The sequence below is a fragment of the Neopsephotus bourkii genome, unplaced genomic scaffold (genome assembly GCF_033783945.1).
Source record: "Neopsephotus bourkii isolate Nb327-2 ecotype Australia unplaced genomic scaffold, CSIRO-AGI_Nbou_v1 NB_991, whole genome shotgun sequence".
In the NCBI taxonomy this organism is placed as follows: Eukaryota; Metazoa; Chordata; class Aves; order Psittaciformes; family Psittacidae; genus Neopsephotus; species Neopsephotus bourkii.
In genome coordinates this window covers 1,194,999-1,267,087 of record NW_026901483.1, presented here as the reverse complement: position 1 = coordinate 1,267,087, position 72,089 = coordinate 1,194,999, and the positions used below count along the sequence as shown (strand labels likewise).

The 72,089-nt window shown below is 37.0% G+C and overlaps 1 long non-coding RNA gene across 1 annotated transcript; it reads right to left on the bottom strand.

Annotated features, from left to right (window-relative positions):
- Positions 1-31,279: 31,279 nt before the first annotated feature.
- On the bottom strand, positions 31,280-47,378 carry LOC133215624 (uncharacterized). The gene is made up of 3 exons (XR_009726435.1): positions 47,287-47,378; positions 37,322-37,480; positions 31,280-31,926 (listed from the first exon to the last, which is right to left on the bottom strand). It is a non-coding gene; the product is annotated as an uncharacterized LOC133215624 (long non-coding RNA).
- Between the last annotated feature and the right edge of the window lie 24,711 nt (positions 47,379-72,089).

The window sequence follows — 72,089 nt, the reverse complement described above, 5'->3', positions numbered from 1 at the left end:
GAATAGCTCAAATCACAGGCCAGCTGCTGGCCAAACCATAAAGTCCTTTTTTCAAAGAAATTACCCAATATGCAAATGATAGGAAACTATTGATCCAGAATGTTTAATTGCTTTTCCAGATACTCATTTGAAACTGTAAGACTCTTCCTTGTGTACTTTTAGTATTTTATGTTTTGTTTACTCAAGTAGAAATGTTGTGTTTATTCAAGTTGTGCCCAGAGAAAGGGGAAATGAAAGTTTAAAACAGTTTTGTGAAGTCAGCAGCTCCTCTCTGTTTGACTCTCTTCATTATATTTTTGCTTTTTTTAGAGGAGAATTCTTAATCTTCTGTACTGAAGACACTTTTCAGATACCCTTTTATGTACCTAACAGAATTTAGTGTTCTTTTCCTGTCTTTTCTCCCTCCAGGGCACCATTCATTCTTGAGGTTTGTACATATGTTCAGATAGGGTGATATTTTCAGCATGATGCCACAGCTGTGTTGCTCACAGTTGCTCTGAACCACAGTTTGCTGAGGTTGTCAGCTTCACATCATTCATTTAAGCTATGTATTCATCCCTGCCACAGGTCTCAAAATGAGATGTATAGAGATTTTTTTGCGTTTTGGATGTCTAATAAGAATGATATAAATATGCGCATAGCAGAGAATGACCACATATTTTAAGTGGGATTCATTACAGACTCTTGTCCCAAAAGACTCCTCACTTGAGCTAGCATCTTCTCTGCTCTCAGCTGCTGCAGCTGAAACTGTATGGATGGGGTATGTAAATTCAAGGCAAGCTTCTTGTTTAGCATTTCTGCCTTGCCAAATGAATCACAGATAGGAAATCACTCAGCTTGCCAAAATTTATCGTACTGTGTCTCCAAAAGTGAAAACAGGTTTTTCATATAGCAAAGCAAATGCTGTGTTTTGCTAGAGATAATATTTTGAAAGTTGGTACAAGGTATCTTTGTAGCACAGAGATATTTTTTTCCCAAACTGATTGCGTACTTCAAAGTACCAAGCTTTTTGAGATCCTCTTAAAACTAATTAATCTACTTTGCAAACTATGTATCTTCCTTTCAAGTAGAACCCACAATCCCTCTACCTTGGGGAATAATTTTCTTGTTTTCCTAGCGTTTTCCCACTCTTAATAAATGTACCCCTTAAATAGGAGATTTGTTATTACACAATGTGATTAATTAGATATGTAATTTCTTTATCAGGTGAGAAATCACCAAAGGGCTGATGGTAAGCTTATGAAATCAACAAAGATTGTATAAAGCAAAATGCAATTACCTCTCAATTAAAAATCCATTTGACTTATTTGAGAGATTAATAAACAAATTGGATTTGTTTCTAACAAAAATTAATTTTTTGAATGTGAAAACTTAATGTTCGTGGCTGAATCATAACATGTAACCTGGCATCTTCTACATTCATTAACTTGCCGTTTAAACTTGCCATCTAAACTACTGAACTTGCCATTTAATCACATTTAAATTCTTTGTTTCAATTAGGCATTACGTTCTTTCCCCTTTAACCTCAAATGCCTGAAATGCAAGTAATCTTTATAACTTTTTCTACTTCTTGGACATCTGTGTACTCTGGGTAGAGGTCTGTTATGTGGAATACAGTATATTCACTTTAAAAATAAAAGTATGAGAGTATTATCTAGTAGATAAAGTATTATGTTCATTCAGGAAATTAGGAGTTCTTAAAATATAGGAAGTCAGCTGTTTGCCCTCCTATGCAGCTGTTAAACAATCTTAGCAATGCCCAGTGTTACAAAAAGCATGTAGGCAATTGGCAGCGTGAACATTTTGTGTTACCTCTTAAAAAATGTACGTGTGAAACAAATTTAATCTTACCACCAATATAAATAGTGGTGTCAAGCAAAGATCCTCTTGACTTAATCAAACACCCTCCTTCTTTCACTCTGAGCTCCTACCTGCAGCCTGATTGACACTAGTTCTGTGTGCTTGCAACTTCCACTGACGACTTCTGTGTGACACTGGTGACTTTGTGTCACGGAAGTGTGGAAGTAGGGTCAGACTATGCCTGTTCTCATTTACAGAATCAAACAATCCATTTGATACATTGTGTTTGAATCCAGAGAAATATTTAAAGTAAAAGGATATTTGCCCGTTTATAAAAGTCTGTAGGAAACAGAAACCTCTTTTTATAGATATGGTACTTAAATGTGATGGAGCTTATTTCCATTGCGTTTCAGCAGAGTTGAACCTCTCTTCATGCCATGCTGTGGCTTCTCCAGGGAGAGCTGATTGTTACAGCAAGACTAATTTTTTGATTTGTGAAGAGCCTGGAAAGCACAGATGAATGCTATGGTAGTAATTGACCATCTTCTGCCCCCAAGAGAATGTGTCTTACACAGAAAACTTGTTCTGAGTTTTGTCTTATTAATGCAAGTTTCAGGGTGTGAGGAAAGCATCTGAAACTGTAGGCTTTTCAGTCAGAAAAAACTTTCATCATATTCAGACATTATCTGGAGAGCCATATGGATGACTCTCTGGCAATTTGCCATTGATCAAGCATCTGATTTATCAGTTTCTGTGTCTTCTTTCAAAAGCCTTGTAGTAAAGGCCCACTGATTTTTCTTTTCAATGCTTAGTGATCAAGCAGGCTTTAAAACAAGAAAAGACATGATTTCATTATTTTGGATTCATAAACTCACAGTTAGTGAATAGCTTCTCCCAGACTTTAGCTTTAAAGAATGGCAAAGACTTTAATCATGATCTAGACATCATAGCATGTGAGGAGAAAAAAAGAAAAATCTGGTAGGATTTAATCCTGGATTTTAGTCCTAATTAATCTTACAAATGCTGTACAACAGAAAAGCAGCCATATTTGTTTCCATCATTTTCTCTAGGCTGTAGAGCATGTGGAATTACTGACATTCTTCTATTAGATTTATTTTTGGAGTAAAAATGAAGATAGGAGCTGGTCAAAACTGTTTAAAAGTTTGTCAGCTTTTAAAAAATACTCTAGATGAAAAGGATTTTTGCTATAGAGAGAATCCAAATATTTGATGCTTTCAAGCAAACTTAATTTTAAAAGGGTTAAAAGAAAAACGGAAAGGGAAATTTTTGTCACTGATGTGGGTGTTTGTATAGCTTTTTACACACCAGTTAGCAGGCTGTGATGTTAATAATCTGCCTTTTAATTTCTATTTGTGCTGTATGAAATATTTCAGCTAATGAGTTTCAAATACAGGTGAGCAGTGGAACCAGTCCCAGTTAAAAGCTGAAATGGGGTGCCTTTCAATTCTTCACTGGAGCTCGACAAATACTCAACACTAAATTATCTCTCAATTATGAATACCTTAGTTAAAAGACAAGTAAATAACTCTGGTAGCAGGCTGTCTCATCAAAACATGAAAGTCCCAGTAGAAAAAGCATCAGCCTTCCACATAGAAAATGTATTACATAGCATTCACACTTCAGCTGCTGATAGAATGCTTTAGCGACAGCCACACAGTCAGCAGGATAGATAACCTTGGGGAAAAAGCTTATATGAAATTTCCATCTCTCTGCGTGAGTCATACTTTCTGAAGATGCACATCCAGCTACAAATGCCCACATGTTCTCTGGATTTCATCTTTCCAGTATGCAGTAGCAATAATTGGCCATGCAGGAGAATAGGCTGGGACAGTTACTACATAACCAAAATAGCCTTCATAGAGAATGAGATGTTAGTGCAAGGTAGCACATATTTTCATGTTGTTTTGTAAAGGGAACCCTGTATTCTTAGCCAAGGGGCTCTTGTGCTCTTCAGGCTAAGTAGAGATATCAGTCAGGAGGAATGGTGGTGAAAACCCAGGCATGATGTTCTAAACTAGCAGCTCCTAACATGACTACAGGTATCCTGTCTGAGTGCGTGTTCTCCATTACTATTTCCTAAATTGTTGTTCAAGTTGAGAAAATTTCCATGTCTCTGTATATTTCTTCCTTTAAGAATTCAGGCTTTTCCACTGGGACCTGACTGTGGCTTGCATATATTCTTGTGTTACTTTCCTCTGTTGTACAGAGGGTCATTCGAATTTGATCCTGCATTTCACTTGGACCGTATTTCACTGGATATGATAGAAAGCCTGTGCCTCTGAATGCTGTTGCTGTTTTAGGTGGCTGTGTGATAAATGGTAACATGTACAAGTGTTTTGGGATTTTGTATCATTTTGGTTTAGTAAAGGTCTAAAACAAAACCTGTGGAGGCAACAGAAAAGCTTTCGTCATAGGATTGGGCCCTAAAGCCCAATGAAAAGCCATGTTGTACTTCACAAATTATAAGATCAGTCACAATTTCTAATTGAGTGCAGGAACATATCAATTAAAATCAGATAACTTGGTATTTCCTATTATAAAATCAGAATTTTCCTTTTGAAACTTCAGAAGGAAATACAGACTAAACTGACATTTTCTGCATGTGAACTAATTGCATTTTCTGTGTGGTCTTAATGGTCTAAAGCTCTGGAACTTTTCTCCTCCAGTTTCAGCAAATGAATAATACCTCGAGGGATAGAAATTTCATTGTTTTTTTTTCTCCCCAAAGGTTATCTATTCTGCTGACTGTGTGGCTATCTCACTAAACTGTTCTATCAGTTGCTCAGCTTTGAATGCTATACAATATGTTTTATGTCTGGAAGGTTGAAGCTTTCTTCTTCTACTGGGAGTTTCATATTTTGATTAGACAGCCTTAGTTTCTATCTTCTTTTACCTCCTAGGAATTCCTGAAAAATGATCTTGTCATACAAATAGTTTGGCAACTACAACTTTATAGTTGCTTATGTAAAACTTACTTTCCTCAGTAAAACAGTAGAACTGTCCACCAATTTCAGTTGTCTTCCACATCAGTAATGGCAGTCTGAGTTCTTTGACATTGTAGTAAATATTATACTTGCATAAGTATTTTAAAATATTACCTTCTCTAAAGGTTTTGATCTTATAAATATGTTAACCTGTTTATTTATGTTACTTGTGCACTGTTACACTGTTTAAACCTCTTGGTCAGCAGCAATCTAAGACTAAAGAAAATTGTCTGTAATTTAGTGGTGCTGGATTGCAATTGTGCAACAGCTGATCTGAAGACTCTGGTTATTCTGATTTAATACCAGAATAGAGGACTCTTGGTGTATATGAGGACACAGTTATTTTTGTGCAAAGCAGAGTAATGAGTATGTGATTAAATGTGATAATGGATCTAGCAGTTATCCAGCTAGCAGGAACTATGTTACTAATTCTCGTCACATATGTAGTGAGTAGATTTCAGTGATGATTTAGACATACTTAAATGCTTTATATCTGTATAGTATCGAAATCTGCCAAAACTATGATTTCTGTTTTCTGGCTATGTTTATAGCTGCTCAGAAGAGACTAGACACGTTCATGCCAAGGAAGTCCTGAGAGGGTTATTAAGAGATGACATGGAGACCAGCAGGCTGCTGAGCTGAAAACGATTGGAGGTGGAGAGTGCACAAAGGGACAAGACTGTGTATTCATGGCCTGGCCGTGTACTCATCAGAAGACTTTCCTTTGTGGCTGTTAGGGAGAAAGGAAAATGAGCTCAGTGAACCTTTGCTCTGACCCAGTAATCCTGTGCTTTTGTTTATCTGTGCAATGATGGGAAATAGAAGGAAGATAGGAATGATTATAGTAGTTAATTAAATTCAGTTGTAGGGACTTGTCTGGCTCTTTAGTTTTGAGTGACTTCAAGGGCTTGTCTGTGGGTGTTCATTAAGGAAGAGATCCCAAAAGTGTCTGTCCCAGAGTGCTCAGTACCTTCTCAGACAGTCTAGCAAAGGAGCAAGGACCCTGTCTCAGGAGTTAAGTCACCCTTGCCCAGGGTCCTTCTGTGCTGCTGACTGGTAGATATGCTAGTAGGAGTGAGGCTATGTCACAGCCCAGAAGGTGTTTTTTTGGCCACCAGCAATGTTCATGGTCATTATTGCAAAGGGACAGTTTTTTGTATGGACTGGTGACAGTGAAGGGAGTAGTTTGTGTCTGATAGAGGACTCCATTATGCATGTTTTGTACCCAGTTTGAATAGACGTTCACATTTTTTCTAGCTGGTTTTACACAGTATTATATGGCAATTAGTTGCCGAGGTAAATTGATGTAAGATGGAATGAATAAAATTATTTTTTTAATATTTGAATCAGTTCTATTTACTGTCATCTTGGCCTTGCAGTCAGAGAAAAAAAGCGCAAGTATCCAAATTGCCTTTTTGATATCTTTTTTTTTTCATGATGCTGTGGTTTGTCCCATGCCATATGCATTCTTCTGTGTATAGCATCCTTTCTGCTTTCCATGGGTTTGGATAGGTTATTGCCTGTACTTTTTCAAATGCTGTGTAGTTTACAGAGTTAAATGTGAGAAAGAAGAAAGATGCTTTCCATGAAAAAACAGCCAAATGTCTCCTTTGACTGGTGTGATTGAGAGCAGAAAGGTATAATTCCTGAAACACAAATAGCTTTTTAGTTTGCTTTTCTGAAGAAGACAGATGTTAATTTTAGAAAAGAGGACTATTACTTTCATACTTAGTACAAAAATAATAACCCATTTTTTAAGGACTGTAATACTTGTAAATAATGAAGATTAGAACTCTGAAGAAATTAAACCCACTCATAGCTTCTGCCACATTAAAGGAGTGGAACATAAATTGATTTGATTAAGCAAAATATAATGTTGCATTCTTTTCAAATACCTGTTATGTAAATAGTCTTATTTCTCATTTAAGAGCAGATTTTTCACCTTAACAGTGCTTGTGAGTGATGTATTTGGTTTCAGTATTTTTGTATTCAAAATGCACTCATGCTGTAAAGAATATCTTGTGGGGGGAAAACAAAACACCTGGCTGCTTAGACTAGGTCAGTATATATTTTAACATAAAATGAGCAGTGTATTGGGTCCTAAGTGTGATTCAAGTTTGCAGACAAGGAGAGCTATTCACCCCAGAAATATGAATCCCAAATACACCTTAGTCAAGATCATCTGAACTCACCAGTTCCTGAAGCCAGTTCTTCAAACTGCTCCTTTGCCTCTTCCAAACATCAGTAAATCCATCAAAGTTCTTATCTGTGCTCCGGCTGCCACAATCTTGTAGCTCTATAGTCACTAGTTTATGGTGAGAGCTTTTGCTGGTATGGCTATGCAAATGACATGTGTATTTTGAATGGTATCAAAAGACTCTCCAGGGTGTACAAGGGTTTGAGAGCAGAACGTTTGGCCATGAAGTGGGATGGAGATGCTTAGGTGTAGCTTTTTAGGAAGCTAGCAGTTTAGACTCATTTCTTTTGAGAGAGATGAAGAATTTAGTAGCTGATGCAAACACGTACATTTCTGTGCATGAGTGGGATACCGGCATTCCACAAGAACACATTGGTATAAAGATACTTGTTTTTTTGGTGCATGGGGAACATACGATTTTTAGTGAGTGTTTGGTTGTTAGGTATAGAAAGCTAAAGAACTTGATCAGAAAGTCCTCAAAAAAACAAACCTGTTACTGTTGTTTATGTGGTATCTGACAGAGTGGTGATGCATGTTGTTTTATTTTTCTTTCCCAGGACCATATTGTTTTACCAAGCTGCTGAGTACTTGTGCTGCTGTAAACCATCTGCGGAGCTGCTTCTGGATCCACCCCTTCTGAAGCCCAGGTAGTGCAGTAGGAAAATTGTCATGTTGCTCTAGGGTTCTCAGAAGTCTCAATCTCTCAGTTCTTTAGGGCAAAGCTCCTAATGAAATCATAATATTTGGATGGCACAGTCCCCAGGATATGTAAACATGCTGCCTAAACAGCTGTTAAATAATTGCCAATGTTTACCCAGGCTCTCAATCAGGGAGAGGTAGAGTTTAACACACTTTATGGTGGGATTCCCATAGAGAGCAAAGTTAATCCTTCCTGCTATGGATGTATTTCAGAGCTGTCATGCTCTTTTCTGATGTCACTGATTTACTGTGTGCCATCATAGTGGTTTTTATCTGTTTGCACTCTAGTTTGTTCAGAACTTCTATACTAATGTTGGATGATTATTAGGTACATTCAGAAAACTGTGAAACTCTGTGCTTTCAACAGACGGTGCAATCAAACCTGAAGTCTCTTCACAGTGATCTCTTAAACAAGGCATGTTTGAACCAGTTTGTGTCCAAAATTGCATACAAGAGTTTGCAGTTGTTCAAATGCCATGACACAGCGTGTAATATGGATATTTGCTGTAATACATCTGTACAGTTCTATGCTGCTAGATGCCTAAGGTTAGGCTTGATGCTTCAGACAGAGCATAATTTATTTTCAAACAGAAAGATATTTCGAGTGATAGAGCATGAAGTTGGGAACAATGTGTGAATCCACTGAAAGAAAAACAGTTTTTAGATATATATTGCACTTTGAAGCTTTGCATTTTGAATTCGGGTCTTGTGATGTGAAAATAAAGAGAGATAAAACCCAAACCATTCCCTGGATTTTGTGGGGAATTCCTTTAAAACAGAATGATCTAATTTCAACATTAGTATCAAGTATTTAATGGCTATTTTTGGCCATGTTTGCAGTGATGTAAAAATTAAAGATTTATGCTTTAATGCACTTGTGAGATTTTTAAGAGTTAAATGAGTACAGAAAGATAAGACATGCTTTCATGTCTTAAAAGTCAAGATCCAAAAGGGTAAATATAATATGAAAACTGTTACTGAATATGTGATCTAAGTATATGCAGTGTGATTGCTCTTTTCTAAATATTAGCTGTCTGACTTAGTACTTTGCACAGTGGCATCATGACAGCATGAGGCCTGATGTGATATAAATGATGCCAATCTATGCACTGTTGGCATGAGCATCTGTCTCCTTGGCAGACTCCAAAGGTAGCTTCTGGCAGCTTTGGAGTTGCCTCTAGGTCTGTCATATGCTTAAGCTTCTGACTTTTCTTCTTTAGCTAAAGTCCACTCCATCTGGAACTTATTTAATGTTCTTTCACCTTTGATTCTGGAGAAACATGTAACACTGTACATTCTGAACTTAGGACTCAGGAATTATTTAAATGCTCATGGATGTTACATTTCTGCTGAGATCTGAGACAGATTATAGATGTTAGGTACTAGAACAGAAATCCGAAAACAGATGAAACCAAAAGCACTGTTTCATATCAAAATAACAAGAAATTACAATTTCTCCTTTTGTTTGTTTTGCTTGTTTTTTGTTGGGGTTATTTTTCAGTCATTTCAGTACTACTGTAGTGGTGTTTTACCTCTCAGTGCTGGCTGGGCTCCCAGGCAAAATCTGAAATGCAGAGTCAGCATCAAAGAGCATGAAGAGGGTAAATCCAGGCACAGTAGGTCTCATAGAGTTCTGGATTGAACTAAGAGGTTGTCACAGATCAAGGCAAACTGCAGCCTGAGATTTACCCAATTTATGCAGTGGTTTGATCCAACTATGGGCATTCATTCAACCTTAAAAGTTCTAGTGTAGATCAGGATTATATTGTACCACATAATACAAAATTAAATTACTCTCCTTGCTTCTTGGACCAGTTTCTTTGCTCTAAAGATGAAGTATGAATAGTTTCCAGTCATAGCTGTAGTAGGATCTGGCCTTTTTAGAGATAAACCAAAGAGAGCTTTCCAAAGAGATTAAGAAACTGTCAAAATCAAGTGGTCCTTCATTTTTTATCAAGTCCTTTTCTTTTTTTCATGCTCCTATTTTGCCATTTAAACCTATTTCCTCAGAGTCTCCTGGTAACATCAGTGTCTAGCACATGAAAAGGGGGAAGGGTCATCAAAAGTGGAATGTTACATACCCATGCTTACTGAAATTCAACACTTTTGATCAGAAGTACAAAACAGCAACAACAACAAAGTGGTATCTATTAGGAAAAACAAAGACAATGGAGGAAGGGAAGAAACAGAACTTCTGTTTAGTAAAAGCAGACAGCTTGCTCACTCATCCTCTGGATGCCAGCATGCTTCTTAAGGTCTCTGTGACATCTGGCTCACTTGGTTTGGTTTCTCTTCACTTTCTCTCTCACACCAGGAGAGGGCTGTACATGCTGCTCCATCCTGCCATGCCAATTACAGCAAGGGGATAATGACACTGACTCCTTTCCAATGCTGTCTCGGCTTACAGCCGGTTAGACAGATGGGCAAAAACATGGGAAAGACTTGACTGTAACTTTAAGGATTGTTATCTGAAAAGCTAAAAACTTACTCTTCCTTCTTGCTCAGGTATAGATAACATAGATTTTCACATGCTTTTCTATGGTGGAGTCAGATCTTAACCAAAATCCCAATCCCTGGCTCTATTCCTGGCTTAAATAGATCTCTCTGTCTGTGAAGATGACTTGTGTAGAGAAAAGAAAAAATGTTCTTGGGAGCTACTGTGTTGGTAAGCCTTTCCTGAAGTTTTTCATTATGTCCTCCCAGGCACAAACAGTGCATCTGAATGCTTGGACATTAATTTTCTCAGTACAACTTGAACCTCATTTGATTCTTCTAACCTCTGAGGATCATTCAAATCGGTCCAAGCGATCTGTGAACCCTGACATCAATTTGTGTGCCAAAGTCACCAGTTCAGTAAATAATGGTATTAACCAGGTAAGGGTTATGGCCCTTTAATATTCATAAACTACCTCTCTATGCATTTTTAGATCATGTTTGAGCAGTCACTTGGAAAGTCAGCAAGCTTGAAAAGCTTCTTTTGAAGAGAGCAGTGCTAGATGCCAGGTTGTCACGCAATATGTTGTTTCCCCTCCTTTGCCTGCGTATCTAGGAGGTGAGCTTCTGCAATGAAGATGAGTGGAAAAAAAAAGACAGTAATTTGGGGGTTGACATTTGACAGACTAAAAGAGATGCAAAAGAAAGAATGTTGTCACAGGTATAAAAATAATCAAGAAGTCAGAATGATCAGAAATGGGAAGAAGTAGGTGACTCTGACAAAGAAAGGAAACCATTAAGGATAACTTACTTTTGAGTCTTCTCTTGATGTACTTTGGGGCTTTCAAACCACTGCTGATTCTACTTCTAAGTCAGTTTTGATTATCTTGCTACTTGGTAGTGAAAACCTTTTTCTTATTCTGTACTGGGTTTTTATTTACTTGTAAATGTAACTGCCAGGTTATTTAACTGCCAGATCACACAACTCCTACACAAATTCCCAACACAAGCAGGATTAATTGAGCAGGTAAATACTTCACCAGTTAATGTCTTTGTAGACCACAACTGGCAAAGGTACAACAGAAAACTTACTCCATAGTCTTTAGTCTCTGCATTGCTGTCTTGCCACTGCAACATAAGAAAAGGTTTAGAAAATTATAATAGCTTAAATTTATCATATAAATTAACTACCACTTGTAAATAATTGGGAGATCAGAAGAATATGGTTACAAAACAATGTATGCGTAGCCTTTAAATACGAAGTTGGCCTGTTTTATGAAAAACAGATATTTAAGAAGGGAAAAGTATTGCAAAGAACCTAACAAATAGTGTTAGAATACTGATGACTATCTTGTACACTCAACCTGGGAATCCTTTAGTGTAGGTCTGTCACTTTTTTCTTGACAGATGTATTTTGTTTAAGGCATGTTCTGGTAATAGATGCTGTAAGTGCAGCCTGCTGCACAACACTAAGGGCCATTTCAGAATAATAGAAAGTTTAAAGCTTGAATCCATTCATCACAAGGAGAGACTACCTTGTGTGAATCAAATAAATGTCTGAATACGACTCAAATACTGATAGTAACTTCATTTCTTTTGTGCTTTTAAGAGGATTAGGGTAACTTTCACCCTAACATCAGCAAAACAGCCCTAGCCTTTAAACTTGATATCACTAAAAAGCAGCAGCATAAAATACACAAGCAGGTTTTTTGTTCAACAAATAATAGTCCTTTCATGTACCAAGAGGATAAGTCAGGAGGAAAGGTGGCTAAAGATGTTAAGGTTTATTATTCTGCAGTACATGCTTCTGGTCATTTCTATCAAACAACTAAGAAATGTTAATGGAGCATGCTGTCCAGTTTATATTTATTTGTCAATATTCATCTTTTCCCATTTTGCTGGATTTCTAAACTAGAATGTTCAGATCCTTGCAGTTATTGTGGCCCGGTTCAGGCATGTTGTGGTGTGGTCTAAACCACTACCCAATTAAAAGAAATGGCACAATTTAGCTCACATTTAAGATTATTTTCCAAAAACAGATGAGCAAAGTGCTACTTTTCTTCTGTGTGGAGTTATTTTCAATTCTTAATATGGCTAAATAGAAGTAGGACATATTTCAAAATACTGAGAATTTATTAAGTATCATCACACATATAATAGTACCCGCACAGATTTTTCTATAAAGCTGGCAGTACAAAATCTTACGTAAGCCACGTGGACTCTTGCAGTTCAAGAGCAAGAAAGTATACTGAACAGACTATACACTTTCGCATACATTGTTTTCTGTCCTGTACTTTAGAATAAAAACCTTATCCTGACTGACTTTGAAGCTCTATGAATTGCCATTTTTAAATGTATTTGCTATTAGTATTTATTATTTCAATTTCAAGGTCTGCAAGGAGCCCAAAACTACCTAATCGTTGCCTCACAGATCTTACGTTGTAGATGAAAACCAAGAGAAATAAGCAAAAAGGGCTCACTTGCAGCAGGGATACAGGAAAGACACAGCACAAAGACAATGTCTTAAATGTGTGTGTTCTGACTTGTTGATTTTATAGTGTTTTGAAAACAGGAAGATCTTAAAGTAGTTATAATTGCCAAAATGTTTCTCTCTTTTTGCCCTGGCAAACCAGTTTCAGTCTAAAAAAGAAAAATGCCTCAACACACACTGTTACAATTCCTTAAATATTCCTGATACTTTGTATCTCCTTAACTGTTTCTGATAATTCCAAGTACTTTACATTTATAGTTTAGAGGCACATGAAGAGAGGAAAATAAATATGAAACCCCCAAACAAAATCAAATGATGATGTTCTGCCTACTGTGTGTTGTTTTGATTAATAATTTAATTGAATACATTCAAACAACTGGGTTAATAGCCCTTTGTCATCACTAAGCATATCTATAAAAAAAGCTAAGGGAGAGATTTATTATCTTTAGCCTTATTAAACATGTTTGGGATTGAGAATTTTCACAACAATCTTGACTCTGCTTGGTGTACTGCTTTAAGGATGATGGATGCTAAACTGGTAAGTGTGGCTCAGGTCTTTTACAGAAGAGGGATGCTCTTTCAAACTTACTGTTTCTTCATACTAGAAGTCAGTGGAAGGTGTGTCTAGTCTGAGTTCAGGGTATGAACAAGTTTGTTCTGTGATCTTAACTGTGGTAACTTTTTCCTTGGGGGGGTATAAGTATCTCCTTTTATCCTTGTTGAGAATGAAAGAGTAAAATGAATTTTATTGGGAATAAAATCTTGATGCTTAGTACAGGTTTACCTTTGGCAAATGGTCTATTTTGAACACATGTAGAAAAAGTAGCTTCCCAGTAGAAGACATTTATAGTAGAAGACAGAATTCCAATTTTGTCAAGTGTTTGATGTGGGAGAGCAGCCTATATTAGATAAGGTTGAAGGAGTGTTGCCTCTCTTCTCTTAAATGCTTAGATAAGCAGCAAAGATCCTACTAAGTCAATGTTTCTTTTTAGATGTAGGTAATATGCAGTTTTGCCTTCAAGTTTCAAAGAAGTTATGCTGCTTGTCGATGTTAGAGATACAAACAGAATTCCTGGCTTTCTGTCCTACAGTATGCTCATGTCACTGTTGAACAGGGTTGTACAGCAGAGCTCTGCACTTGGGTTATTTCATTCTTTTGAAATTATTTTGATTTCCTTTGAATTAGAAATCCTTCTTCATCGTAATTAATCATTGCTGTAAGGTTTTTCATCTAAGATGGAAGAACCATAGGTATAAAATCCATATGTGGTTTTGGAACTTAGACTTTCTTTTTTGAATTAAGAAAAGTGAATATCCATGTGCCAAACCAGGTCTGTCCTCTAAAAATTTGAGTGGAATTACAGCAATAAAGAAAGAATTGAAAGGAAATGTGGAATTTGAAGTGAGGTGAAGAGTGTATGCTAGCATATGGGAAGAATTGTATGCAGAATGTATGGCAATGAACTTTCTGCTGAGAATAGGAGGAAAACATAACAGGGGAGTGGTTGAGTTTGCTGAACAAACTTTCTCCATGAAGCAGCTATCTAACATCTCAAAAAACCAAATCCTTAATCAGCTAGAGAGCCTGCACAGCCTGCAGTTACTAAATGCTCTATAAACTCCCTGTCTACCAAGGACAGTGGTTTATAGATAGCTTTCACAGAGCCTGGTGACTACTCTCACTCTCGAGCTCATGTATCATTTTGTGTCACCTTGAGCAGTAAGTCCACTATTGACCTTGCAGGGAGGGAAAAAGACGGTACATTAGGAAAGGTTCACAGGAGATGGTGACCTCTATCGGGCCCTTTTATTGCCATTAAAATAAGACATTAAATAGACTTCTCATAGCAGTGCTCCAAAATTATCAGCTTTGCATTAAGAATAACATTCTACAGCACCAGTTAGTACCTCTAATATTCCTCTTTTATAAAAAGAATACTGATTGGTAGTTATTTTTGCTGTTGCATGTTTCTGAACTATGAATTCCTTATTAATCAGTGCAAGAATCATAGTTACAAAATAAGAACCAAAATACTTAGTTTTCCAATAATAGGACATGAAAAACCCTACACAGGATCATCTATATGGATAAAATTTAGCTTAACTTTTTAGAGAAGTCTGGTTAGGTCACATACAAATGGCTCTTGCCTAAAATACTAGTGTGAGTGTAATGGATTGGGACAGCAGTGTCAAATTCAATTACTCATTTAGGTTAGACTCAGTTTCCTCAATGACTGTTGGATCATTAGGGAACAGAAACTGGATATGATAATGAAAATATGTTTTGATATAGGGAATAAATTGACAAATCACAAAAAGATTATATTGTGGCTAGTTGACACAGTGGCCTGTTACTAGCTTAGTGGCCAACTTAATGCATTTCTTAGTAACTAATTACATTTGGAAATTAGTGAAAAAAATCTTACACACAGGCAGCATTTCCCTTTAACTCTAGAACAACTGAGATAACAGACATTTGGGGATATAGACAAAGAAACAGCAATGTTACACAGGAAATAGGAAAGCCCTGTGAAAAATCATCCACTTATTTCCAGTGTACCAGGAATGTTAAAGGGCAAGGTAAGTCAGGTATGGTCTGGCCATTTTGTGCCGTGGAGAGACCCAGCTAAGTTGGGAAGGGAACAAAAAGGTCTCCCAAACTTCACACTTTAGCCTGTGATCTCTGATAAGAGACTTGAGATTTTGACTGAGTACGTTTTTGTTGCTGCATATTCATTACTTCATTTCTTTAATTTTGAGAATTAACATATGTGCTTCTTGCTTGCGTGGCAGTCTTTCAGCCAGTTTGGATTGAGGACTTCAGAAGTGAAGCTTATTGAAAAAATGAACAAATCTCTAGCTGTTTCTTAGCGAACTATCTTTATGCTAATGAAATATTGCTGGTTTACACTAGCTCTGAAGTATTTGGGCTATAACTAGCAACCAAGAAGCTAGTAACTAATGTGACATCTCTTCTCTGCTTTTGGAAGGCAAATTGTCTTCATGGCTATTTCTGAAATATGTACCTGTCTGGGACCCATTCCTGACTTGTTACATATTCCATCTTTTTTTAGCCATTAAAGGATGATCATCTCACATAATTCTGGTGCCAAACTGACCAACCCTTGGTCGTAATGAGGGCTGACTAATGCTCTTGTTTCCCAAGAAGGATGGTAAAGCATTCTCTTTTTGACTCATACGAATCCTGCTAGCATTTTTGTGTCCTGGCACTGCATAGCATAGAATGTAGAGATGAGATTACCTGAAAATAAATGTTGAGAAAACAAGACAAGAAGTGACAAGATAATGTACAGAGTGAAGGTCAAGGAGACATTAGAATGTGAATCAGATGTTTCAAAACACGAATACATACAAAGAATACATGGAGGAAGGAACACATGGAGGAAGAGTGGAAGGAGGTGGATATAGCTGATAGATGATGTCATTTTGTCTTTCAGGAACTAGTGGGCTCTTGAGTAGTTCAAAAGAAGGTGACTGTACAGAAACAGCTGAAAGCCATTATGTTTCCTGAACAAAGAGCTAATTTAATTGTGAAATGCAATCTGCAAGTCTATACACTGCATAGCTTGGGCGTATATTTTGCTTGAGTAGTTATTTGCAAACAGAAGGAATCTTCAAGGGAATCAAAGGAATTTTTGGATTCAGAATGAATTCAAGAGATGGTTTCAGTCCAAAATGAAGAAGGATATTGAAAACATACTATGAAAGAATTGTGCTTTCAGTTTGGTATTGCTGCACTGTTTCATTTCGAAGTGTTTTACAATTAGTGTTTTAACCTGCAGAATTGTTTTAAAGCTTAACAAAAAGAAGAAAAACATATATATATTTAGATCAAAAGAAAATTTTGGCACTAAAGCTCCATTTTATGAGATTTTGTTTTGGATCTCTTAAAGAGAGGAAAAAATTGCTTCACTTCCATAGCAGAATTGTTCTTCGTGGCCACAATTCTCATATTAAACTTCACCATTTAGTTGTTTATATGTACCATATGAACATGTGGGAAATCCAGGAAAGCTGCCTTTTTCTGGGAAAAACTTTGAAAACAAAAGGAGGATCAGGCTCCTGAATTGTATGAAGAATGCTAAATGCTCATACATGATATTTTGAGTGCAGTAATAGTTATCAAATACTGTTCTAAATCTTCCACAGTACAATAACATCCTTAAAATAGTGAAAAAGAGCAGGAAGATAGATCATATTTCTGAGATTTAGGAAGTACTGGGAAATACTTTAATCCTGTCTTTGTACTGAACTTTTAAACTTCATAACAAAAAAAAAGAATTGTCTTTGAAGGAGCGCAGACTGTTCATACATCACGGCACATTCTTCCTGGTTTCTGTTTTCTCAGTTATTCTAGCTTGAGATGTCAGATCCATACGTGTTTGGAATAACGACGACATTTTCTATTATGATTTGCAGTTTATTCTTCATGAGCTCACATAATTGTTCAAGTCAGGAATGATGCATCATTGTTAGTGAATTGAATTGGGGTTTTTTGGTTGGTTGATTGTGTTGGTTGCTTTTTTTTTTTGTGTGAGGGTTTGTTTTTCTTTTATTTTTGAAAAATACCCGTAATTGTGAGGAAGCCACAGACTCAAACAGATTACTTGGTTTTGTAAGTATTTTACAGGTATCTATAGTGAGTGTTTTCCCAGGCTCTGCACGCCTGACATACAGCTAAGAGCAGAATAGGTATCATTGGCTACAGTTCTTAAAGACATTTTATTTATATCTTCTGGTGGTGAAGGGTCTGTTTTACCTAGTCAGCTCTGATCCACTGCCAGAGCAGCCGTCTCATGATCATCAGTGCTTCTGGGGGCTTCCTTCTGGAAAGGACAGACAGCATTTACCTGAGAACTCATATGTATGTCAGTGAAAAAGAACTTGATTTATCTCCTGTGTTAACGTAGGCATTTAGCTGTTCTAAATGAGGAAGTCACTGTCCAGTGTGTTTTGAATTAAAGCTTTGGTAAATTCTTTGATTTTTATGTTGGCTTCTTAATTAGCAAGAAGTAGTAAGGAAAAAATGAAAATCTTCATTACTTCCAATGTAAGAGATCCACAAAACCAATTCTTCCAATTGTTTCTGTGGATCTCTTGTAGCTTCTGATTTTTCCCTTACACTAAAAATAAGAAAACAGATAGACCACTGTGGTTACATGTGCTTGCTTATAAACTGAACATCCACACTCACAAAGTCAGAATAAAAAGAATGTGATAAATCTGTCAATTCTAATACCATAGACAAAGTAGATGTTTTGGTATTAAGCAATTAAACAAGTATTTTAACCAATGTAGTTTCATGGCAAAAAATAGCAACAAAATGTTTCATATTTTATTAAAGATACATAAAACCACACCAGCTAAAAATTTAGAACTATTGTATTAAATTTGCACTTTAATAACATCTCTCTTTCTTGGACCATGGCAGGCTTTTGTATGGACTGAGTACAAACCATTCCTCAATTCTCTTCCTTTGTCCTGTTTTGACAGTATTGATGGTAGTAGAAATTGCTCTTCCAGTGGAAAGATAAGAGAAAGACTGGAGTTTCTTTGTTTAATTTGAAACCTTTTACTGTGAAGCTAAATGTACATGAAGCACGAGAGTGAAAAGAACAAAGCCAATGAAAGTAGTCTCTCTTTCACCCACATCCTTCACCACTGCTGTGATGGTGGAGCACACCATCTTTTTCAAGCTTATAGAGACCTGGGAAATTTGTTGCAGAGCAAACTTCTTTAAAGTAATAATCCATACTGTCTTTCTAATGAGGAATTCACAGAGGTCTGGTGAGAGCTGGCTTTCTAGACCATTAAAAATTAGACTGAAAAGAGGGAGGAGTAGAAAACCATAGAGGAGAAATACAGTGTAAAGAGAAGAGACTTGAGGATCAAAGGTGTAAAAAGTAGCATAAGGCTTACTTCATCTGTTGTTTAGAAAGACTAAGGCAAAGCAGTTAGTGATGCTTGTATGATATTTATTTATTTCTGTGAAGGTATCTCTGAACACCATTTGATAAATGAAGCAGTAAATTCCAGAGTCACAAAATGATCACAAACCTTGCTATGTTAGTCCATTCATTCTTTTCCTCCTAAATGCAAAGAGCAGCGATGAGAGGCAGCAGAGAATCCTCATATAGTATGTATTTGTGACTCACACATTTCGGGTCATTGAAATCCAGCTCCTCGTTCCTTATTTTTACAAGTTGCAGTTTTAAGTCCTCTGATGCCCGTAGCAGATGGATTTAGATATTTTAAGTTATCTAGGACAAAATATGTAGGACAATTTAAAATACAGAATTGCACTAAAAAAAGCAGACTATTTAACTGGAAACAGATGTCATTTTTTTTTTGCTAGTCAATTAAAATTTTCCCTAAAATGGTCAAAGTTTAGCAATAGATTTGATCTATTGAAATCTCTTAGATTTCAGACAATATTTTTTTATTCCCAATCTTATTATATATGTGTGTGTGTCTGTTAAATTTAGATTTCTAACATAAAAGTCTATAAAGGCAAGGAAAATTTCATCTTTGTGTGTATAACGTATACATATTTGTAGCAAAGTTCAAGAGTTATGGAGACATAAGGGCTGGATGGAATCGCTGTTTTTACGTAATCCATTATATAAATATGATAGAAAAAAAATCCAGACCAGAAGGAAAGCAAAATGAAACACCCAAATGTTAAATGCTGTCATGAAACAAAATTGTGGGTGCATCGGGGAACATGACATGCATCTCCCTATCAGTTTGCTGTAAGAAGATTAGAAATTTTCACTTAGAAATAAATTGTGAAGATGATTCACAACGTGCAGATTTAAACTCCTGTTTTTACCGGTGGAGAATGTGCTGCAGCTAAGAACTTTAGCTTGATCACATACTTGAACATGCAGCTCTGCGGTCTGTGAAATGGTTCAGTGGAGATCATGCCGAATCTCCGCAGTATGCTATGGGAACAGCGGTGGAGCATGAATCAGAATGTATATATGATTAAAACTACTTTGTAGTTTGAAGAATGAGTGGAATTCAGACTGGAAAAGCAAGCAGTTGAATAATTTGCATCATCCTTCCAATATCTGTGGTACAGCTTCTAATGTTTCTAATGTGTCACAGATGGTCTGGTTGGGCAGAAGGACTGCCAAAAAAGAGTGTATGAAATTAATCTCTTTTTCACCATATCATACCATCTGTTGCCAGTTCACTGCATCTGTTACTAATAACAAATATTAATAATTGCACTAATTTAATTAATAAGTTCTGGCTTCATTTAAAACAATTTTTATTGGGGTTTACTGTTTTAGTCTCATTTTTTCATATGTGTAAGTTAAGTAAAAAAGATTTAACCCATTTTCCGGGTGACTACACATATATGTTGTGTATCTACTCTTAATGCTGATGTATAAGCTCCAGTAAAGTAGCTTTGTCTAGAAAGTCACTGTTGTCACAGCAGCCGAACAACAGACTTTAAAGCCAAGCTGCACAAATGTGGTGATCTCTGACAAGCAATGCCATTGTTTTAATAGTGTTCTTTCAGAGGAAGAATTTTATTCCATTTGCAAAAGATAAAATTCTTTCAGTTTACTCTTGTTCCACAATGTATTTCTAAAATATTCCCTTCTGTTTTATCTTTTTTTTCGTTTCTTCCCACAAATATACTTTTCTTATTTATTTTTATTGTACACATTATGCCCCTTTCAGTGTTTTCTGATTACTACCATATAGTATCGCAGAATCATAAAATAGTTAGGATTAGAAAGGACCTTAAGATCATGTAGTTCCAACCCGCCTGCCATGGGCAGGGACAGCTCACACTAAACCATGTCACCCAAGGTTTTGTCCATCCTGGACTTGAACACTGGCAAGGATGGAGCGTTCACAACTTTCTTGTTGTGAACTCTTATAACTTCACCTTCTGTTTCCAAACCATTGCTCAAAAATTTCTGATACCATAATTTTGTATTGGTGCTACAGAATTTTAGGCATCTAAAATAATTTATTATGGGTAATAACTGCTACTTTTGGCACCTTTTTCTCGTAAGCATATTTTCAAACTTAATAAAGCATAACCGTATTTTTAATAGGTTGAAAGGTTCCTACAGCAAGTACAAACACTGTTCCTCATGATTTGACTTCTTCATATATGTATGTTAATTCAGTTATTTCCCCCAGGCATATTTAGTTACTGATTTTATTTCCTTTTACATTAGATTTTTATTTTGCCTACATAATCCTTGATATCTATTTGCTTTTTTTAATAGCAAGGCATTCACATTTGTGTCAAACCGTAAAATAAGCTGACCCATTGTCTGGGGTGAAGACACAAAAAAGACAAAAGTCCTGCTCCTTCCTGCCTGGGTGTGCACCAGCCACCACTGTACTCATGCAGTAAAGAATATCTGCATTTTTACTCCTTTATGAGTAGGAAAGTCCAGGATTGAACCTTTCCGTCATATTTTCTCATGTTTTACACAGTCATGGTATATTACTGTGGTATCAGTTTTTAATGTCTGAGCCTTGTTTGCTTTTGGCATATATTAAAAAGTGTTCTGATGGATGTCATGTGAAACTGTCAAATGATTCTTCTTTGATAGCAGCATCTGCTTCTTTTCTGATAAATATTGACATGCAGTAATCATAATCCCATTAAACCCCTCTTTTTTAGAAGACAGAGATTATTAATTTTGTAGTCCATTCAGTAGAGCTTGCTTTGTCATAATCAAACTCATCTGTTTCAGTTCAAGATGAAGGAAATGCTGAAGTTATGTATCAGGTATTATATCTGAAAAGAAAGTTTCCCTTCCTCTCTCCTCTGTGACAGCTGAATTTAGCTCCTACCTTGGGAAATGGCATGCAGGTTAACACCTGGGTGGAAGTTCTTGAGAGTGATCAGCAGGAGTTCTGGTTTTGAATTTAGAAGTCCCCAAAGAAAGTTTTCCTGGGATTGTTCTTTTTAACCTTCAGCACTACATTTGCCCTCTGTATAAATGCAGTTTTTTAAATTCCATTTAGCATATGGCCTAGATACACTGTGGCAATGGATCCCACATGTTAATTCTGCATAAACCAACACAGGAAAAAGTTGGTAAGTGTTCTAGGTGGGGTTTGCATTGCTTTTTTCCTCTTTTATGTGGTTTCTTAAGAATGATGGTGCAGAAAAATAAGGTGGGAAAAGGGCATTGGCCAGAAGGCTCAAAAGTTCTTGGTTTTATCTTCTGTAACAATGTATTTTAATGAAATTTGATGACCGGTGTACAGGGATTGTCAATCTTATGCACTTTGTTTTCTAATTGAAGTCTTGTAAAACAGGTTTCTTGTCTCACCTTTTGCTTAGGTTTTAGTAATACCAGTCACACATAATCCTGCTTTTTGTCTTCCAAGTCAGATGAATTTTTATCTCTACATGTTCACAAGAAGTGTATGGAGGGGCATATCAGAGTTGAGGAGCAGTGTGAATTGGATGTCATTTTCTGTGCCACTTGTGTAATCTGTAATAACAGAGGCATCTAATAACATCCATTTCTCACTGACAGCTCACTGAGCTGGGAATGCAGGTTCTTGCTGCTTGCCAGGAGCTGATTTGTTGGCAGAACTCTGAAGAAGTTGTCTTAGGTTTAAGGGTATGCTGAGTTACAACTTGTTGTGCTGGTGGACAGAAGCTAAGTAGAAGTCCTCAAAATCTGTCTTAATTATGAATTTTACCAATATATGAATGCAGTGAGAAAATCCCACTCTTTCCATTTTCTCACGTGAAAAAAATATAAACAAGCCTAGCGTGTGGTCAGTTATTACACTTCTGGGTTCTTCCTTGCATGGCAGTAAGGTAATTGTTCCACAACCTGTGTATTGCATTTTGTTTCTGAAGTACTGTGTCACCGTGCCGGCACAGGAAGATGTGTCTTTTGTACTCTGTTATGCCGGTTTAGTATTTGCAATGTTAGCTTTATTTTTTTCCCTTAGACATTAATAGAAGGAAATTGGAATTTGATTCCAAGTCTTAATGGCAAGACCAGACAGTTCAATCATGGACAAAAGTCCTATCTTGGCGCACGACCATGTATATGTTGTTAGAGTGCTATAGCATCCAGTCAAGGCAAGTGAACGGGAAAATTGTTTAACAAGATTTGTTGAAACTTTGAGACTGGAACAGATTATCATTCATACCAATATTTACTTGGCATAACATTTCTAGCCAAGAAAAAAATATCAAGCAATATACTGTGATCTGTAGATGTAAATGTAACTTAATGGAGCCACCAAAAAAATGTTAAACAGCACTGTCTTCTGGCAGTTTGAGCTTTTGTGGAAACATCTCAAACCCTGGTTGTTTTCTCTGTGATTTTGTATGGCTTGTTGCACTTGTGATTTGATTCAGGCCAGAGGTGCCTTTGAAACTGGGCATTTTTGTTTGTTCCATTGACATGGATGAATAGTTCACTGCGTTCTGAGGGCTGTGCTTGTTCTATAAAGTCAAAGTGCTGCCTGTCGCCTGTTCTGCCTCCTTCCTTCACTGTGGCCCGGATCTTCAATGGTTCTGTGCCTGGCTGGCTGGGCTGTCATATACATGGCGTCCTCAGGGTTCAGGTGCTGAGAATGTCAGTTATGACTGTGTCATAATCATTTTACCTGCATTCAATTTGTATTTCTTTTTCACGCACTCTTATTTGGTTGGTTTAAGAGTTGAGCTGTTCTGTTCCTGTTTGGTTTTTTTTCTGCAGAAAAATTAGTAACTGATTATCAGTGTGCTTTTGTAACTGTAATAGTAATGGTGTAGTAATATGTTTCATACTTGCTACAGATATGAATACAACTTTGGCTTTATAAGGTATGATATTTAATTTGTCATTCTCAGCTCCTACTGAGACTGTGCGCTGCATAGAAGTGTTCTGCTAATGTTAAATTGGTAGGATAGCAGCAGAGTCTTACCAACGTTCTGTTACTTGATGTGAAGTAGACTTGGCAGCAAACCCTAAAATAGCTGATTTGTCATTGTATAATAATAAAGTTGCCAAGTATTACACTGAAGTTTAGTAAAAAATGCATGTTAATCTGAGAGTTTAATGGAAAGATACATGTTAGTGTTGGAATGCCATTTGACGTAGCAGCTTTGTCTTTCATTTCAGCTGAATGTGCTTACCTATCAAGGATCACGATACAATGTGACATATACCTGTCTCCTGTAGGACATTCATTTTACCTTAGATATCTGTTGCCAGAAGGTGCATTTCTCTCTCCACGGTTACCAGTATTGTGACTAATTCAGAGCAGGTACTTAATTTCTAGATACTAACAGTTAGATGATTGAATTCATAGCCACTGTTCCCAGTGTTAATTTAGATTTATATATGCATTTTATAATTATATGTATGTATGTATACACAGCTTTGTCAAATGTGGACTCCTTGTCATCTTGCACACTGGGGTACTAAGTTATTCAGGTAACGTTTGAACAGTCTGCTGCTGTTTGAAGGAATCTTGCTAGAGGCACTGCTCTTTAACTGCAAGGCATGGCAACTCAGCATAAAAGTTTGGCCAGTTGTCAAGAGAAAAGAGCTCCATTTTTGGCATATGAAAAAAACAAACAAAAATAATCAATATTTCAAAAGTTTTTAATAGGAATAGATTTGCTGATGAATTTGAATTGATATGGCTATTCAGTTTTTCCTAGGACTTTTAGCATTGCTCATGGCTATTTTTTGTGTTCAGCCGTGTTTATATGTACATACATTCATTACCATTGAAATGCTCTTGAAATATTTGAAGAGCAGGAATACTGACTCAGGTAGAATGTAAAAAAGGTTTAGTGCTTTTCCAGCTTCCTGTGCCTGTTTTATGTGGAAGTAATCATTCAGTTATTAATTAATTACTTGGTTCTTTATAACACCCACCAAAATAATAAATAAATATATATTTGTTATAAATCAAATAGCTTTGTGTCATGTAGTTTTTTCCGTACAGTTTCATAGTTCTTTTTTTAGATGTTGTCTTTGTATTGTTTTATCCTATTAAAATTAGCTCTCCTAAAACATGTTTTGAAAAGAAATTGCCAATGAAGCAAGTACTCTGTTTAAGTCTGTCGTGAAGACAGGTGTTGCTCTTATGTTAATGCAAGATTTTATTTGACACACTTAACTTTAAGCCAAATCAGAGGAAATCACTATCTTGTTCCATGTTTTATCTATCTGGACTATCCTGAACTTCATATTGCTAATGTTCCAAAATCCCCCATTCTAAAGCTAAAAAAAGATGTTGGGGGGGGGAGAGGCACTGTCAGTGAAGGAAATATTTGATCCCAACAACATGAGCAACTTCCAAAAGTAAGGCAGCATACTTAATTTACCTGTAAAATGAGTTTCAGAGTGATTGCTGCCTGTTTGATAGGGCTAATAGAACTGTGGATCTGGAAACCGTCTTCCTATTCTGGCCATTACTTGTTTTCAGTTCAAATGGCTATTCTTACTTTATTGATAAGATGAAGCTAAAACCATTAAGGTCAAAATAAATGCTTTAATGGGTAAGTTTTTTACAAACTATTTCACACTTAAAAGGATTCTCTTTTTTTTCCCAGGAAGGACTGAAGTGTCACAGAGCTGACAATTCTAGGTTGCACATCCCATTTCCTTACAACCCTTCATTACTCACAAGTTACGAAAGTAATGAAAAACCATTTTTTTTTTCCAGTTCGAATTAAAGTAATAGAAGAATAGCAAATCATGAAGATATAAGGAAATATTTTTCCCTTTCAGGTGACTTTCAGAATTAAATTAGTAGCCATTACCTGTCCACAGGATTATTTCTCTCATGAAAACCTCTTTAACATGACCCACTAGATATATTATTCAAATATTATCAAATAATAGAGTTAATATTATTGCAATTGAAAACTATTATTAATTATTTTAATGTGATAATAAGTTTTGCTGAAATATTAACCTGAATGTCCCTGTGCCGTCTCTTCAGGTACTCAAAGATGTTAGTATTTCCTAGATCAGTTCCTTCTGTTAATCCACTTTTTTACCCCGTAAAATACACATATAATAGCAATCTTGTAGCTGGGGATGGTTGATTGATCTGGGCTGGTCACTAATGACCCATCTGCGCTTGCTGATTCTCCTTCTCAGCTGATGAGTGAGAGAATTGGAATAGCAAAAGTGAGAAAAACTTGGTGTTGAGCTAAAGACCATTTAATAAGTGAAGGAAAGATGAAAAAAACCATCCGAGCGATACAAAGGCAGTGATTCCCCAGCTCTTACAAGCAGATCACTGCCCAGCCAGTCTCTGAGCAACCTCTGCTTTGGAAAGACTAACCCCAGTTGTACTGCTGGGCAGGATGCTGTCTGAGGTCACATGTGACGTTACACAGCTTGGACTAGCCTGTGAGTCAGGTTGAGTCAACTATCCGGTCTCTGCTGTCTCCTGCCCTGGCCAGAATTCAATTGCAGTGGGGCAGAGTGGGCAATGCAGAAGGTCTCCAGCTGGGCAGTTGCTGCTTAGCAACAGCCACTACAATAGCATGTTCTTAACACTGTTTTAATCAGAAATCCAAAATACAGTGCTATAGGGATGGCTATAAAGAAGGTCAACTTCATCCCAGCCAGTCCCAGTGTGCAGTGCCATAACTCCCTAGCACTGGGACACTGTTTGTTTTGAAGTTTTTACTTTTGTGTGCAGGGTACAAAACTGACAAGTTTCATAGGGGTGTTTTAAATATTAGGGGGAAAAAGCCCTGAAGTAACAAGGAAATAAAATGAGGTTGAATGTGCAAAGTACGTTTGTTTTGACATGTAATATTGAAGCTGTTTGTTATTACTCTGAATGGGAATGGTAATTTGATCCTTTATTGAGGAAATTATAATTTTTAGATTTTGCAGAAAATCTCACATATTTTACAAAGACATAATATTGGGTTTTGAGCACTTGTTCTATCTCCCTGAGATTGCACTTTTGAAATGAGTTATTGTCTTGTTTTGATGGAAGTAGAACATTTGGTTTCCTTGTTCTTGAGGCATTCTTTGAATGCACTGCCACTTTTGCATAGTTACATTGAAATATTGTTCATATATTTAATGTTTGTTTCTGACATTTCAAAAAACCCACCCTGAATATTCTAATTGTGAAAGGTTTTGCATGCTTATTTGAGCATTTTCACTGGCACCATATTAAAAATGCCTTTGTGTTTTTACTGATCATCTTACTCCTCGCTTATACATGAGGAAGCATTGCCTTCCAGAATATCTCTGCTTTCTGGAAGCATCTGGGTGGCTAATTTACATATGCAACTTCAAGCTGATTGATATTTAGACAGAGAATATGGTTTACAAACTCTTTTTTTCCAGAAGAAAGGGTTTATTTGGTACCTCTTGATATAATACAGTTTCTATTGTCAGATAAAATTACCTCAGTCTGTTGCATATAAAGAGACTGAGGGTGGCTGTTGAGTGGGATGATGAGTGAACTTTTATCTCTTCACTTCAGGTTTCTTGGGTCTAAATGAACTACATGACTGAGGCAAATGTTTGCAGCTGCAATATTTTAACAACAGTCATTTCTATCACACAGAACTCAAGCATTTGTAAATTATAGCTAAAAATTTGCCTTAAAGATGCCTTTTAAATAACAACTAAGAAACGAAATCTTTTACTTCTCAGCTGTTTGTATCAAAGCCATTCCTATACTTTTTTTAAGACTTTAGTGCCATGAACAATGTGCCATGCATGGAAGGCAGTGGAAGATGTATGTTTTTTTTCCATGCAGAGTTATGTGCAATACCCCGATTTTCACCTACTGTTACAGATACTGAGGGTTTTCAGTTGTGTATCCATACTGACTTGATAATAATGATGATGATGATTTTGTGCTCTTTCTCACCTTTAACTTCTGCTTGCTGCTAGCTCTTTCTTTTCCATGTATCCTCCATTTGCTGTAGGCATAAGAACTGCTCCTGTAATGAGAATCAACTGAATAGTGTTTAAACTCATGCATTTTCTGGCTCTTCTTCCTCTTTGATTAGTAACTTCTGTAGGGCTTGGCTGTAATTCTTTTCAACTTAATGAAACATTTATCTCGTAAAGGCAGCAATGGATAGGAACACTGGGGAAAAAAATGGGGTTAATTACAGCTGTTTGTAAAATGGGAGTTTTAGTCCTATAAATCTGCAGGAAGTAGGAATTTTAACTGAAACTCCCTTTCAGAAAAGAACCGGGATTTTTTTCAGGAGTTATGTAGTATTGATTATTATGTTTTCTATGTGACCATTGCTGTATCTGGATTTAACTTTGATATTTGTTAGAAATATGAATAAGAAAAGTATTTTTAACCTAAATAGATCAGACTTGAACACTGGCAGCGACTTAAAACATATCAATAGTGCTGCTTTCTTGGGATACCTGCTCACCTGCCTGGAAATTTGTGACTGAATTTACTAACAAATCTAAGAGAAACAAACAAAGTGATTTTCTGTATCTTGCGCTTGCATAAACACATTTCTCAAAAAAGCCTTCTTTCATGCCTAGCAGGGGTTCTGGGCCCAGAATCATCTATGTGAAGTGGTGGTTTTGAAAGGCATTTTAGTAAGTTGAACCAAATACAGGGATGATTGGAAGGGTAAATCGGTGGCATTTGATCAGAAAAAAAAATAATGTATCAATGCATGTAAATAAAAGTCATCTCCCCCATGCTGGTGTGCAACAGTACAATTGCACAATTTACATGATGAAGACAGAATTGAGGCTGCTACTGAGAGGTGCTATTGAGATGCTGTAATAAAGGTATTGAAATAGAAAACCGCTGAAGAAGTTTGAGTAGCAATAAAACTGCTTATTGTGTTCCATAAGAGGAAAAAATACTGTTTGTTAAAGGGAGTAATTATTTTTATAACATGTTAACATCGTGAAGACACTGAAAAAGAAGTACTATTGGACAGGAGATGATTCAGTTGGATTTCTTTAGATAATAGTCTACTTAAATGGCGTAAAAAACCCCTGACTTTTGTCAATGTACTGATTTCTCATCCACATTTCAACATAGGAGTTACACTCCAGCCTGGACCTTTGGTTGGTTTAGCTGTTTAGTGGTAAAAGTCAGAGATACAACAAAAACATTATTAGTGAAAGTACATTTATATCCCCTCAATTTTCTGTCCAAAGACTTTATTTCCTTTGTTTTCATTGTGTTGTTTTACAGATCCTTGCTGTAATTCACCTCTGCTACAAAACATTTAAATTCTATGACTATATTCACATTTTTCCCAAACCTAAACCGGGTCCAAGCTTATTTGGAAATAGATAATAAATAGCAATACCTGATTAATAAGTAAACGAGGGTGAAGCAAAGTGAAGTTATGCATGCAGAGGCTTAGTTTGTAGCAACAATATATCATGATTGCCCTGTTATTTATTGAACCATAATTGGTATAAAATACAACAAAAAATACACATTCCCACATATTCTTCTGCTACAATCATTTAGTTGAAGTGCTCTTGTGGTATGATTTTAATGATACTCATTTTGATGCTGTCTAGGATTATGGTATTGTTTCTCTCATGCAGTAAATGAATCATAGAATCATAGAATAGTTAGGGTTGGAAAGGACCTTAAGATCACCTAGTTCCAACCCCCCTGCCATAGGCAGGGACACCTCACACTAAACCATGTAAGCAAGGCTGTGTCCAACCTGGCCTTGAACACTGCCAGGGATGGAGCATTCACAGCTTCCCTGGGCAACCCATTCCAGTGCCTCACCACCCTAACAGTAAAGAACTTTTTCCTTCTATCCAATCTAAAATGACTGGTACCTCATCCTGAACAGTCAGGAGCTGTTCCTATTTTACCTTACTTGTGTGTGTTACAGGAATCCACACCAGCTATTTGATGTTCCCGTAGTTCAAAGGAGAAGCTATGGTGCTACGTGACCATGTCTTCTATGGCCTTATTATACCAATCTCCACGTCCCAAATCTTCACTGTGACAAATGCTAGCAGAGAATCTGGCATCTTTCTGTTCTTCACAAACAGAGTGCATGTTGAATGCTAAAATACCACTTTGGGTGTTTTATGAATTCTTCACCATTGGATATTTGGAAGTTGAAGTATAAATGATGTTAATGATTTTAGGGGTGACTTAGCAGTTGAGAACACTATGTCTGAAGTCTTTACTGAAATTATAGGCTTGTACTTAATGCTTGAGAATTGCAGCATTTGAGTGCTGAGAGTTGTGATAGTCATTCATTCAATGCACTTTTAGAAGCTCCAAGACTAACTAAGGAAATGGGCAAAGGAGCGAGCCCCTGGTAGGTCCAGCATTACAAGATCAATTATATCCACCTTCCCTCATTTTAAATACCTGCCAATTTTAGTTGGATATACTGTAAATATTTTCTGTTGAAATGTAAAAATTATTTTAGTCCTACAGAATTTTACAGTGTTGTTTTAGTGAAAATATTTCTGTTAGATAATGCTAATACTGAGTCAGGTAACAAGTACTCACAAAGGATGAATCTAGCAATTCTATACAGAAGGGAATTACTAATATTACTAATATTAGGAACCTGATGCAAACAAACACATAAGAAATCCTGTTCTTTTGTTAATTTCAACAAAGCAGTCTTTTGGTGAATAGAATATGAAGATTTAGAGCTGAAGAGTTCAGTCCTACCTTACTTCAAGCAGTTATAAGTATGCAATATGCTACAAAGACTGGAACTGTAGAGACGAGGTGATAAAATGTATTTTTGTAGTGTCTTGTCCCCATGTTATTGCACCTTCCTCAGCAGATTACTTATTATGTTACTTCTTAATAAATAATTGATGGAGAACTGATAATACACAATTTACTGAATATGTAGAGTGTTTTATTGTAACATTAATATGCTACAGGTGTGTTTTATTGGTCAATTAACATATGCCTCAAGGTGTGGTATGATCTACGAGGCTGCTGGTTGTGTTCTGTGTGAAGTTTGGATTACCAGGCTGGTAAAACACATCCTGGAGGGACTTAATGGTGTTGTATAGTGAGGAAAGATGCCCTATATAGCAATTGCACTGTGGTTTAGATATGTAAGCTAACTTTAAATGAGGAAGCATGAGTTCTGGAAGTAGGCTAACAATAGCAGTGTGGATCTTTTATGTAAGTTAATTTACTCTGCTATTTGGGAGAAGCTATCTTAAGGCTAAGGTGGTTTCCATTAATTTCCCAGCTTTCCTGGAAAAGTTGTAAAAGTTAGTTTATCTGCCTCATACTTTATTTACAAGGCCATGTACAACACAAGCCTACTTGTTATCTCCGAGTGCTATTCTTAAGCAAATAAGGGGGGGGACACTTCAGCCTATCTGCTCAAAGCTGTTTGTTTCTGTGCTATAAAGGCAAATGGGCTACTTAGAAACATTATTTTTACTTCAGCAGGTGATTACCCAATTAAATACCATACCTGATTAAAAGCTGTAAAAGGTATTTAAGATCATTAGTAGTAACAGCACCAGCAGAAGATCAGTAGGGTGTGGAATAAAAAGAACCTCCTGTACTAGCCCCCCCCCCCCCCAACTCTTCTGTGAAGAGACTGATTTAAAATGAAGACTGTGAAACAAGAAACTGGACCAGTATCCAAAGCAGTATTTCTAATCAGGAGCCTAAGACAATAAGCAGAATAATGACTGTTAATAGAAACCGTGTTTCCCTTTGTGTGATGAGAGGTCCAGAATATAAATGCTGTTGCTATGACTGGAGTGCTCCCTTCATGTATAGAACTGGACTCTACGAGGTGATTTTTCTGGTTTGTTTATTCTCTCTTTGCCCTGAAATTGATGGAATTATTTAGCAAAAAAGAGGTTTTGAGTAGAAACTGGGGGGAACTGGAGTTTGGATGGGAATACTACCTAACAGCTTCAGTGAATGTAAGGCTGTCTTTCTTAAAATTAAGGTACTTGGAGAGAAAACAAAGGTTTCAGGGTTCAGTTGAATGCAGTTGGTTGTGGGCTGCAAGCTTGTGCTTACCTGCTGTGCACTGAATTCTTGCTGCCACGTGGATGGCAGCCGCTGCAATTCTCCACTCAGCTCCTATCAGCCTCAGTTCTGACTCCAGGCATGAAGACAAGTTTCTTTAATTTATTCCTTAATGCATTTATTTAGTTCTGTTGATTGCTTGATCTTTTCTGGGAGTTTTGTTTGCACCACTTCTGTTAATGACCCAAGTTGTGACCAGCAAGTGGGAGAAGCTGATCTCTTGGAGTTACGTGTAACTTCTTCCTACTGTCAAAAGTTTTGTCATTGTGTGGCTGAAATTTGCAGGCTATCTAGAATACAAAAGTCACGTATGAGTTACCTGAGTTATTCCGTTCATTGAGATCAAAGCTCTACTCAATTAACAAAGTTGTGTTCCGATGATTATTTGAGACTTCCAATATGTTAATGGGGGGTCTATGTGCCAAAACAAGGTACTATGTAAGGAAGTACTTCTAGCAGAAAAAGAATGCTGCTGAGGATTCATACAAATCATGCCGTGACTAACTTTAAAATGGAAAATATTGTTGATAATTTATTGGGCAGGCAGGAATCTTTTCTAGCCCAAGACTGTCTGAAAGATGAAAGGGCATGATGGGAAGGTGGCTTAGCAGCGGAATGTGAAATCTAGATGAGATACCAGTACTGCTCCTGACTACAGATGAGCCAAAGTTGTTTATAGCAGATACCTCTGAGCAAAAAGTTTTTTGAGGAAGGCTGGTATTTTGCCTGTCAGATCTGCTTCAGGTCTAGTGACTATCAACATCTTAGCTGCTTCAACTCCCTGATGAACTGCCTTGAAAACATGAGTTTTATAAATCACCTCACAACACTGTACTACAAAGCCCTGATGATCAGCAATGCAGTGACCACATTTATGGGAAGAAAAGACATCGATTTTGGGAGTAATATGAGAATGTATCAACTCCATACATCTTGATTGCAGACTCTGCAGGTAGCCAGGGTTTCTGTGGCTTACTCCTTGACCTTCACCTTCGCTTTCACAGACTGCAAACTTCTCAGACATGAACATAGTGTGAACTGCATCTTAATAGCTAGACTGCCTGATGGAGAGATTTCCTTCCATTCTTAATTGGGCAATACTTGTAGCTCTGTCATCCAGCATCATAAAGATCTGCTGCTCCCTATTTGCAGTTGTGTAATATTTCTGGGGGAAGTATGACAATCTGTAACAATGAAAAGTGACTTTAGGTGCATATTTACGTTACGATTTTCTGTCAGTATTGTCACTTTTGACAAATGTTAACTTGTACTGCTTTTGCTTTGCCTTCTATTTTATCTCATATCTGTGTCCTCTGTTAAACCTGCAATAATCCGTGCAACTTATTAACAAATAATAAATAGTAAGTTCAGTGCAGGCTGTTCTCACGGTATGATTTCCTAAGGAGAAGGCATAGATCAGGTGGCAGACTGGATGCCTTCATTAGACATTCATCTTTACCAAGACAGGAAGCACCAACTAGCAGGTTCCAAATTGGTCTGTTCCTCCGCCCCTCCCCTACAGCACCATACACATTTTGTAAGCAGAGTTTGGTACTGTGTCCATTACTGGTTATTTGGTGTATTGCCACTGTTGCCTGGTCTGCTCTCTATACTTCATTCTTATTTGTATATTCTTGCTACTTTTTAATTACATTACTTACTATATTCATTTAATCGAATGCACATTTAATCCTTTTTATTTGACCTTCACATGGATGCACTGCTCTGCATGTGTTTTGACCAGTTGTGGCTATGCAGCTGTGCATTCTAGTAATTTGAGGACTGAGGTGTTGGTGTAATTCACATCTTTTCAAACCCTATCTCAGAACCTCATAAGGAAAAAAAGAAAAAATCATGGATTTTTGAGAAGAAAAAGATGAACTAGGCCTTTAGTGTCATGCCCATGCTGAAGAAAATTTAGGCTGCTTTGTTTTGGTAGTTTGCATGTGGTACCTTGAAATGCCCCAGAAAATGGCCATTTCCTTTATTTTCATTTTCATACAACATCACCCATTGAAATTCCTGGACAAGTTGGACAAGTTGCTTTGCTTTTCATCATTGAAAAAGGGATAGAGTTAAATTTCTTCATGGTAGCCGTTGTAGGGCTGTGTTTTGGATTTGTGATTAAAACAGTATTGATCACACAGAGATGCTTTACTCACTGCTGAGCAGAGCTTACACAGAGTCAAGGTCCATTCTGCTTCTCACACCCCACTCGTTAGGAGGCTGGGAGTGAACAAGGAGCTGGGAAGGGATACAGCTGGAACAGCTGACCCCAGCTGAGCCCAGGGATATCCCGGACAATAGGGTGTCATGCTCATCATTGTAAAGCTGGTATAAAGAAGAAAGGAGGGGGGAGAGTGGGTTTGTCTTCCAAAGTAATGTCTAGATATGATGGAGCCTTGTTTTCCTCGAGATGGCTGAGCACTTTCCAGACCATGGGAAGTGGTGAATGAATTTCTTACTTTGAATGAATTTCTTATTTTGCTGTGCTTACATGTGCAGTTTCTGCTTTATCTGTTAAGCTGTCTTTATCTCAGTCCACGAGTTTTCTCACTTTTACCTTTCCAATTCGTTCCTTTTTCCCACTGGGATAGAGTGAGCGAGCAGCTGTGGGGCTTAGCTGCCTTCTGGGCACAAGACCTTTATAAATCTCTGTTCCCTGGTCACAGGCTGGAAAGAATAGTAGCTGCCTCCTGTGTCAGATGCTGGGAAGTCTGTTGATGAATACTGTGTATTAATGGTAGATAATACTGTTCAGTTAATGTATGTGTGCATCAGGGGCCATGATGCTGTGAGGTGACCTAAATAATATTGTTTTCAATGATAATGTAATTAGTTTTCAACTCTTTTTCTTATTTCTCCAAAGTAACATAAAATAATCAAATTTTTGGAGGTGCCTTAATTAGCTTTGTCTAGCGTCAGTATGGCAAACTCCATTCTAGAGATGAAAACGCTGCTGGGCTTCCTGTCTAAATTTAAATGAAAAATTTCAGGGTTATGTTCTTGTGCCATGTGTTACTGAACTGTGGTATCATTACATATGCCAGATTTCAACATACTGTTAAAAATGCCTCTTGTCAAGACATTGGATATCAAGGGATATTATGTGCATTACAGTAGCTGTCAGTTCATTAAACCCCAAGATTAACAAAAGGCAATGCAGTGGAAAAGCTATAAGGAATAATCTGTTTCATCTTAATCATCTTAAATTTTTCTTTCTCTGTCAACACTTGTCATCATTTTTAAGTGACACTTGCTGCTGGATCAATTACTTTGAAAGCAACGATCAAATTGTGTAGATCAATAAAAGAAGATCTGACACTATTGGCAGGAAACTGTATTTAGAAATAACCTTTCATCTTGTAAGCTATCATCTTACAGGTGGTTTGTCATATTTACTTGGTATGATTTTCTGTGTAAGAGATCTTGGGAAACAAATGTAGGCTATCAATTTGCACTTACTGTAAAAGTTCTTTGGCATCAGCGTTGAGCTTTAAAGTATCTTCTCTTCAAAGGATACTGGATCCTGTTTCGTTTTTGTAGATGAAGACTATGAGGACTTCTTTGGGTGGAACAGAATATCTTTCTTATTTTGATCACTTCCTCTATACTAATGTCTGTCTCTACAGCTTTTCCCCAAGACTCAATGATGTTTTATTAATGAAAACTTCTAATGAAATTTCTTTTTTCTGCAAATATTTTTTTAGTAAGACTATATGGTGAACCCATATTCCTTGCTAAAATATATTTTGTAAAAATGTATATACACACACTATAGTGTATTTTTACAAATCATTCTGAAACATACTAATCTACCTGAAAGTATCTGTCTTACATCATCTGTATATAACTGTAAAGGCTGGTGGGTTATTGTCCTCTCAATTTACTCTGCTGTTACTCTTATTTCTCCCCTTTATGGTTAGGCCTAATAAGACTAAGCAGAATCTTCTGCAAGTGAACCAGGTAAAGTGAAAGAGATAAATGTAACTATGTTACCTTGATCTAAGAATAGGAACCTGCAAAAGGAAGGGAGACAGGAAAGGATAGTTTGATTGTGTGAGAATTCAACTGTGTGAGAATTGTTAGACTGATGGAGCTCCTGAGCAGATGTGAGTTCAGTTACCTGTTCATCCTCATCCCCATGGGATACAGCAAAATTTGGGAAAATGTTTTAGTCAACTAGTGTCAAGAAACTTTAAGTGTGTATCTGAACAGCTGTATATTATTTTTTCCAACAGCTTTATTCTGTCATGAATTGCATGTTTACAACAGAGCTAAATACCATCTCAGCAATAAAGTATAAATAAAAGTGAAATTTCTGAAGGCTGAAGAGTAAGGCAGGGCTAAGGATATCCGTAAGGAAGCTAAAAACCATGAAAAATGAACTGTAGAGGCACTAATAACACAATAAAGACACTTCAATTCTCTTGTGCTGCAGTCTAAATATGCTGTGCATTCTTGTCTGGAAGTTAGGTTGGGCAATGTGGTTCTGCACAGCTGCTTCTCCTCCTGAAAGCTGAGAGAACAAGATTGAATAACCAGGTACCGCATGGTACTGCGGTGAGCGTATTAAACAAAGAGTTATTTTCAAAAGAAACTATCATATCTCACCTCTTCTAGATTTTTTTATTATTACCAGAATCTGTAACATTCTTAATAGGTCAGGTTACAGTTTTTTGCATGGTTTATTTGTACACAATAGTTAATCAGATACGTTGGCTTAATGCTTCTAGCCTCTCTAATGGCTCATCCTACTTCAAAGGTACAGTTCCATATGTTAACTAGACATCAGGTTAATGGACTTTAGCAGTCTGCAAATTACATCTCTAAATCAACTGTACACTTAATGAAAATGCATCATGTCTGCTTTCTTTAAAGAAAGCTCTGTTAAAAGCCAAGTAGTGTATTTCAAATGTTCATTATGTTTGTGATATTTTCTGCATGGGTTTCTGTTTAGATATGCTACAGGCAACTCATTCATACCAAAAAGAGAGTCAATGATCATTACATGTCAGAACAGCATGTTCTCTCATGTTCCCATGGAACTTGTTCCCATGATGAAAGCTAGAGACAAAAATAAACAAGCTCCTGAACTAATCCTAAGTAATAGAATCTTCAGAACCCAACCTTCCTGCTTTTTTTTCTTAGCTGGAAATACATTTTTCACTTTTACGGTTTTTATATCTTAGTATTAATAAGGTTTATTCATGTGTTGTTATAGTATCCCCTTGGAATTGCTTCACAGGCTATTAAAAAAACTAAATGAGCAGACCTGCCACACAATGAATCACCTCCTCTGAGAGATGGTATTTTGTGTTTTTCAATCCAGTGTTTCCAGCTGGACCTATGAAACTGTATTTGTACCTCAGATGGGGTATACTGGCAGCTGTGAGAGGAGTCTCTGAGGTCAGCCTCTGTTTCCTCCATGGCACATGGAAATGGGATAATCAGCAGTATGCTTTCAGACCTCGTGCCTCTGCGTGTTGCTGGTTGTCAGTTTCTGACATACCATCAGAGTGAATGATATATTATTCTTTGCCATCTGTGAGGGCTATGGTATGCAACAAAAAAGAGTCACTGGCAGCAAACAGTGATGGAGCCATGGTAAATGATTTAAGGTACAAGCAAACTTCAGTAAAGGTATTTGTAGCTTGATCAAAACCAGTGGTTTTTGGGACTGACCTTTGCTGCTCCAAACCAGAGGGTGTTAGGAAGAGCAGTGCCCTGACATCAAATAAAGTGCTTCCCATTCCACTCAGACCTCTGTCGGATACTATCAGAGTGCTTCTTCTGTAGCCATATTTTTCTGTTTAAAATGTTGTCTACTTCTCCTGGCACTTGCTGTGATCAGAGAAAATGGGATTACGTCTAATCCCAACTCCTGTGGTACAGGCAATGAGATTATACATCTCCTGGAGCTATACTTTCTTGCACTACCACAAATTATAAAAAAAGAGCCCTGGAGACTAATCAGTCATCAAACTCCTGCAAAAACTAGGGAGAGAAAAAAGAAAATAACAAGAAGATTTGTGCTGCTGTTTTACGGATAAGCATTAGTAGAATAACAGCTAAATTCTTCCCTAAAATAATAGCAGAGGGTAGAATAGCTCTCTCTGTGAATTTTTCCTGCTAACAGCAACTGCAGTGTTCCTGTTAAAGGAACAACACAGAACTTTTTCAGAGGAAAATTTCCACAGCCCTTCTTTCCCTGAGGAAAATTTGTTCTCTGATTTTTTCCCTACTGGTGTTTTAATTGGAGTTCTAGAAAATATCTATCAACCCGTATATCAGATAATAGCTAGCTTAGTTTAATAATATGAATCATGCACATATCGTTGTGATGTGTAGCAGCACAGGAGAAGAACACATATACACATGAAACCAAAGAAATTTGGAAATTTAATAGGTAGATTGAAAGAAACTTGATGCTGAAGACTGCAGTGAAGATGAGGCTGATGGCAAGTCTGTCCCTCTGAGATGCTGAGTTCTTACAAAGAGTTTAATAGGAGCTGAATATACAGAATTGGGCACTGAGTGATTTATTCACTGGGTTGTTTTCTAATGAGACAGAAGAAAAGATCACAGATGAGACAAGTAAAATATTCAATAGTTTTGTGATTGCTCTCCAGAAGATAATCCTCTCAGTTAATAAAACATGGTGATTGCTCCCAATTTAGGTTAGGGAATTTTTTACTAGGCTCTTTCATCCATTTAATATGAAAAAGCAAAAATTAAACATGAAATAACTTTTTTTTTTTTTAGTAAAAAGTAAGACTAAAATCCAAATTCATTAGGTTTTCTTGTAGAGCAGAGAGGCTGTGAAACTTCTTTTGGTAGTCAGTTTCTCATGTCTATTCCACTACACTGGGGTGTTGGGAAGAAAAATAAATTATCTTAGGAGAAAAATCTTAAAGTAATCTTTTTAGCTTTCCTTCTTAATAATGTCACAGTTACAGGTCTTATATATATATATGTAATTTTATAAATGCATATTTAAATATATAATATCTATATGTATATATGTTCCGCTGTATCCACAGAAGGGAGTTGATAAGTATTTTGCTGGATCCCTTTGTGAAGTTCTCAATTTAAGACAGTCTGCACTTTTTAAGTGTTCTTTAATTCAAACATGCCAGGTAGCCCCTCTGCCAGCCAGCATCACCCCCCCCCCCAGGTTGTCAGCAAAGAAGGCTTGTCTTCTGTTTTGTGCCTTTTTCTTTCCTAATGGAGAATTTGGCACTAGAAAAAAAACCATGAGGGTTTTGTGGTAGTTAGATTATTATACACAGTGCTGTATAGCTTTTCCCTGTGCATTTATTGAATGGTAGGCACAGATATTGAAATTTTTATCAGACATTACTTTGCAACTGTCACCCAAGTCTTTTCTTACAAGACTGATGTAATACCAATAAAGCCGTGTTGCATTATATAAGCAAAACTGGCTTCCTCTGATTCTTGCAATAGGCAGTGGAGATTTTATCACAACCCTACTTAGCAAAATGATAAAAGTGAAATTGGCTTTTTCTAAAGGTTCATTTTTCCCTTTATTCTGCGTCCAATTTGCAGCTGTTAATGTTGATGAAATACATCTATAGATTAAGAATTGAGGAGGAGCAGCTGCAGTGTTGCCCCAGATAGTCTCTAAACTTCCAGAGAAGTTTTCTGTGATAGGAGTGAAGGCAGCGGCAGCACCTCAGGATCTCTTGCAAAACTATAGAAATCTTTTTTATCTGGCACTCACACATCAGCACCGGAAATTCAAATGACTTAACTTCATCTGTTGAATAACAAGTTCTATGATGATAAATCAGGTAACATCATAAACATTGTTCTGTCTGCCTTGCTGATGAAAAAAGTTAAGCTTCACTGGAGAAGGGCAGTATGAACATGTGAGAGCTGAAGGGTAAGATATTCAGTGAATGTTGGGCCAAAACAACTGACTAGCATGTTTACATTTTATTCATCAGCCTGGTCTGTCATTCTGAATGCCTTTTTTTAATAAGAATAAGGTGAAGAACAAACTTACCAATATTTCTGTGAGGATTTACAAGCTTTCTCAGGATCCCCTCAGTTTTTTGAAATGCCATCCTGGTATTTGCACTCTGAACAGCTAATCATTCATCTGCATCCTATCATTGAGGCTGCTTCCCAGCAAAGGTGCGTGGTTGCTGGGGGAGAAGGGAAGGAGGAAAAACATCTTTTATGGCAGTCTTGTAGCTGCAAATATGATAGCTTGTTTAGTCTTGGACAGTTCGGTCAGGTCATACTTGCTAATCTTAGCTGGAAACTCAGGCAAACCAGAAACCAATCCATGAGATGCATTTCCTGAAGGCTATTAATGTCTCATTCTTTTCTGGATCGTTCCCTTTAGAAGAGCATTTAATAAATTCTTCAATAGATGAAAAAATAAGAAAGTGCTTTGAAAATAAATTCCTGCCTCAGAAAATGTCTTATGCACAATGTGCCTTTGAAACTGCCATGTCTGGTACCAATCTTTTATTTAAATATGCAGTGTTTGCATGTAAATGTATAACTTAAAGATATTACAAGTGGTAATCAAATAGCATTCCATTTTAAACACCTTGGCAAGTCTTCACAATGTCATTTAAATGAAGGAGGAGCTTCTTAATAAAGAGATGCCCTTGGAATAAGGCTGCTAGAAGATTTCAGATTCTACCGTTCCTTATCCTTTTTGCACAACACAGTTCCATTTGGATTTTTCTTCTTTTCAGGTGTGTACGTTACATGCACATCGTCAAAATGTCTGCTTGAATAACTCCTTGACACTGTTTCATACATAATAAATAATTTTAAAACCTAGATGTTTTAATTGTTACACTTTTAAAGTTTATGCTCTGTTTTAGGGTAACTTCTAATCATTGAGGTCATCAAATGGTAGGAGATATTTCACTCTATCTCTCCCTTCATCTGTCCCTCCATCTCTGCTCCTTTACTTAGCTAGATTTGCTGCAGATGCGTTTAGCTACTAGAAAAGAAATTGCAAGTGTATGAATAATTGTTTTTAAATGCTATTTAATGTACTATATATAGCATGAGTTTCCTGGAAATCTTTCCATATATTGTTTGGTAGGAAATAGTTTCCAAGCAAGTTAAAATGTTGATTTGATAGCTAAACCGTTCCCAGTAGTCATGTACTTGATTCATTTATAAAAGGAGTCCCATTTTAGGCTGAGTGATTATAATCAATTCGCTGTTATCAGGTTATCAGAAAAAGGAGCCATTCCATGTAATAATATGAAACCCCTGAAACAATTAATGTTAGCAAAAGCACTCTTAAAATTCAATTCTGGAACACAAAATTTAGGTCAGTGTTTAACACATATCAGTAAAAATCCCAAGAGAGTTTAATATGCTAAAATATGGGACTACTTAAACTGTTAATTTCCTAGCCAAGTTTAGATGAATATCGTGGACTGGGATGCTAAAAGCCATCTAACATAAATGTTTAATGAACAAATAAAGCTGTCAAAGGCAGATGTGCATTGCACATTATGTTTGTATTTGATTTGGGTAGATTGTGCAGTTAGAATCGTTGTCTGATCTAGGCTTAGAGGAAGTCTCTTTTCCACAGCTGGGAGCTTTACTATTTTCTGGTTATTCACAATCTGACTGTGTGGGTATCTGGAGTGTTGTGTGGCTTGGCTTTTAGGCCAGAAATATAGAACCAGTGATGTAATTCTTCAGGCTTTCCAGGCTTGCACACAGTTTTATCAATTAGGCTAACCTTCAGCTGTAAGCATCCTACTGAACTTTTAAAAACCACAGACAAAAGGACAAAAATCTCCTTTTGCATCTAAGCGGCGAATCTGATGATGGGCTTTCCAAACCTCCAATATTCTAAAGGATCTAACATAAACAAACATATTCATGAGTAGAGGAAAATTTTGTTTCTACTTCAACTGCATCCAGCAAAATCTGCAAAACATCAGCGCCACTAACAAATACCTAGAAGATCTGTATTCTCTATTAAATAAGAAACCTTGAAGTGATTTCTACAGTATGTTGTTATAACTCCCTAGAACCCCATGGTTTCATTTCTGTTTGGATCTATTTCATATAAGGCATTATTGATTTTCCAGCCAGCATGGATCTTTGGCCAAAACCCAAGAAATAAAAATGATCAAGTCTTGCACTCTGGATTTTTCTCATCTTTTAGAGGCTTGTAAAATGCTTTTGGAATGCAGACTTGATGAGGTTTTTTTCCAGGGAGGTCTAATCCCTAGCAAAAGCTTATGTATTAAGCGGAAAAAGATTGTGTGCTGAGTGAAAAAATCCATGATAAGCTCTGGTGAAGGTGATGATATGTATTCTTCAACACATTAGTAGAAGTCTTGGGAAACCATAGTAATTTCAGCAATTCCTTCTGTATAAAAGGGCATAATTTTTATTGCAGCCCTCCTGCAAATGTTTTAATCAAAAGAGGTAACTTTGAGCCCAAGGACTTCATTTAACTGAGACCTTCTAAAAAGAAGATGAACTTTTCTTCGGATAAAAAGATAATGTGACATTAAAATCTGAGAAGTTGATGCTCAACAGCGTAGAAATAAATGGCCAAAGCCTGGAAAACAGCATGTTCTACAAGAAAATAAATTAGACAGACATAAGTATAGTGACTGCTGAATTTGTACTAATCATTTGTAAATGAAATCCTCTTTTCATTAGCATTTCCATGCTCACATGCATAATTTACGACAAAGGTTTGCAGGCACTGACATGGTTTTCATAAATTAGTGGTAATTTTGTTGTTGTTGAAACCTAGGAAACTTTTTTATACAGGGTTTTATATATGAAGAAAACCATAACCTCGATTGCCTTAAAGTCAGATTTAGCGCTTAAAATGTCTGTAATGGGCCTGATTTCCATTCTGTATTCCTTTTTGTAACTGTCTGTTTGAATGCGAAGTAAGTATAAAAAGTGACCAGAGCTACCAGAGCAAAATTGTAGGTTTAGGCCCTATGTCTGTAAAATGCTGGAATAATTTGCTAGGAGGGCATAGGCTGAGTGTTTTATTTGTTTGCTTAATGGCTGCTACAAAATCAATTAGAAGTCTTATGTGAAAGGTGTCTTACTAGCAAACCCCATATATTGATGGCACTCACCTGGAGCATGCTATTTTTCCTTTTCTTTGTCTCTTTTCCTATCCCTCAACCCCATCCCGTTCACCCCTCGGAAATCATTCCTTTCCACTGGATTGGGGCACACTGACACAGTGATGTGGAGAGACAGTACAGCTGCTCCTATATCCTAAATGGGAGAATAGAATTTCCAAGGCAAATCTGACAATATGTCATCTCACTGAAACACTAGGAATTAAATGAAAATCAGCTCTGTGAGTGAAGAAGCCAGGAATGCAGCTATGTGGAGGCAGAAAAGAAATAGGAAAATTGAGGAAAAAATGATCAGTTTATTGTTGGAATAGTTATATAGCTACTGTAATACATTTGGAGTAGGTAAGCAGGTCTTGGGGTCTGGTACAGCTTTACCCAATAGGAACAAGAAATTGAAGAAGCCCCTGTGATTTTTAAATTATCTGATGTTGAGAATGTTGATAGTTTTCTGTTATTCCTGTAGCAATTTTAAATGGAGAAGTTTACTTAGGGAATCTGGCCAATTTTATATTTTGGAAGAAAACTTGCATTGTGGTTCTATTCCAGAAGTGCTGGACTGTGCTTCCAGAAATAAACTGAAAACTGTAACTATGAATATTCATTTGACCATGTTTTGCAAATTAACTACATATTTTGTTTTCATGGGTCATGGTCCTTTTGTCCTGCTTTCATTTGTACAAATGTCCTTGAAATAATGGGGCAGCTTCTCGATGCTGGGTGCTGCACTGTCAACATGGTTCAACAGGGGCAGGTGGCTGGGTTCTTTACTTTTCTGCTCAGCTCTCTCTTTATGCTCTCAGTAGTTATGCAAGGGAGGAGAACAGAAAATCTTTTCCTGTATTCCCATCTTCCAGCAGAACCTAAAGCAGACCAAAAATGGCTGGGACTAAATGGCTAACCTTATTAGAATACAATGAGATAGAATTGCTTTACAGAGAGAACATGTCTAAACCCTCTGTAGTGTTAGAACGAAATGGCTGCTCATGTGCTTTATGTGATTAGAGTGCTGCTCTGTGAACTGCTTGGGAAAAAAGTTCATTATGTGTTATTTTTATGATGCAAAGTCCGCTTAGAATGTATAGGATGTCTGCATCATTGGTTTCAATGGATTTTTGCTTAGTGGAAAAACAAATTAATACAGTATTGTAATAGCACTGTGGCTGCTTCTGCATCTTATGAGATAAGAGAAATATTCAGGCCCTTATGAAGTTATGTGTCCATTAAAACACAAAGGAAATTAAAGGCTGGAGAGCCTTTAAAATAGCTTTATGATTTGATTCATGAAAGTGAAGGCACTTTGGATTATAGAAACAGCAGCTTCCTGACAGAAAGTGCTTACAGTGGTGTACAATGGATTGTGTAGACTGGGGATGCACATGACGTTTGATACAATACCTTGCACAATGTGGAGGTTTCTTGAGAACAGTTCGGGATCCTTCTCATCTGCTGCTTTGAGTCCTTTTTTTCTCAGAAATTGTTATTGGGGTAGGTAAGACAACAATATTACTCCAGAAAGAAAGCAAATGTATTTATTCCAAAACCAAAAGAATTCAAAAAAAAATTCCAAAAGAATTTTAATTTCATAAAGAAAGCTGGAGCAAGTCCCTCTCTACAGCTCTGACTGGGAGTGGATGAGGGATAATTGTAATGCCCCTTAGTCTACATAGGTGCTTATCTCTCCCTGGGAGCCAAGTCATCCTGCAGTGGTGGTGAAGTCAGGCTGGGGTCTCTCACAGTAGTTAGGATTATGTATTGCCAGCTGACACAAGAGTCTGTGCCGGTATTGTGCTAGTAGTGGATGGAAATTGAATTGTGACAAATACAGAGGGAAGTGCATTGCCTGAGGACTGAAGTCAATGCTTACATGTTCTCAAACAAAATTATTTTCCCTTGCACCATTTCTAAGTGAAGTAATTTTAAAGGCAGTGCATATGTTACATTTTATATACATTGCTTTTTTCCCACAGATGCATATCAGAATAATAAATCATCACTAGAGAGGTTTTTACCATGCGTAGTAATTTCCTTTGAAATGGTTTTTCTACCTATGTAATATGCAAATATTTCTTGGGAATACAAGAAACAACTAAATCAGCTCATTTTACGCTGAAGGTGTGAGTGTAAAAATTCACTTCTTTTCTTTTGCTGGGCTGACAGTTACCCACATACTGAAGTGGGTAACAGAAACGTGTCAGTGGAATTTTTTGTAAGGTTTAGAACTTAAGTTTGTACCACTCATTACATTCATTGAAAGATTTATGGCTTTTGGACATGAAATTTCAAAGTATTTGGGCAGACTTAGTATAGGGTAATAAGGAAGGATTTTAGTATAGTAGTAAAATCCTATAGCTAAGGTAACAGCTTTATAGGAAAGACTAGGTTTCTTAAGCAGCACAGTGTCATGTAGAATACTTGTGAGATTTGTTAGAAAATCTAACTTAAAAGACTCATTTTCTTTTGAGACACTTCAGATCACTATACTGTTAAAAAAAAAAAAGTATCTCTATGAAACTTAGTAGAAGGAGCCCCCCCGAAGTGTTCAAGCAGTTTAAACCTGTTGTTTTTAAAACTCATTACTTCAGCAGAGATAAAACAAAGCTAAAAGACCTTCATTCAGGTATTAAAAAACCTGAAAAATGAAATTGAACACTGAATCCTTCCTCTTGCTTCCCTTGGAAGAACACCAAAGCTCGACTTCTGAATAGTTTAGGAACAGTTTAATGGGCTCTTAGTGTTCTTTTAAAGCTCAAAATACCTGTCTGAATATTATTCAAGATTAGTTTTCATGTGACACTTGGCAGACATTGAACTGAAGTCTGCCTTCAAAATGACACTACTGTACCTGGTGAAGCTGTTAAGTGTTAATGGAAGTAGACCATTTTGGCACTGTGACATTTTCTATGGAGGAGTCCTGGAGAATTTATCATAAGATGAGAATAACATTTTGAAAGCATCTAAGTAATTCAGAAGGAGAATGAAGTGGAAGACAAAATCTCTGAAAGCCCACTTTTGGGAAGTATTTTTGTTCTCTGCTCAGAATGGACACAGAATCTTCTCTTTTCATGGAAACTGAATTGTCTTAAAGTACGCCTGGCTGTGTTAGCGTGTCTGGACTCATTGACTTAAATGCTTGAAAAATTTGCCCTAACCTATATAATTCCCCTGAAATGATAGAATGGCTGTGTAACAGCATCTGAGGTCAGCCCTAGTGCTCTGAATCAATCTGTCCCCTGGCTAAAGGCACGAGGAAAGGAAGTGGGTTTAGCAGAGAAATGGTAACTACATCTTTCAGCCACAGATAAGAACAAGGGCATAGAGCAGCACAAGAAGTGAGTCAGTGTCGTACTTTGCAGCATAAATGTAATAGGATAGTGGACAACAGTTATCATACTAGACATAAACTTGTACATTTAATGAGTTTTTTGAGTGCAGTGGGTGTTGTTGCACTACATCTGAGAAGTGGGATTCAGGCAATTACAACCTGAACTTAGCAAGACAGCTGTCTAAAAAAGACTGATATTGAAGCTAGTATGTGGGAATTTACATCCTTAACATAAAAAGCTCCCTTCACCCCATATTAAATTAATTCACTAAGCCAGAGGCTTTTTAAAATACATTCTTCGATGCTCCAAGGAGAGGAAATGGCATGAATTTTCTTAATATTCAGCCTGTGATTCTTTACATTCTGCTTTTCTGATTTCCTAATGTGAAGAGTTGAGTGGTTAGTTAAAAATAACAGGAAAATCCCACAGCAGTAGTGATGACAATAATAGTAATAACAATGGTAATAATGATATGGTTATTGAAATGTCACTAAATTTGGGTGCCCAATTTTAGATTCTTTTTGAAAACGTGAATTTCAGTTAAAAGCACAGTTGCTTCAAAAAGCAAGCCTTCTGAGGACAGCTGAAGGTGCCCACATTAATCTGAAGCTTGTTCTTATGGTTTAGAGATACACCCCTTAAATTAAAACCTGGCATACTCTGCTTCAAAAGTACTCTTTTCTTCTTATTGCTGACCTTGCTCTTAAGTAAGAAGAGTTGAATGAAATTTATTGGCAGCTTTTTTAATTGTTTTGAAACCACTCTGCCTTCTCCCTTTGTAATTGAATAAGTTGGCAAAGCTTTTCAAAAGAGCCTAGAAGGTCATTGGAAAATAGCTGGCCTCAGCCTTACTTAAAGCTACATTTGATAACTTATGTTACATTTTATCTTAAAAACAAATTAACAGTTTAAAACAATGGTACATTGATTAGCCAGTTATAATGGAATTTCTGTGAAGTATATACAGCATTACCACCTCATTAATAACGCATTAGTTCCTCATTATTGCATCATTACAGTGAACATCAGAAGAACTAATAATGTCTGGCCACAGCAAGCGTTACCAAAATCATTCCCAGTCTTTGAAATTATGTGGCCCATGGTCATTCCTGACATGCATTTTGTTTCAGTGATCCAGGGTGCTCTTAACAGCATGGCAAAAAATAGAATAAATTAAAGCACTGCGGCCACATACCTTCTGAGGCATTAGCTGTATCCTACCCAAGGCAAACAAACTGTGAATTAGTGCTGGGTAACTGTGAAATCTCTTAGACCCTTTCTTTAACTGAGGTCCAGGAGGGCTATGTGACTGGAGTTTAAAGTGCATTAGAAGGAATTTGGCCTGTCTTTTCTTAGCAGAGGATTGTCATTGGTCTATAAAAAGCCAACAGTGCTTAGACAGCTATTGAAACCAATTCAGGGCAGTTTTTAAAAAACAGCAATTGCTGTCAGAGCCTGTTTTTGTGAGAAAAAAAAAAAAGAAAAAAGTTTGTATAAGCATCAAAGCAGTTGAAATCTCTTGTGCATTCCACAGAATTAGAAATTGTCGGGGAGCACAGTATTGCATTTGAAAATAATAAATATAACATGGTTTGATTAAAAAAAATATCACAGCACTTTCTTGTGTGAAGATGAAATGATTTAATTTTTTTTGGAGTTATTTTGCCTGGTTTTCTTATAGGAATGTCTTAGCAAACTATTTTAATCACTCATCTGATCAAAACCTGCCATTCCACTCCTCATTCTCCTGTCCACATCCACTCTACATTCCCCTTTATCCAGCTGATGGATTTGTAGGCTATGCAGTGCTCTTAGAAATGCAGTCTCTGCTGCTACTGATGTGAAACTTCTAGGATATGACCTAATCCAACTGTGGGTGGCAGAGTCAACAGAGAAGGTAAAAGTGGCAGTGCTAAATGGCTTCCTAGGAAACTATAAAGATGCCAAGGATGTTCTGAACAGCCAAATGTGCCTTCCAGGACAGCAGGAAGCTCAGTTTGATTCCTTGCTGAGGTCTCATTTGGTAACCTTGGGTGTGTCACCTGGGGAGCTGAGGCATGGGGATACTATCTGCCAAACAAGGGAAAGTGTGTCCCTGCCTCATGCATTAGCATCACTTTTACATCTGCCAGTTCCCTTGTTAGAACACTGCGGACTGGAAACACGCAGACAGAAAGGAGGACAAAGACCACAGATGAGAGGAAAGGAGACCCTGTAAGTGGGGCACAGGACTTGAAAATGAAAGAAATGGCCTGCCAGCTCTGCGACAGGCAGAGCGAGCTTGGCACAAGGAGATGAGAGGGAGAATGAGCCTGTCAGCTGAGAGCGAATGAGAGCTGACCTGGCAGCCAACAGAGAACAAGGGCAGGAGACCTGCAGATGTAGGAAGCTGCGGGGAAGGGAACTGCCCAGCTGCCTGCCAAATAACACTGCAGAGAGAAACAACCCCAGGTGATCTGTCTGTTTGAGTGTCTGAGATCATTTGTATTTTTATTCATTCCAGGAGGCTGGAATTTATGGAGTTCATAAGGACAGGGTTGTTATCGTGACTCCATTCTCCAGGATGCCTCCTAGAGAAGCTTATTTTTGACAAAAAGAATCAAACTGTTTCCTAAAAGTGCTTCAGAAAAACTCTCAAATAATATCTTTTCCTCCCAGCTTCCCTCTTCACTCTCAGCAAACCACCTCTTTGTATTTCTGGTTTCTGTCTTCTGTATCATGGAAATTCTAAGCAGTAAAGCTTCAACCTTATCAAGTGCATGAAATAGGAAGTAAAGTGCACAAATACTTCTCTTAACCCGAATAACACACAGGTGGAGGATTTCTGCTTAAAAAACCCATACAGAACAAACTCAAGCCAATGAATTGCTAATCCAAGGCAAACTACTCTTCGTTTTCAGATGTGTTTTCTAAAATGTTACAAACAGAGCCTGAAGGAGTTATAACTCATGAAGAAGTACCTGACACAAATACTAGCTGTTTGGGTTTTTTAATAACTAAACACACTTTGCTTTTTTTCAGATCTTGATTTAATTTGCCTCAGATTTGATAAAAATGTTTTGAACTTGTTTGTAACCAGCAAAGGTGTAAGAACTGATACATTAGTTGGAAAAACCCCTATGTTTTCTCCAGCAGCAATGGGGTTTTATTGTTATTATTTTTCAATTTTTCAGAATGTGTAGCAAGAACCAGTGGTATTTGGTGTTAGCAGCGTGGTGAGGCAATCATAACAGAAATGGTGTCTTTCTTGCTTAAAGGTTCCCAGGAGAAATATTAGGAGAAAAATACTCACCCTAGGTGTGGAACAAATCAGACTAACTCCAGGGTAGATAAAACAGTTTAGAGGGGTGGATGATGCATACGCTTAATTAGGTTTTAGAAAAGACAAACTGCAACAGCACCCCAAAATTATAATAGAAATAGAATTTATTGTCAGTTTATGTCTAGGAAATCTAGTGACAGAAATACATGTCTAATGTAATACTGTTATTTGTAGATGCCATGATTATAAGCTTAACAGTTTCATGCTGCTGCAATCTTTTTGTTTGTTACCTGAATTACACAGAGGAATTAATGGAATTATTCAACTGTCTGAAAGAATGCTAGAGAGATTTTCAGCAGAGTTTCCTAACTGAAAGAGCATTTGCTAAATCTGGTTAGAATTGAGCATAGCCATGAACATACTGAAATGCCATCAGTTTGCAATACTCCTCTTTTCAAAACCTCTCCAGAGGCAAATAATAGTTGCGACTTTGAATGCCTTACAGACTCCTTGTTTCCATATGCCTAATTCCTCTAGAGCTGGAGGCTGCATGTCGTGAAGTAATTAGGATTATTTCAGACTAGATTGACATTGCCAATGCAAATAAAGATAATATACTCAGATGAAAAGGCGGTACTGATAAGGTTATAAAAAGTGGAAACCATAGAGAGCATCTCAAAAAATAATGGTGTAAAAGAGAGTGATTTCAGATCAGGTTTATGTCTGACCTTTGGTTTTGTGCACAGTAAGAATTTTCAAACAATGGCTAACGTAATCTCATGGTTAGACATAGTTACAAACCCCAAAATCCTGGGAGAACAAAATTGGTCATTTAGTTCTTTCCTTTAGCCTATGGCATAGGTGGAGAATAAAGAAATAAATCCCTTAAAGGCTATGCAGAATTTTTTGTCTCCATGAGAAAGATTGAGGAAAAAATTCTCCAGCTTCCTATGAGACAATGTTGTAATGGCACCCTTTGTATTGGCTGGTGCCCATAAAGCACCATCCAGTTGTTACTAATAACAAATTATCAAAACAAGTAAAAAGCCCTAAGCAAATTTACACTAACAGAATTCTATTTATTTATTTATTAATGTTGTGAAACAAGAAGTTGTCATCTCAAGTGATATCCTGCATCGTAGTATCAGTACACTTAGTGTCATTTCTGTAGGCTTCTTATAAATCTGTGGGGGTGAAAACATATAAAGACACATTTCTATCTATCTATACATATGTGTACATAAGTATGTATGTGTATATTTTCTTGGGGGAGACAAGGACATGAGAAACTGTTACAGCAACATTGCAATGTAAAACTTCCCAAATTTACTTATTAGAAGCCTGGTCAGACTGATCATATAGTTACACTGCAAGCTGGACACTGAACCACAGTCTTTTTGGCTGCGGGCACTGTCAGCATAGTAAGAACAGATGGAGCAGATGTAGCTGTAAAACCACTCCAAGTGCTTTTGCCAAGGTGCTACTTGCAGATGAGAGCCTGGTTCTGGGATGGCCAGGAAGGAGAACCTCTTCCCTTCGTTTAACTGGGCTGGTTTAAGTAATTTGTAAACTGGAGGAGTACAAATTTTTCAGAATAGCAGGTGCTGTAGACTTCACAGAGAGTGGCCAGAGCCAGCAGCAAACGGGAATGAGGATAAAGAAGCTGGCAGACAAATCTTCATGTATTGATTTTCGCCTGCCAGAATGTATATTGGATGAGGCTGGAGACCTGCTGACTCTGTCCTCTCCTAAAGACTGCTGGAACATTCAGATTACGAGGCCTGTGAAGCATCAAACTCAGAAAGCCTGATTCTTATCTATAAAGTCATTCTGATTTTAACTGATAATCACATATGCAGAGATTGTCATTCCTTAGACCATAATATGGGCTAAGGAGTTACTTACTTTTCATTGTCTTTTTGGAAGCAGATTATTGTTGATGCTACAGTTCAGATAATGATGTTGTCTTTCTAATTAGCTGCTCAGGATTGCAGTTTTTCCCTGTATGTGACCGTAAAATTTCCATTAATTCAAATGGGAAAAGATTACGTTTATTGTAGAGAGAACAGAGTTCATGGCATTTGGCTTGTTATTGTGCCCTGGTGCCAAGGACCAAGGTAACCATTCTGGTCCAGAGCTTTTATCTGTGGTTTAGTCAGTCAAGACACAACATCTTAATGGGACTTTTTCAGAATTAATATTTTCAATTGACTGAAGAGAAGCTGAAGAATTCTGTCTTGATTTCAGTTTTATTGACAGATCTCACAAACCAGAGATTTTTGTGAGTAATCATGAATGGGAGCTTATAATTTTTATAAGCTTATTTTATTTTAATTTTATTTTCCTTTTTATTGAGGTATCCCAGTTTAAATTATCCTGCTTTAGAAATTAACATATTAAACTGGGGGATTGTGAAACAGAATGTGCTTATTTAGTGTGTCTTAGGGTTCTGTTAATATACAAGGGCTGTAGTCAGAATGTGAAGGCCACTTAGGTTTCGTTAGGTGTCATTATCTTCTTAACAGGTTCAGTAAACTACCCGATTCCTGTTAATTCATCTGTGTAGTATATAAGGAATAACGAAGTGATTCAGAACCATTATTTAATTCACATAGTTAGGGAAATTTTTGAGTTAGGTCCTGAACTGCAAAGTGGTAAAGGTAACCTGGTCCCATGGATTGCTGTTGAAATTAATGCAAAGCTAACATTGACCTCCACAGGGACAGGCTACTTGTAATTAATGGGTTTAATTAGGCTTCACTGGCTTTCCTGTCTGCTCTAGGGGTCTTCTTTTTTTCTTAATTCTAAGTGTTTAAAGTCCTGAATAATACTCACATGTCATCTTCCACATGGTCTTTTAAACAGCCTTTGTAAAACAATCTTAAATTGTCAGGCATGTGTATTCTCATTCTGTTTAGCAATTTCCCTCAGGTCAGGTGCTAAAACATGTGCTTCCTTTTAAGAATAAAAGCTTATTCACTATGCTCAATTAGGAAGCATAGGTGAGAAGTCTTCAAACAGTTTCTGTTTTGGTGGTTTAAAGCAGCAGAGGAAGAGATCCATGCTTGGTGTATGTATTGATGAGAGCAGCCTGTGTTATATTCTCAAGTTGTTTTGTTACACAGGTATGATTACATGATTCTTTCTCAATACACATGGATGTTCTCAACTCTAAAAGTGAGTTCTTTCTTACTTTACTACTGTAGACATGATTAAATACTAATGGAGTTTTGTTAATAAAGGGTGTTGTTTTTAAAGGGTCATCTAAGTCAAATAGTTAAGACTTGTGTGCTGACATAGCTGAGATCAGTAGGCCTCTTGTTAGGAAAAGTGCTGTGTTGCTGAATGAACCTACTTGTACTTTAGAACTCTCTCCTTGTAACTGTTTTGAATAGTCTGCCTGGTCAGAAAAGTCAGGTTTATGTCCAGAGTTGCTGCCCAACCTAAAAGGAGTATAGCCTTTTCCCACAATTAATAGTTGCAGTATCTTGTTCTAAAGAAGCTTTCTTTTTCACAGAGATAAAACTATGTTGCATTGGAGACCAGAAGTTGGACCAATGTGTTTTAGTTTCAGCAGTATCTCCTAATCAAACCTCTGTCACTGAAATAAGGATATTTTCTAAATTGTACAGTAAAAGTTTTGTTACCTTATAATGAGTAAGAAAACTGTGTATATGCTGCAGTTTCATTACATCCTGTGCTTTTCAATTTAGGTATAAATCATATGCAAATTATATTCCTGTTGCTGGACCTTTAGGATGGCAGGGGTATTGTTCATCAGTATTGGGGAAGTGGTGTAATGAAACAAGTATTTCACCCTGGTATCTAGTATGAGCAGCTGTCTCTTCTCTAATTCTATGCTAAATGACTTCAAATCATCTGACTGTAATTGAATCATCTTTTGAGCTTTCATTTCTCTTTGAAATTTGTGTCCTACACAGTAAGTGGCCTGTAAGAGAAGGTAATTCCTCAGCAGGAATATCTAAGTGATGTTACCATATGTCCATTTGCTTACTCATTTCTGAGAAGGGGGTTGTGGCAGCTTTTCATTAATGGAGCTCTGCGATATCCATAAAGTTAGAGAGATTCTCTCATGTAGGTGGAAGAAACATGTAAGACACTGAGGGAACCACAATGGCAAATCAGGATGATGCTGGTGGGGAATAGAGCTGGGGCAGATGGCTCCCTGTGTATGAGGGCTGCTTGGTGAACTGGTAGTCACCCAGCAGTGCTCAGCATACTGAGTGAAACTCAGCGCTGTTGGTCTGCTTGACTTTGCCTGATCGTAAGACAACTCATAAAAGATCTTCTTTGAAAGTACAAAGAACTGCAAAAACTTGAAGTACTGGGATATTAAGGTCCATCTGAAAAAAATCTGGGATTTATTCTTTTCTCTAAAGAAGTTTTTTCTTATAGAACATTATGCAAAAAAATATTATAGAGAATATTTCTTTGGTGTATAAGAGAGCTGTACCAAGCTGAGAAATAAAGTAATTATATTGTGAGTAGAGGATAAAGGAAAGTGAGTGTTTAATAACATCAGAACATAATGGTTAGTGACCGGCAGTTTAAAACAAGTTTTCAAAGTCGGCATGATTGCACTCTGTGATGATATGTGGCAGCATCTGGAAATCACCTTAGAGCAAGATTTGATGAGAATTGATTGTAGCAGCATCATTGCAAGTTTGTTATCTGATGGGTGCTAACTCATGGCAGGTGTTTGTTTATCTTGATTAGATAATGCTGCAAAGACTTTTACGTGGCTGGAGAAAAGAGAAGATTGTTTCATCGCAAGGAGTGTATGCTGACAGGGTATGTGTCAGAGCTAGTTAAAAGAGAAGGAAAGTTTTGTATTTTCATGCATTTTAGGGAGAAGAAAGGAATAAATTTGGAAGTTACATTGATTGGATGGTTTTGGGGTTTTTTTGTCCATGTTTTCAACTTAGGTTTAAACTACTGGTGTGTTTAGTGCATGCATCAAATCTAGTAATACTGTCATATATTTCAGTGAATGTTTAGCAGGTATACTTGTGGAGGGGGTTCATATGCATACATTAATGTTACAATGACCGTGGTAAAAGAACTTGCTAATAGAGCCAGAGAGATGGAAAGAGTTGAGAGAAAGTGGGTAAGTAAAATAACAATTTTCTTGTGTATTTTTAGTTTCCTTCTTAAAGGTTTCTATACTCATATCCTCTTGGAAAATATGAATCTGACATGGTGAATGATAGGAAATGATGAAGGATATTCTGTAGACTAATGAAAGTCTACTTTCAAGTCAAGATTCTGGCATGGTAGATAGTTGTATTGCAACTAAAAAGTTGGTGGCCATATTGCACTGCACTAGCTATTCCAGTGTGTTTAGATACCATAGTTTAAGTAACTGTCTTTTGATGGAAAGAGGCTAATTAGATAAGAGGTATTCCTAATCTCTTAATAGATGACCACGTTGTCTCAGAAATTTAAACACAATTTTATTTCAAATAAAAATCTTATTTTCCCCTTAAATAGAAAGAGGTTAAAAACTGAACCCGTAAAAAGAGAGATCTATTTAGATTATAAAACTCCCATTATTACGTTTTTTTAAGAACATAAATGAAGCTGTAGAGCTGAACTTTATTTTGCATAAATTGCAGTGATCACAGTTGTTCATTTAATAACTACAGCAGCTAGCCAGAGAGGTCTTTAAAAAACTAAAAATCTGAGCATTTTGGAATATCCCATGTACTCTATAACTGTAATTAAAACTGAAGTCTTTTAAATTAGTTCTTTAGGCAGATTTTTTTTTTTCATGTTTATGAAGCACAGAGGGGTAGAATTTGGTAAAATTTGATTCATAAATATATTGATATCATTTCTGTAAATGTTTATGTCTTTATAAAACACTTATTAAAGTAGGAGCCAGGCTGTTTTATGAGTATTTGAGGCTAGAAGAATGACTCCCATCAGCCTCATTGGGATTTTTTTTCCCGAGAAAATATCTTTTAGAAAATGTAATGGTACTTGAACCTACATTACTTGTGGAAGTATTGCCTACTTACGCCTGCTTGCTTGCTCCCTCCATTGTGGTGTCACACAGATACAGAAAAAATACTTCTCTTTATTAATTCAACTACCACGACACATTTTTCTTAAGTCTTGTTTTCCAGTCTCATTATGTTTATGTGCTGAATGATACAGCTATGAATTCCTGATATTTCATTCTGTGTGCCACCCATAGAAAGCAAAGAACAGCTTCTCCTGAACATTGTCCCAGAAAAATAAAGCAGAAAAGCTCCAGAGGCAGTTATGGTTAACCCCATGCTAACCGTAGGTTTTCTCAGGCATTCAGTTTGTAGAAGTAAGATTTAAAGGAATGTGTTATTTTTTCCGCTGATGGCAGCTGTGTGCAAACCTAATGCTTACTATGTCCATGGAATAAAGTGTTGAGATTCCTACCAGATAGATCTCTTTGTGCCCTCTAGGAATATGTTTGAAGAACGTATTAAAATGCAGTATCTTAGCAGACTTCACAGGAAATAGAAAGCAATGGAGTTACTTTGCTACAGGTCATGCTTGTTGCAACACCAGGAAGACATACTAATGGTGATCTTTGGAATCTCAGGTTGACATAAGAACTAAAAGAACCAAGCTATAGAAAGCAGATTCCCTTGTGTTGTAAACTGGCATAACCCGAATGGCCAACGGCAAAACGCATACAAGTGGGTGATGAGATTTAAAAAGAAATGGTGGGATATCCCTAAGAGCTGTCAAAATGGTCTAGAGCTAAAGATCAGAGTGGCAGAATGATCCTGCTTCGTTCACTGGTGTGCTTTCTGGTTTTGTCAGCCAAGGCCTCCATGAACAAGTGGGGCCCTTAGCAGAATGCTTTGGATGTCAGTGGTGCTGCCTAGTTGAGCTGGGTTATTTTTTACAAGTCCTTCCAGCTTTCCTGTGGTTCTTTGGTACTTTAAAATAAAAAACAAACCCCCAAAGCCTAGCTATTTCTCCTCAGTTTGATAGCACTACTGCTCCTTCAGGACTTCAGACGAGAGTCTTGTGCTTTCTTATTTTAACTTGATGCTTTCCATTTCCAGGATGAATTGATTGGTTTAGCCAGTGTTTTGTTTGTGGAGCAGCAATGAATGTTATGGGTTCTTTGTTTAGGAAGTTGAATTATTGCTTCATAATAAATAGACCTATATCCCAAACAAAACCTGCATCTGAAAGCCCCCTAATTTTGAGGAGGTTTGTGAACAGATTCTGTTCTCAGATTAGCTACTTTCTTGTTATTAGAGGTAACCAAATACTTCAGCTTCAGAATTATTACTATTTCCCCCTTTTTAATCCATAAGTAAGGACATTATAATCTTTCTGACTGATACAGTTTCTTCTGTATATCTCTCTGTATGTGTTGTCCATTCACTTCCTACCAAGTATGCTTGTCTTGTATTTCTATGCAGACTAAGAAAGTGAAGTCCCCAGCAGAGTCTGGATTACAGCAGATGTAGCTTGTGACCTCAGAGATACCTTTAGATACCTCAAGTATCAGCAATCAAAATCTTGACCCACCTTCTCTAGAGAGTGAAACGTAATACCAGTCACAAAGTCTACTCTTCAACTGGAACATTTGGTTCTTCCTACAGTCAGCAGGGACTGAGAACTTCATAGGGACAAAAACTAGCTCCTAAATCATCCCAGAAGAGACAATACCCGTGATAATTGCAAGATGTCCCAGAATTCATTTTTCTTTTCCCCCCTCTTATAGTCTTTCTATAATCAATGACTCTATTTATTATTTATTAATAGAGGCTTCCTCTGAGCACAGTAGTATAAGAACTGTACTGGGCAAACCCAAAGATCGTCTAGTCCCCGGAATTCTGTCTCCACCCACAGTGACTAAGGTAGACATGTCTTCATGGTGAGGTGGGGAGCTCTAATCTATATCCTGTACTGAAAGGTTGCAGGCCCTAAAATAAGTTTTAATCAAATTGGCTTGTGTCTTCGCTGGTAACTGATCATGGAAATCTGTGCTGCCATAGTTCATATGACAATGAATATAGCTTATGGCTTTAAAAAATGTGAGAACTACTTGAAATGTCACCATACCAAGATATTTTGTCTGCTGTGTTTATTATTTAGTTACTGATTCAAGATTTTGCATATAGTTTAGATCATTAAATTCAAATAAGACTTAAATATACCTAATGGCTGGCTAAATTGGTTATATGGTATTTATGTCAATAAAGAGTAAAATTATATTACAGAACAACATGAGTAGGCTGAGAGAGCTCAAATTGTCAATATGATGAAAATTACTCAAAGAAAGCAATTAAAACTCAAATCCATGACTAAATTGCTATCGGTTCTAAGTACAGTGGATCCAATTACACATTATATTATAGTGTACTTATGATCATGGGTGCTGTAGCAGACTGTCTTGTCAATATACTGTCAATAGAGAATTAGAAAAACAAATTATCATCACACTGAAATAATATGGAAATTGCAAGCAGCATTCCTCCAAGCTATTAAATGGCCAGAAAAGATGCAAAAGAACTGAAATCTGCATATGAACTAATGTTACAGCCTGCAATTTTATATTTTGCCTTCATCACAGAAATGTATATAAACTCATAAACCACAGGTTCTGATTGCACCCCACTGTAAATGAAAGTGTGAAAGAATACAGAAGAGAATATTAGTAAGAAATTCTGTAGAAATTAGAATTAATATTAACTTCGTACATAAATCTTTAATTCAGGGTCCTGCAGAAGGGTATGTATATTGTTTAGTATAGCTACAATCCTGATATACCTCTATTCCTGAGGCCTGGTAGCAGAAGAAAAACATTTGCGGCTGGTGCAAAGCTGAATCTTGGATCGCAACAGATAAATTTTGGCGTTTGATTGTGTTCTGCCCATATCAATGGACGGTACTTGGACAGTACATATTGCCAGTCTTGCATAGAGCAGGGCTGACAAGTAGACAGTGATTCTTCTCTTTCAGTAAAACATAAACCCCATTGCCATCAGAGTCCTTTTACACATTTAGGGTGCCTGAGCTTTTCATGGTTGGAAATTATATTAAATACTGGAACCTGAATTGAATGATTTAAAATTCCCTTCTTGACTAAATATCAGGGCTGTTTCTAGCTTTGCTGGCATGATAGGCTCTATTTTTAGCTTTATCTTCTCTTACAATCCATACTTCAGTTTGGTATCTTGAGGTTTTTATGGGTTTTGTGTTTGTTCATTTGGGTTTTTTTCCCTCCTGTTCTTTACACCCGCAGAGTTTCACTTATGGTCATTCCCATGAAAGCTAAGTTCCATGTTAGCAGTGGTACCATGCGAATCAGTGATTGCAGTGAAGGGAATTTCATTTCATAAATGTAAACTGTAAAGCTTATTATAAATAATGATATGACTACAGCTTTTATATACTGAAATTCTGAAAACAGCATGGAACACAGCTGTTTGTCATATTTCTGTAAATCTTGAGGACATAGAACATAATCCACTAAAATTAGCATTTGATACATATTTTTTGTTATTATTATTTTATGGATTATGGCACCAAAAGCAAAAGAGAAGGACCATAGAGCAAAACCTTTACGTAAGCCCCCAGTCATCTCTTAATTGATTTATACATTTTCCTTAATGAAAATTTAGTAATGCTTATATTGTGACTGTATCCAAGCATAGAAGGATATGAAAGGATAGAATCTGCAGGAATTCCATGCAACATCCAAATAAATGATTCTGAAAATTAGATATCAAATCATAGAGCGGTTGGGTTGGAAGGGACTGTAAAGAACATTTCGTTCCAACCCCAGTATAGCACAATAAATACTGATTATTTTCCCTTTAAATTGCAGTGGTCTAAAATATTGGAAAACCTGCAACATAGGTGGGGGTAGTTTGGGTGTTTTTTTTTTTCCAAAAGTGTTTGGCTTGGTTGTTTCTATTTAGAGATGTCTACTACGTCAAGGAATTTTGCTGTATTCTTTCTTTGCTTCTGCGTATCTCTGGCATCACTAGAAAATATATCCAGTCATGGTAAAATAACGTTTACAGCATTAAAAAAGGAAATTACTCCGTAATAGTAACACCAACAAGAAGCTGGAGTGTTGCTGCTGTAGTAAGGCAGAAAGTATCTTCCAAAGCAGAGATTACTATGATAACTCAGCGTTTTTTGAGTGACTTAATGCTATGAAGTAATGCTTTAGACTTGATCTCTAATCGTGGTAATGTTAATGTGTTTTGGTTTCTATTCAAAATATCTTATTTTACCATTATTCTGATTCTTCTTATACTACCCCCTGATCAGTCAAGATTGGGTTGCAAGAACTATGTATCTACTCATAGTCACTCAGTTTGAATAAAGAAAAATTGTGTAGCTCTTAATTTATTTTGTATAATGTATATTGAATATATTGGTCTAGGGGATTTACTTTTCGTTGACCTTGTGCAAAATATATCTGAAGTGTTTTGTAGCTTTCTCAAGCAGCACAGAGCCTAACCGATGAGTCCATTCTGTAAACTGGGTTTTCTGTCTTGCATAGGTGATGTCTGGACATAATCCTGGTGTTAGAGCAGTTCTGCTCTAAGGGGGTTACAATGTTCTAGCCTGTCTGCAAGAACAGAGGTATTTGGAGTATTCCAGGGATTTGCATTTACAACAATAATTGGAGAGTATCTCCCCATTTGTTTGAGAATCAATAGTTTGCATTCAAGTAGAAATATAGAATCTAATTAGCCTTTATAAAACTAATTCATTAGGTTTGCAAGGCACAGCAAACACTTAAGAAAAAACAAGCTACTTGTAGCATGCAAAGGAGAATACCTTTCTTGTTTGTGTTTTGCAGAAAAAGGATGAGCTTTGAAAACTGTCATTACAGATGTGGCAACAAAATAAGTCAATGTTTTGTTTTCATTATGTCTGCCTCATTTTCATTAGTTCTGTATAGGCTTTTTGAATCTTTGTGTTGACTCTGAATTTGATTTTTCCTCCAGTATGGAAAGATTGATTTATGGTAGAACAAATCTTTTCACCTAGTTTACACAATAGAACCTGGGCAAATTGTATTTCACTCATAGCTCAGTCACAGGAACAAATTGGTGTGCACTTCTATTCATAATGGGCATGAATACATCTCCTGATATCCATTTCCTCTATGCCTTTCCTTAAAGGTTTTCTTCTCATTACCTAGATTCCCTCAGCAAAGTCCAGAAAATAATACAAGTGGGTTTTATATTGTACGGGGAGTCGAAGTTAAAACTGAGCTCCACAGGATGTATAGGACATAGCATGAACATAGATCAACATTCTGACATCCATGGGTACACCCAATTTTGAAAAGCAGTTTTTGATATGAAATGCTAGTCCTTATGTCTCATTAAAGTAATGGAGACAGGAGTTCAGAGGATGTATATGCAGATGTTTTACCCATGATAACAACTTTCAAAAAGAAACTTACGTAGCTGCACTACTAAAATTAGAAGCCAATTTAATCTTGCTTTGATGTGTTATCTCTCTTAGAATCATGTTTCTTGGCATCAGGGAGATACTGGCTTTTAGTCTTTGTGTCCAAAGTTCCTGGAAGTGAGTTTTCTTTGTGTGTATTCTTTAACATGAATGTAAACATGTAATTCATTTTGTGTAATCTACAGAATACATAGTTTTTTGAGCATTTTTGAGCATGAGTGCTGTTGAAGCTTCTGTATGTCAGATAAGCGAGAAACCTGATTTGAAATACCGAGAACAACAGAAATTAAGAAAGGCCTTCCCAGAGTATTTCTTTTAGTTACTGATGAAAAAAACAAGTATCTTCTGTAGCTTTTTAGTTTAACTTTTCATTAAATTTCTCTCTTTAATTAGCCTGCTCAATGAATTAGTTCAAGACTGTCTTAATTGCTTTTAATGCTCATTTATTTTCACCTCTGTTTAATGTACTACTGCTATTGAAACGTTGACCTCTGCTGGGTGTATTAGCAGATTGGCAGTTGGGTGATAATTAATGGGTGTTTTGTGGATGTACACATAGTTTGTTGAGAGAGTAACAAGATTACATTGCTGTTCCTTGGAGTCCTCCAAAACTGTAAATATTTAGTTGGCAGTAGATGCCAAAACAAAGATTAAGAGAATTTGCTGTCCAAAATATCCTGATGGGTCCAGACCTACCATTCTGGTGTTTGATCAAGCAGAACTGTCCCAGCCAGAAACAGGATGATTTGACAGTGTTTATATCCCCAGTGATCTGTTATATATGGCTCTAATTAAAAATAATCCCAACCTATCAAAAATGCTTTGTTTCCTGTTACTGAACATTCACAACTACATTGAGGTGTCCATTCTTGCCAGCTGATTCTTACAATAAAAGGAGGCTTCAGTGGATGATACGCCTAAGGGTAGACTTTTCTCAGCAAAAAAGCAGTACAGAGTAAATCCAATTACCAGTTAGGTTTTGCGTTCTCTCTTTTCTACCACACACAAGCTATTTTGTGTGACTAGATCCTCGTAAAGGCTTGATTATGAATTTTTCTCTCACTTGAAAAATTTATTTACTTTTTACACCTGAAAAGGGTATGGAGCCATCTGTGGATCACAACCAAAATCCTTTCCAGTTGCACATGGCAAAGTGACTGGGCTGGATTTCAAAGGGTTCCAAAGGGACTGTGGAAAGTGCAAATGAACCCTTATAAGTGAGGATTCGTGAGTGGTGTCTAACCTTTGATACCCCAAATAGCTTCAGGACTTCATAACCTACTGCACATAGCTATCAGATGTGACAAAATACATGTCTGGCCACCATGTTGCCTTATCTTTGCCTTCCTCCTTCATTTAATATAAGAAATGTAAAATCTCTTTGTAAGGCACATAGTGGTGTGTGGGCACTTCTAACACCCTACGGTCCCCATATATATAATATTTTCTTTATATTGTGTCGCCATGCTTGCCTGATTTTTGTCATGCATTAATCACACTGAACTGTCCCTGAGTTCATTGCTTGATAGTCAAATTTCTGCTTCGATTCATGATACTGCCACTGTTTATTGTATGCAGACATGCTGTTTCACTGGAAAATAACAACTTTACTATTTGCCAAAAGTAAATATTTGAGGGATAGAGATTAAGTGATACAGGACTATCTTCTACAAATTTAACATTGTTGAATAACAGTACATTAGTTGAGGCTGTTTATAGTTGCATTATGCATGAAATACTTGATACCCCTTCTGTTTCATCCCTAAAATGTAAGCAAATAATCTGATTTCGTAGATTTAAAGAAAACATACAAAGCCTATGCTACTGTACTGGTTCCACAATGGTCAGAACAGAGCAGGCCTCCTCTCTTGTCATATATAGGAGAGAACTGTACGCTGTTTAATCTCCCTTACAATACGATAACCATGTAAAAACCAAGCTTATCTTAGTTTTATATTGTTAGAGGCTGTGTTCTGGTTCAGTTCCTTAGACACTGGCTCTGTTTGGAGTCACGTTTTACCAATAGTGTATGATTTGTATGAGTGTTGAGGTTTGCAGGGTGTTTCTTCACTGTAGAATTACTCCAAATCTTTCATCTTCAGCCTTGCAGGCTGCAGCTGTGAGGACAGTGTTTTGTTGGTTCAGTACCCTCCTTGATGGAGCTGTGTTTTCCCTAGCTGTGACCACTGGATAATTCTCTCACTCTTTGTGGTCTCCTTGTGCAGCTGCAAGCGAGGAGAGCTATAGCAGGTGGACAGGAGAATGTCAGCTCCTCCCCACCCCAAAGGAAGCTACCAATACAAAGAAATAATCTTGCAGGAGAGGTTAAAACAAAAATCTTGTGGAAGGAAACAAAGCAAAAATAAACTACTATTTTGATCTACGCTAGAATCCATCGTTCTTGTTGCACACACTGCAATAGCAGAGTACTAGTCCTCAATCTGTTTTAGTTCTACAAGAGTCTTGTACAGCACTATCCAGCATGGTGAAAATTCCTGCTGTAGGAAGAAACCTACTTCATTCATTTAATACTCCTAATAGTTTAAAAATGTTTGGATTAATATTACATAAACCCAGTTCCATCCTGTTCTTGGGAATGGTATCTAAAGGCAAAGAATACCTTTTGTTGCCTTTATGTATATATTTAATTAAACATTTGCAGCTGAAAATACTTGTGAAAAAGCTGGAACTTGGTCTGCTTGCACGTATAGGTATGGCGAGTGTAATGTAAGAATTAATGTCCTTCTATACATATATGAATTAGAAATGCAGTAGCATGGAAATTTTATAACTTCTCTTTGAAGGGAAAATATTGTTCCTATCTGAAACTAACCTAGACTGCTGTGTAGTGTGAGGGTTTAATACAGGGTGTCATTTGAAAGTATGGAAGACTGGAAGAGCCTGCTCTCTGAGTCCTGTACAAATGAAAAAAATCCTCATTTAAAAATAAGCAGGAATTACTGAAAAAGAAGAAAGTGGCGAGAGAGGAGAGACTGTTGAAAAGAATGTAATAGAGTTTTCTGGGAATGAGGAAAGTCTTTCTGCTAGGAGCAAGAGGCACAGTGTGTGTGAATCTGTGGGAGAGATAAAGTGCAGTCACCCTTAAGCATGTTTAGAAAGGGACGTGCTGGAATTTCAGGAGGGATGCTGTCACAGGGATGTGGATGTGTGTGCGTCCATGAACCTAGCCAGGCAGGATGTTCACAGGGATTTTATGCTGAGCTGAATATGGAAAGAATCAAAATACTGTTTGTATCGGAAGGTCTCACTGAATAATTCCAATCCAGGGTACTGTGTAACCTTACTTGAGCAGTTCACAATCTATTAATTCCTTCATGTGTGTTAATAAACTATTTGCTCTTTGCAAGTGAAGGTGTAGTCAGAGGTGAGAACTTCAGGCACACCTGATTTTAATTTGGTTTTTTTAATTCCCTTTTGGAAGTTTTTGCTAACCTCTCTAAAACGCTCCTGTTAAGCTGCATTTCAGAGATGTAAGGTTTGAAGCCCTAGCAATATTGTCTGTTTGCTACACTCAAAGGTTAAGTTTACTTAAAAAAAAATAACAGGTTTATCCTAGAAACAGCTTCTGAATTTTAATTTTGATGGTTCAGGGTGTTCTGGAAAGCTGTTCTGATCTTACACATTTGATTTTGGGAGCGGGGGAGTGGGTAGATTGTAAAGAGGAAACTGTTCTTTTTTATTTATTTTGCATGTCACACTGTTTAATTCTAGATGCCCATGAGAAAAAAATGGAATTAAATCAAAGGCACAAGATGCCAAATTCATTTTAATAAGAGTTCACTGAAAGCCTGAAGGTGACAAACTTCAGGAAGTGTTAGGGAATATGTGCAAGCAAAAGGAAACTTGTGACTTCAATAAAGAAATCTCAGCAACATGCCCTCCGAGGACTCTGTAAGAGCTCCTCAAAAGATTTATACCATCACACTGCTTGAGCCCAGGCATGCCATACAATGTGCTGTGCAGCAGTCACATGGAAGCATTGAAGACAGAAGAATCTTTCTGCCTGTGACCAAACGTGCAGTGTGCTGGATTGTCAGATAGCTCTCAAGCCAGATTTTGTCAGTGTGACCACTGTCTGGTTATTGTCCTTGCACTGCAGCTGGTTCAAGCTGGGCATGAGGAAAATAAAAACCCTGTCCTGCAGTTCTGCTGGTGTTAGATGGCACGGAAGGAGAGATTTTTGGCATGTGTTGCTGTCAGCTCACCACATGGGAAACTTTCATGCGCTGATGCACATTGTGTGAAGGTTAATGTAAAAGCTCCATGTCGAATAGCCAAGTTTGTCTGGTGGAAAACCTTAGGGCTCACTGTTGCTTGATAAGGCTGATGTAGATAGACTAATGCTAAAAGACTGCACGGAGGTGAGGGGGCTGTATGTTGTGTATAGTCTTTCTGAACACAAGAGTCAGCCTGCCTCTCTTACCAGCTGACATAGGCAATCATTTTAATGAACCAGAAACACTTAAAGAAAGATAGCTGGAAACAAACAATTGAAGACTCATTTAAAAAAAGTGGTTGTTTATTGCTGGAGATTAAGTGTAAAATATATCTTGTATTTAACAGGCTTGTTTGGTAAGCAAAAGCAGGGCTGCTTCAGTGGTTCTGAGCACAGATCTGTAATAACAGGGTTATACTAGGCCCCAAAAGCTTTATTTGTTCCAGGCCCAGGTCTGATGAAAGTCTCTGCTTTGCCTTTTGTTTGAAAACCAGAATATGTTAAAAGAAAAAGTCAATATAAGCCTTTGTATCTCACCAAAGCTTTCGACAGATCAAATATATTTTCCAAGATAAAGATAAAACAGAATGTTAGTTTGTGAAGCATTGAATCATTCTGTATTTCAACCACTTAATGTACTTCAAACACACATAGGCAATCAGGACAAGAAACCAGCTTGGAAATTATAAGCAAATTACAGCTCTTCAAGACATCCTATAAATTTTTTCCCCCAGCTGCATTTAAATAATAAGAGCTCTTCCTTGTTTTGGACATCGTTGTTTTCATGTCTGCTTTGAAACCATTTATCCTAAATGTAAAATTGAATAGGCTAGTAATTAGAGCATTTCAAAGCCATGTCTGAACTTTTCTGATAGTCCTTAGCTGCAGAATAGCCTTTGCATATATCTATTCTGCATAAAATTCTAACCAGAAATTCACCAGCAAGTTGGGCAAATGCTATCTAGTGATACACATAGGAATTATAACTTAATAATGTGACTTTCAGATGGAGACGCAATATTGAGTACTTCTCATATAAAATAATTTGGCCATATATATATTTATTTATGTATTTTAAATGTGAAACGTGTAATTTTGGTTAATTTTTCTTTAATGGATCCTAACATGGAAAACTGTACAAAGGCTTTTCAATCAAATGTAATTTTTGGTTACTAAATAGGTTTTCCATCTGTAAGGGGCAAGGTTAATTCTTAAATACTCCATCATTACCTGTGCTTCTGAAAAAATTTGCCGCTTGTACTTAGTGAGAACTGCATTCTTTTGAGGGTAGTTCAAATGTTATGACACATGGCACTGGTTTTAGAAGCAGTAAAATGAGAATTAGTTAATGAAAAAAGTACATTTTGACTGATGAAAACTCATTGCACCTTAATGATAAATCTGTGTTTCTTGGACAAATAGTCTTTGTGGTTTTGGTATCAGGAAGTGTAGATAGATATGCTTTGTGGTGGCTGAAAAGTGAGGCAAGATTGCTTTGAGTTGACTGTATTTCTATGGCTTCTTCTGTGATACCAAGCAAAATTACTTTTGTAATTAAGTTTGTTCTTAATAATTCCTAAGGCCCCTGTAGAAAGCTGAAAAATCTTTTCACATAGAGTGTCTCTCCACTAGCAACTCCTACAACAGCCTTTCACAATGAAAGTGTTTGTCTATGAGGACACTTCCAGATACCAATTGAAGCTGGACCAATTTAAGGTTTTCTTTGGGCATCAGGCTGCACACCTGTAGCAGGAGAACCAATGCTTAGGCTGGATTTTTTTAAATTAGCCAATACAGTACAGTAGATTTGATTTTTTAATTATTATTTCAGTAAATTAAACATCTATGTACAAATACATCAAATACATACGCAGAGAGAACTCTTGTTCAGTTTGGTGATAGTCCCGAATCTGAAATCCTTGTGATATAAAAGCAATTTACATGAAAAAAACTATACAGTCTTCTGTACACTGTGAAGTATGTAACTATACAACTGTGAATTTAGTGAGAGGCGTGAAAGAAGAGAGAATCATTACTTACTGTGGGAGGATTTTATTAGGCAGAATTCAGTTATGCTGCTGGACAAAGTGCAATAGATCCCTATGAACTGTTTAACAGCTATCCACAACAGCAGACACCTTTTAAATTAATAGTTATGCTCAAAACACAAAGTGGCTGTAGAGGAAAAGCTTAGAACAGGGTATAAATGAACATCCAATGTAGTGGCCAATATTTAATATCAGGTTGCACAGTTCTGTCTTTGCTAAAAAGCAGAGAAACATCTTTTTTTTTTGTGGAAAATGCCAGAGATGATCCACTTCTAAGGTCTGTTCAGTAGCTCATTTTACTAAATATTGAGTGTCTAAGTCGGACATAATATTTTCCAATGAGGAATGCTTCACTGTTCTGCAGAGAAGGATGCAGCTACAGTGTGAAGGGGTAGTGTGACTGGTGTAGTTGGGATGACCTGATTGGAAACACGTGTGCCGCACCTGGCAGTGCTATAAAAGAGATGACAACTGTAATTCCTGCCTGTTGTTTAAGGTTAAAAGTAGGGACATTAAATTGTCAGTAATTAATTATAGCTTTATTGAGGAGTTAATTATTACAGCTTTTCTGAGTGCAGAAGGCTGCATGAATGTTACATGCGGAGGCTTAGTAACTGAGATGCAGTGTAGCATTCCCATCCTGACACTGAGCACAGTGGAAGATACTACATTATAAGCAGAAATGCTGATACCCTCCTGCACCCTGCATCAAAATGAATCTCCTACTTAGTTCCAGTGACTACTTCCTCAGGGAAAAGGAAAGGACTACTTTTATCAGGAAAAGTCTAAGCAAAGCAAAATACATACCTCTTGGCACTAGTTGGAATGGTTCTCAGTGTAAAAGAAAAATGAAAAGAATGTGCTCATTTGAATAAACTGGAAATACTGAAACTGGGACACTGGATGACACCTCGTAAAACACCTTATCTCTTACGAGGCAAAGACTACTTGAGAGAAAAGTGGACTCAAGGCAATGGATATTCTGACAAATCAGAAAATGATTCTTATTCAGTTAAAGGACTCAATCACTTTTGCAGGATTGATATAGCTTTAATAATAAGTTCACAGTTAAAAACATTAGAGCAAATTGGTGGTAGTACATTTCCCATTTGTAATAAGAAGATGGTACAAAGATGCTACTTGGTCATGTGTCAAATCATCTGGAAGAGTTTAATTCATGTTTGTATTGTTGGTCAGATCCGTTGGGCTGTGTCAGGTTCCTTAGCCATGTGGCCTTGCACCACACAGAACTCAGGGATATGTTGTGTGCAGGCTGGCATCATTTGCTTTGTAACATGAGTTGTATAGATTTTTAATATGGGGGTTTTCTTTAACTTTGTTACCGAATTGGCAAATCTCTGACTTTATTACTTTATCAGTCCATCAATTATACCATTACCTGGGTTTTGAATATATCACATAGATGAAAGTCTTTTGTAGAATACTGAAAAATGCAAGGAAAGCAGACCTGGAAGTTTCTCCTCTGGGGTGGATTTAATGATTTCAAACATAATTTGTTAAAGCAATTGTCTCAACTGCGTCTGAATTGAGAAGCTGCTCTTAATATTTTAATTTCAAGGGAATAATAGTGAGTGGCTAACTTAGGTTTCAGAGTGATTGCTACTCCAGACTCCCAGTTGAGCTCATTTATGTCAATAGAAAGACTCCTAATGACTGTATCATTCTTCCTGTTTTTCACTTTTTCAATTTAAAGCTATAGTTTTCTAGCTATGACTCTTTCTAGAATTGAAGTTATTTGATTTATTTGTAGAAATATTGGCCATTATCCTGTCTTAGGAGACTGAATACGTTAGACCTGGAAAAAGAAGCCATTGGGCATAATTCATCAGCTAGGGGAATTTTTTCTGCAAAACAGTCCAGTATTGGGGTTTTTGTTTCCTTCTGAATGGCAAAAGCCGAAACGGACACCTGGTCATTGTGCTTGAATTACTTTTCCAACAGAAAACTTCACAAGTTAAATTTTGAAAAGTTCTGTTTCAGAAGGAAAGCTAAAGGTCTCTTAAAGTCAGTTTTCCTAAGGGAAAAAAGTCCTCTCAGAACAGTCAAGCACTTGCTAGGAGAATGCGACTGGGTTAGAGGTGTTAGACTAATTTAGCAAGGAAATTTAGCAAATTTTGTTCGTAGTGAAGCATAAAATTAGATGAGACTAAATGCAAACATAGCTCCTTTGATTCTTGCGGTCTTTTTTGCTTGATACTTATTCCATCTCTGAAAAAAACCCATTTGGCTTTAGGAGAACGGATGAGTTGCACGATTACAGGATTCCAAAGAGGGAAGAATTCCCCTGTGAGTGCCTGCTGGAGAGGCAGCACACTTAAATGCTGAACTAAGAGTACAGTGATTTTGCTGGTCTGCCCCTAGACAAGTATTGTGAAGAAAAAATCAGCCAGACAATGGTCATGAATGTCCTCAGAGGTGGGTGGGAGCGAGGCAGATGTGCCAGAAGCTCTGAGAAACGCCTCTGAGGCTGTTGCACAGACCAGGTCTGTTTGATGGCAAGAAGCAGGGGAGTTAAAAGAGTTTGGATGGGAAATTGTAGTGAGTGTGTCATTCCCAGCTGCAGGTCATGCTGTCTACAGAGAAAGAAAATTCCAGCTGTCTATTCCTCTGCTCCTTAGTATTTGAATACAGTGTTTGATCAAGAAATGCCAGAAAGACAGACGTTTGAGTCTGGGCAGACAGATACAAGTCTAAAGCAGAGAATTAGATCAGCAGATGATCATTGTTGAGATAGAAGTTGAGATTATATTTCTGAAAAAGATGATTTGAGGCATGATTTAGAGCAAAAGAATCAGGGAGCTGAGCCCAAAGCCTTGCAGAGCCCCAGTGAGTACAGTCATTCTGAGGGCCCTGAGGGTTCAATTAACCTTGACAGCCTGTAGTCTCTTAAAAGGAGTGGTGCTTACAAATGAAATGCAATGAAAAATTACTACTTTTAAACTATTGGCAGTTTAAAACCTTGTCTCGACAGCAAAACCTACTCGGCAGACACCTCTAAAATGCTGTACACTAAATGTGCTGTAAATTTATTCTTCTGGCAGGTTTATTTCTTCATTAAATATTTATGTTAGAAGGGTTTTAGCATATGCATGACGTTGCTGTAAATAGAGTTAGAAATTTATCAGATTAAGTCATGTTTGAGTCTAAAGGTCTCATTGTTGAATGTTCAGTCATTCAGCAAAGAAGAGGGGACCTACAAATAGCAGTCCTCAAAGCAAAATGTAATAAATTTGAAGAGGCAGCTCTATTTTTCAGTCAGATTATATAGGTATCTGTTTGGGGATTTATTTATTATTTATCCTTCTTCCCTGTTCCTCTGTGTTGCACCTGATTTGGTACACTTTACTCATCCTGTTCTGTGAGAACTTGTAACAAAATCACTCTTGTGCAGTTAGCGTACAGTAAGAGGATCTTAATTTACAATAGTGTGTCTCTTCTGTAAGTAGAAAGAATGGAGCTATTAGCAAGTTGTTCTCAAATAACTGTTTTCTGTCAAATGGAGGACTTTCCAAGATCTTGACAAATAACTCTTTGCCTTGCTATGATATATACAAGTATTACCAAACATTTACCAGATAAATAGTTCTCTGTCAGTGAGTTGTGCTATGAGTTTTCATTTCTATTGGATCTATTTTCGTGCTGTATAGCTGCCATCATATCTATTGCACCGCACTGCTTATATTTCATGATTTGAGAAATTACATTTATCAAGTACTGGAATAACAAATGGCAGAAACAGTACACAGCCAATTCCAATATGGATTTTCTGCTAAAAAGACATGAAACGTTGGGAATATATGAAAATTTTCTCTAATGACCAACAGTTGTATGGATATTTGCCAGTAACAAGGAACATGGCCCCCTGAGTAAAAGCACATCAATTTATGTTTTATTTGGAGGAGTGAAGGGGGAAGGAGACATTCACAAATCAATGCATTTAATATTTGACCACCTCTAGTTGATACTCTAGTGAATAACCTCTGCAGCTGGGAAACTCCCGACAGGATCTCTGCAGAATGAAAGAATTTTGTAACATCTTCTAGAAATTCCATCTGTGTTTCTGATAATATCCTGGAACACCTTCAGTGGTGATCTTAAGATCCATGCGGATCTTGTGATCATCATCCAGCTTGCTGTGGGACACCCTGGGAATAGAGGTGGGTTGTAAAAGATCATTAGCTAAACTCAATGAGATTAATTATAACTTCAGATTCCTAGCTTTGGTGTCCTAATGTGTCTTGTTAATTAGAAGGAAAAAAGGTTACTTGAATTCTGGTAATTTTTTAAGAAACATGTAATCCTCATAAGTGGTGCTTTTCCCCTGTTCCTTGATAGGCAGATATAAGACAGCTAGAATAGAATATGGAGCATTTGGTTGTTTGGTTTTGGGGTTTTTTTTTACATTTACTTTAGCCAAAGAACTTCTACCTCCTATTTGCATGCAGTACATGAATTGTTAATATTCAAATACATTGACTGACATTGCCAGCAAAAACTCATATGGTTCTACCCTGGTAATTTCTACCTGCTTATGATTTAGCAAAGTAGTAAAGTTTAGCAAAGAACCAAAGCATGAACAGAAGGGACTAGCTGTAGAGGAAAAAACGGGTTTGTTTAAAGTTACTGCTTGTTGAAATCTGTGCATTTTAATTGTTTCAATTGAAGTTGTTAGAATTTAATTATTTGCAGCTAATACAGTGGGTACCTCATATTCAACTGCAATGCAAAACATTCCTGTTATCTTCTTAATCTCTCTCCTGAACTCAACCTCTCATTCCCTGCTGGATTCCCACAGAATGTCATGTTGTATCATAGGAGAAAGAGTAGAGAAATTAACATCATGATGTACAGTATACCAATTCCTTTTCTGAAACCTCCAAGCTAATTTTCTGATGAGTATCTCAAATTGGTGCCATTCATACTTACATTGAGGCTGAAAATCTGAACGCTTTTGGCGATTTTTG